General features: G+C 51.9%; 4 protein-coding genes across 4 annotated transcripts in view; 2 read left to right on the top strand and 2 right to left on the bottom strand.

Moving 5' to 3' along the window:
- The first annotated feature begins 21,973 nt into the window (after window positions 1-21,973).
- Window positions 21,974-50,312, top strand: S6kII (Ribosomal protein S6 kinase II). Its single transcript, XM_003743749.2, has 12 exons — window positions 21,974-22,011; window positions 40,805-41,027; window positions 43,575-43,703; window positions 43,999-44,137; window positions 45,888-46,081; window positions 46,296-46,439; window positions 46,659-46,801; window positions 46,941-47,077; window positions 47,510-47,636; window positions 47,734-48,159; window positions 48,322-48,621; window positions 48,787-50,312. Exons 1-12 carry the CDS (start codon window positions 21,976-21,978, stop codon window positions 48,937-48,939), a joined length of 2,151 nt encoding a protein of 716 aa, XP_003743797.1. The 5' UTR covers window positions 21,974-21,975; the 3' UTR covers window positions 48,940-50,312.
- A 359-nt stretch (window positions 50,313-50,671) lies between these two features.
- On the bottom strand, window positions 50,672-54,327 carry LOC100899978 (zinc finger CCCH domain-containing protein 13). Its single transcript, XM_029111600.1, has 9 exons — window positions 54,262-54,327; window positions 53,907-54,080; window positions 53,663-53,757; window positions 53,172-53,526; window positions 52,894-53,054; window positions 52,029-52,799; window positions 51,748-51,947; window positions 51,381-51,634; window positions 50,672-50,933 (listed from the first exon to the last, which is right to left on the bottom strand). The coding sequence occupies exons 1-9, from the start codon at window positions 54,325-54,327 to the stop codon at window positions 50,847-50,849; spliced, it is 2,163 nt and encodes a 720-aa protein (XP_028967433.1). The 3' UTR covers window positions 50,672-50,846.
- A 6,227-nt stretch (window positions 54,328-60,554) lies between these two features.
- Window positions 60,555-63,188, top strand: LOC100899840 (putative deoxyribonuclease TATDN2). Its single transcript, XM_018639697.1, has 8 exons — window positions 60,555-60,563; window positions 61,537-61,675; window positions 61,755-61,861; window positions 61,966-62,061; window positions 62,175-62,323; window positions 62,425-62,604; window positions 62,730-62,823; window positions 62,970-63,188. The coding sequence occupies exons 1-8, from the start codon at window positions 60,555-60,557 to the stop codon at window positions 63,186-63,188; spliced, it is 993 nt and encodes a 330-aa protein (XP_018495213.1).
- Window positions 63,189-64,735: 1,547 nt separating this feature from the next.
- The window catches only part of LOC100899701 (chaoptin), a 20,485-nt gene continuing 15,051 nt past the window's right edge, over window positions 64,736-70,169 (bottom strand). Inside the window, exon 5 of the mRNA XM_003743819.2 lies at window positions 64,736-68,184. Within this exon, the coding sequence (XP_003743867.1) occupies window positions 64,759-68,184 (3,426 nt within the window). The 3' untranslated portion in view covers window positions 64,736-64,758. The remainder of the gene's footprint in view (window positions 68,185-70,169) is intronic.

Below are 70,169 nucleotides of genomic sequence, written 5' to 3'. Positions count from 1 at the left end.
CGTTCGCAGAAGCACCTGTTCTCGATCTTCCCCGAACGCGCGGAGATGTCACCTCACAAGGAAAAATGAGCGGAGGAAAAATGTTGTTCTGACTCATGGCGGTCTGCTTTGGGAAATATTATGTTACGCTTTGTGCTCCCGATAAGCCGTTACACAGCGAAGGAGCTGCGTTTTCATGCGACGGAACACAATGATTTTATTGATGCTGTAAATATTGAATGCTCCCCATGGTGCCGGCTCATGTAGTCGTCGACCGATCCGGGTAATGAACCAACGCGGCGTTACAACCCGCGATGCGGTTAATCGATGAGTTCAACTTCGAATTACCACTCGGTTGAGACTAAGAGACGCCGGCTCATGGGAATCTACCCTGGATGATTAGGTCCCAAATTTGAGTCGACGTCGAGACAATTTCCCGCTACAACGCTCCATGTTTTCCCCCACCGATGTAATCATCCAGGAGTCAGAGAGAAGATGTGGGGACGGTGGGTAATTAGCTCGGTCATTCATGGAATCGACCATTCAGCTTGCGTACTGATCGCCGTCGCATCGAAGATTGTTATCGAGATAGAAATTCTGCCAGCGTTCCCCCTCATTCTGAAATACCTCGGGCGTCACGGAAGACTTGCCGAGCCTTCGTCCTGCTCTCTTCGAACGCTCTATTCGAGCCAATGATCCTGACGAATCCCAGCGGCCTGACGTGAAAATCCAGTACGGTCCTGTCATCGCGGAATCGTTCCCGCTCGTGACTATTTCTCCAAGAAACTCGTGTTCCGTCACTTGAGAGAAAGCACCCTCTTTCGTTTGGTGCCCTTGTACCTGACTGCCCATCGGCTACGGAGCCCTCGAGCGGACATGTTGGGGAAAATCTGCGTCTGCAAAGAGTTTGGGAACAATCGAGAGATGATCACAAAGGAATTCCGCGCGGCGATCAGAAGGAACCACTGATTGTGAATAATGAAGAAACGAGTTTCATGGAAGGACAAAACGGTAGGCGAAGGAGCTCCAAATGGGCAGTCTCTCGCAAAACTTGAGAATTGTGAGACGAAGAAATTGTTCGCGGTGCACGAGAACTCCCTCTTGGCCGTGTTTGCTCGTCTGGCAGGACGGCTCTACATGGGGAGTGTTTCCGTTTCCGCCAAATTGAGGCCTCAATGAGGCTTGGGCGTTTTTTCAATTCCAGTTCGAAGTTTTTCTCTCACCGTTATCCGCCCCGCCTGCTCTTCATTTGCTCAGGCCACTCTTCCCATTCACCCATCGTAAGCACATGATTTACATGAACGATGCGGAAATCTTCGCTCAGCACGGGCATGGAGACGGTGTCAGGAGCGATTGATGCCGCGGGCACTCGCTGATACCCTCAAATTCGATTGAAGTCCGATTGCTCCACTGAAATTCTGCCCTCCGTCTCAGGTGATGCCGATGGAGGCAAGCGGTCCAGGGCGAGCCTCCGCAGCCGCTCTCTGAATTCAGGAGACGTCTCATTCTCCCCCGAATCCGCCATGGATGTTCCCCGAATATCCTCTTCTCGAAGGGTTCATGACTTCCGTCTACACGGGGCATCGATCGGATACCAAGAGAATTTCCCTCGGTCTCTTGGTCCGGCTGAGCGGAGCCCGCTTAGTGTCGGAGGAGACCTTTCCGCCGGCGCCGTCAGAACGAACGGGAGTCATTCGTGGGTTCCTCGTTTTCTTTCGAAATGTCTCTCGAGACCAATGAGTCCATCAGAGAGGTTTCGAATCGATATGGACATCGGCCGAGTGCTCCATACTTGCGGATAACGAATGGGAAAAGACCGGACGTGAGATCGATAGTTTTCGCCGCGAGCTTTGCGTAGGCTGAAAATGGTTCTAGGTGGTCCGTTCAATCCTCCTGTTTCGTCGACGTTTTTGCAGTCCACCTTACGGTCCACTCCGATACGAGTAGTGGAACGGGTCTTGGGCCTGTCCCGGCCTCGAGGAACCTCGGTGTCTCCATTATCCCGCTCAAGAATAACGATCGGATGGTTCTTCTCGACTTCGAGCACACCGCGGTCCGATCGGCGTCCGGACCTGAATTTACGAATGTTTTTTTTGAATTCTGCAACGCTCCGTTAGGGGAAGAGTGCGTGTCAGATTCATACGAAAATTTTGAGCTAAGGTCGCATTTCCGAGGGCTCTGTCCCCCCGGGCGATTGTCCGCCACCGAGGAGAAGATCGAAACATGTTGATTCTCTATCACCTGTTCATTCTTGTCGCTCGTCCATTCGTTTCTCCGCTCGGCGTCCGCGCCACCCGTCCAATCCTAGCCGGGTCTCGATCGAAGCGACTACCTAGCTAGCCGAAGCCGACTTAATAGTGAGCTAGATATGGCCGTGGTCGCCGTCGACTAGCTGTGAGCAGAAGTCCGTTCTTTTTGTGTGAGCGCGCGCGATGGTGTGTCGATGAACGCCTGCCTCGAACATCCGGTGGTGCCCCAGAAGACCGACCAGACACCCCCTCGCTCCTTTCCTTCTCTTAACCAACCAATAACATCGAGAACGAGACAACCGAAGTCCGAACGAGCAGGGGTCGACCGATAGTTCTTCTGCTAGTCGGTCGGTTGGATTCTTGGTTTGTTATATGCCACCTCCTCCTCTCGAGTTTTCTTCTGATCCGGCGCTAGACGCCATCTGAAACTTGGAGAGAGCTCAAGACTGAGGGAGAGCGGAGGAAAACCATGAGACTCAGAGTGTAGTGGCGGCAGCAGCAGCGACAGCTCGGGCAGCGAGAGTAAATGGGAGTGCAGAAGTCTTCCGCCGCGGCCGCCGCGCCGCCACCGGGCTGACAACACCGCGACGAGGCTCAGAAGCGGCTGCACTCTCAGGAGTGCGCTAGGCTGCGTCCGAGATTTCTATGCTTTGCTTCAATTAGTTAATCCGTGCCCCTGACTACGTGCCCCCGATTCAGGGTAGAATTCCGTCGGAGTGGAAGTTTTTGTTGCTCGTTGCTCGTGTCGTCGTTGTGTCTCACCGTATCGTGGATTTGTGCATCTCGATTCGCACCCAGGCCTGACCTGTGCATGTTGAGTTGCACCTCTGCGTCCAAATCCGGGTCCTGGTTCCCGGGATGAGTGTGGGAAACGCCCGGTGATGCACGGTGAATGACGCACATGCAGCTGCACCGCCGAAGCGAGGGTCGGATCTCGTCGTCGTGAGCACTCACCAGTGATACCGTGGTCGTGTTCCCATCCCCAGACATCATGTATCGACGAGGGCCCGCGCTCCCCCTGGTGACCGTGCATCCCCTGAGGCCACACCAGGAGAATCCCATCCTCGCGTTCCAAAACTTGGCCTGCGTGCACCGTAGTCCCGCTAATTTCCTCCGTACCCGCCACATCCCCGAACCCAACAACAACGACGTGAAACCTCTGCTCGAACCGGTAGGTGTTTGTTTCCTAAGAGATAGTTTTCTGCTGCCTTTCCTCGTGAACATCGCGTGCTCGGAAACATCGGATCATCGTCATATGCGAGCAGCATATATTCCGCCTCAGATCTTCCCCGCATAATTCCACCACTTGTTGCTGGAAAAATTCGTCTGGAAGGATGGTTTGCACGGCCCGTATCGGAGATCCTCAATTAGGCGGAGGGGATGGAAAACAGAATTGAACCGGAGCCGCAATTTTTACGCTGGTCGCTCGCTGCGCTGTCCGAGCACCTAAAGACGCGGCTTGGGTCTCGCGTCACGGACTCACCGATTCTAGAGAACGAGCGGGGAATTCCCCTCACTCCCCGGTCGCCGTCGACGTCTTTGATACTCCCTTCTATCCGCATCGATTTGGAGCAAGAAGAAACTTTCCGAGGTCAATATCTAAATCATTCATAGAGTTCTCCGGATGTCCGCGACCGAACGCTGCGACTCGCAGATCTAGTGCGCCTTCTCGGGCGAAAAATTCCACCGATCTAGTGTCAGGCGATTGTGAATGGTCCGGCGAACGCTTGAGGTACCGTTGTGGCTCTGGCTTCAAGGTTCAAACCAGATGTGACCGTTGGCGATGGTTGCGCCTCGGAATGCTCACAAGTTCGCCTAAGACTCTCCGAATGGCGGACAGATAGTGGAACAGGCGGCCAGTCGGGCGAACCGCGGACAGACGGTCGCGGCAGCGCAGACCACCGCCAGACATGATTGGCGGCGCCCAACACAACCTAGAAACTATGATATGTGGTTCGGAACTCGTTGAAAATCGCCGCTGAATTCGCCGTGCGCCGGCATGCTCTATCGAAGTAGTCTTGAGTAAAGTCTCAAAGGCCGCCGCCAAATAGTAAATCCGTGGAGCAGGAGCTTACATCCAATAGGCGACGGCGCGCATAAAATACGACCGTGCCGGAAAATCCAAGTAGCGAGAGCGCAAGTGAGGTATTAGAAATTTTCATGGAGGCGATTTCTGTGTGCACCCGAGCTTAGCGGCAGAAGTGACTCGTGGCGAGGCGAATATATTTCTCCGAGTGTTTACTCTCGATGTAGAACTTGAGGAAAGTGCTGCCGCCCCTCAATCTCATGAAACAAGCGACGACGGCTGCGGATTTATCTGTCCCAGCCGAGGTGAAGTCAAAGTTTCGAACCCGGTAACGGGCGGAATGGTCCTAATAGCGGAGAATGCGGGAGAAGATAGTTCAAGGAGTACATCGAGCCCTCATATCAATTCTCCAGAGTTTTCCCTTATTGCTTTGCTTCTCCCAGCCGTTCAGAGGGCTGATCGCAGAGCGACAGTACGTCACTCTGAGTGATGAGATGCTCCCATAAAAGTGGAGCTCGAAGAGAAGACTCCTGACAGCTTCCGCTGATAGCCGAGTCGGGATCTTGAAAAACATTTTCCCGCTGAAATAATGATTGCGAAAGCGTGGAACAAAAATTGATGATTGCGCAAGCGTTGTGTGTCACGCCGAGATAGTACCCCTGATTTATGGTAGCTCGCATTCAGGCCAGGGAACGTAGAAGCTCTCGCTTCAGCTTGAAAGAGTGAAGGAAGGGCTCGGCGGCAGCAACAAGTCGTTGGGGGACGTAGCTTTTTCCCTCTCGAGCATGCGAGCTTTGATTGCAAGAAAGCATCATCCTTCCGTTCACTAGGTGGCAGAACTGATCCGTGGCCTTGAGTCACGAGCCGATTGTTGCGTGAGGGTAGATGGAGGGGGAAGAGGACAGGGAGATGGTGTCGAAAGGCAACGCTAGGACATCATTGTACTTATTATTTGCCCATTGCGATAAGCACATCTCGCAGAGACGACGGGAAGCTGCAAGTAATTCGAAGCCACAAGTACCAGTTGATGGAAGGCATACCTCCAAAACAAACTACTCAAGCCTCATCGTGTTGTCCTGCGAGTAGTGCTCTCCAGAGTCTTGCTTGAGGTCCTCCGAATAGACAAGAGTGCTTTTTGTGGGACTGGATGTTGTATTTGTTTGCATACCCGCAGCTTGGGACCCATTCGACGAAAACAATTGCTGACGTATTCCGAGAGCTGAATGTTTTCCCAGGGCTCGTAGAACTCTTCCCCCAATTTCTTCTGGGGTTAAAAAAGCCCGTACGCTGCGGACGTTGATTGTCGGCTGCAAGTCTCTCTCGTTCGAGCAGTTTTCACGAATCCTGAGCGATTCCTCTGATGATCGGGAATTCCCCAGTCCTACGGATCGTAACGTTTTTCCGATCGTTCTCGCTGCCGCTGTCCGCATTGTTCTGAGGACAAGGCTCGGACTTTATGCTCAGTGGTTGTCCTTAGATCTGGCACAGAAGGCTGCAGGGGCTACGATTGTATTTCAAGCAAGATCGAATCATCAGACTCGGTTAGGACAATGTCGGCAAAGCACTCGGGATCTCGAAGCAGCTTCCCTGCTCGGCCCACTCTCCGAGGCGCCTGCGTCGCCCGTGGTATTACTGACCTATCTCTGTTTGAGGGCTGTAGAGCCTGACGCGTGGGTGTCGGAGACGAATTAGTCTTCCCAGCTAATTGTAAGCGATACGATGATGGATGGAATGAGAACAAATAATGTCGGGCATCGATTGGGAGAGCCGTCTCGCGGACTTCAACTGCGAAAGCTTGAGCGGCGCTGCTTGGAGAAATCTCATCCCTTTGATTCTAATTTCATCCTTCACTCGAAAGAGAAGAAGCTCTTTGTCTAAGGGGCACCGTTGATGTATTCGATCTGATATAATTAGAGCATCATCAGGCCCCACCTTCAAATCGTTCCTGGACAATTTCAGGCTGTTCCGTGAGTGCAATGTAGCCTACGATTATTCGGCGCGTGAAACGTGCCATGGTCCAGAAGTAGATATCAATCGACTAATAATGAGTAATGAGTCACGCGAATCTGAATCCTGCGAAAATTGATTCTTTATATCGTTGTTCAGCTCAGGTCCCTCTGACGACATTGCTGGATATCTGGAAGTGATCGGAAATTTAGCCGTCATCAAAAGTGCGAGGGGACTCCTCGTGGAACGAAATCCCCAATCGAGTCTAGCGCGCCCTCGAGGCCTGATGGATGGGCCCGGGCTCCAAAGTCTCCTAAGAGCCTCGTGTGAGCCCCAGGCTCATCTCCAGCCGACTGACGGCTTCCCTGAGAGCCATCCTCGGAGAAACCATTCGGAAAATTCGCATTCGCTCAGTCACGCGATGAACCTCCATGCAGGAGACAGCATCTGCTACAGATTCCGATGCTGGTCTCAATTGTTATCGAGTTCGTGCTTCGGTATTAATCGAGTGTCTCACTGAACAATCGCGGAGCAGAAGTTCGATCTAGCCGGAATCGGAAGGACTTTACCACTCGACTCAGCTGTTCGACATCGCTTCTTGCCGTGCACTGAGCACAAGGCTGTATAACGTTCCCACCCTGACAAGAACTTCATGAAAGTGCCGCTTGATCCCCGGAACTTTGGCGCCACCAAGGGGATCACACACCACGGATCGTTATCAGCACGAAGAAATAGTGCGAACAGTCGGTAGTGTATTCGGAATGCAGACTCGAGCTGGAATACAGGAATATTGATCAAGAGTTAAGTTGCGAACCGCCCATTAGGATGCCCCGCGTCTGTTTTCCTTGGACCTTTAACTCCATGATTGGGGGGACTGACCGACAGGGTCATGGCATGGGAAGAGAGTCGGCCGGTGTCGTCAGAGGGTGAACACAAACCGGGTACACATGAGAGCGAGTAAAAAACAAACAATTAACGGCCACGAGAGAGGCATCCTACAGGAGGAAGTGACACTCGCTTAGCTACTATTAGGGACGATTCTATCCCTGTCCGCAGGGATCTCGATTAAAAGTGTCCGCTCCGAGGTCAAGGTCGTCCCAAAATGGGTCCCTCCAGCAAAGTCGGGCTGCTATTCATCGAGTTCCGCGCACTCCCGGGTATAGTTTCGCTCGTTATCGCTACCTCCTGATCGGAACTTTGATCGAGAGATGTATCCTCCGTATTCACAAGTTCCGATCCACAGACGAGCTCAATTGCGGACGGTCAGAGAACACGTGTATCAGTGGAACGAAATGGTGATCCACCGAGCAGAGGGTCGGATTTTCACCCACGGTCTCGGCTCGGATAGACGACGTCAAAGACTTTGGAAATCGATTGACCCAACTCGCGGTCCAGGCTCAGCGTAAGATCCGATATAATTCGCCGGCAATAGCTCAGGGAACACTTTCTGCGCGAAGCTAGAGAGCGAGCGCTCGAAGAATAGATGAACCAAACTTCACTGACATCCTCGCGAAGAGTTCACGAAGCCTAAAAATACCTACGATGACGCTGTCAGCGATGTTTTTGTCACAGTAAACTCGTATGCAGCTGCGAGGGCTTTCCGTCGATGGCATTGCTCCGACGAAGGGAAATATTACACGATGATCCTTTATGGCTTGCGACCGCGTGCCATCAGAAGTTCCCGATTGCCGACTCGGAGTCTCGCGGCATGCAGCGCAAAAATTCATCAGTGGTTCGCTTGCAGTCGATCCCCGGCGCTCGTGCGGAAATACTCGATAGGTAGGATCATCGATGGGCCTCTCATGCCATCATCAGCCCAATGACGTCGAGCCTTTATAGAATCTGAGCATGCCTCGTATTCCAAGGAGTTTCAAGTCAGCTATGAGGGTCCGCAGACTCGCGCGTAATACGTTTTCGCGTTATATCATCCCGGCTCGCCGCGAGCTCTCTTTGTCCACATCCACCGGGGCCGTCGCTGAGTGTTCGCGCTACCGAGAGCATTGAGCTCCTTTCTGAGAACGGCGGGAAACGTGCCTGACCGCCCATCATTGATGGAGTTCGCCGACATCCGATTGATCTAGTCCCGCCCGGCCTATGGGATAACTTCCCTTCTATGCGATAACGTGTTCATCTGACTGAGCCGTTGTTCAGCTGGATAGCTTGGGAATCCGCTGATGTGCTAGACGAGGTGCTCCGTAGGGGCAAGGTATAGACATAATGGGTCCGTTGGAAACATTGCGGCAACTCTAAATACCGTAAATAGTCTCAAAGATGGGCATGCCCGTTTATTTTTCGCTCCACCTGAGGGTGCCCGTTCATTAGAGACTGTCCGTCTATTTCCTGGATCCCCCAGAAGATGCCCAGTTTTTGGAGACTGGCCGTCTAGTAGAGACAGCCCGTCTAACCGAGACCGCCCGTTTATCAGAAACTGCCAATCTATTTGGGACTGCCCGTCGATATTGTGCGATTCAAAAAAGAAATAATAATTGACCATTTCTCGAATACGAATCGTATCTACATCAACGCCGGATTTCCCTCCATTTCCTCGGCGGGTGTATCTTGCGCATCGGAGACTCCCCGACAATTTAAGACTGCCCGTTTACTGGAGACTGCCCGTCCATTTCTCGTATACACCGAAAGATGCCCGTCGATTGGAGAGTGCCCGTCTATTAGAATATCTACGGTATATTCCTCATCTGACCGTCAGTTAGAAAACACTAGGATTATGATGAATGATGATGGATCGTTGCCCCTGTTGGTAGGGGCTCATGGTTAAAGCCTTCGTACCCTGGATATCAGAGCGGATCTGGCATCGGTTGTCGGAGTAAACGGTTGGGAGACTAGTCCACCGACAGGGAGAGGGGTCTCCTGAATCGGACGGCGGAGTGGAACGCTGGATGACAGGAAGTAGCCAATACGGCGCAGTCGACAAACCCTATTTTTCTTGCGGTCTCCAGGACGTGAGGTCTCCCTAGGAACGTCGTGGGACTCCGCTTCCAACTCGAGTTGGCTCTTTGAGAGGTTCTACGCAAACGAACGGCGGAGAGGGTTCGGCACTCTCCGTATGGTCGTTTCGCCGGAGCTTCATCGCGTCCCTATCGGGAGTAACCATCGAGAAGACTAATACTGACGGTGTTATTTTTGCGCTGCAAATCGACATAAGACTGATTCGTCGGAGGGTAATGAAACAGCATCAGCCTGATCGAACGTCTCGATCACGTTCCTTTGATTCGCTCTCACGTGGCCACTCGGTTATTATGGATGCATTTCTCGGCGTAGCTCGACCGTCTGCTCGTGTGCTGCTCCATCGTGCCTCTCATGTGATTTAGAGATTGCGCATCGAGCTGCGGAGTCGGCTCTTGAGTACCGTCTCTATAAGCTCCCCGGATGCGATTTAATCCGTACATAATATGCATACGTATTATGCCGCCACTATCTAAAGGATAGTGATCTCTCCGGGAAAGGATTCGTACCCACTGAGTCTGAGACGCGACGTTTCAGGTCGGACCACTTAATCCGAATCTTGTGGGAGCTCGCCGTTGTACATCTGGTTCTGGCTCTTATCATACGCCATTGTCCGATCCACGGGGAGAATAGAAATCGGGAGGAGAACGGAATGAAAATCTTTGATGGCCCGTCACGTCTGAGCTATAATATTCCGAGGTAATTTTATGAATGAGAACTTATTATAGGACCGAAGGGATGTGATGAGTGATGAGGGATGCATTGGGTCACCTTCGCTCTATGAACTTCGCTTCTGATTGGCTGTTCGGAGCTCTTCTGATTCGACACTGACATCCGATCCAGCTATTGCCTTTGTACTGAAAGCGTAGCCCGCACTGTATCAAATCGGCTGAGCTGGGCAAAAGCCACCCACCAGATCACACCCACCCGAATTGAACGGATGCCCTCCACCGCGGAAGCGCAAATCGCGGAATATTCCCGCGTGTGTCTGATCGACACTGATGTAAGGCATCGGTGCTGTGGATACCGCGTGCAAACCGAAGCTGTGAAAAGCACCGATGGGGCGGTTGTGGCTCGCGTGGTTTGTCGAAAAGAAGCTTTGTGTTACGTTTGACTCCCAGTGAAAGACTGTTCCGAATGTTCTTGGATTGGAGTTCCGAATCGTCGAGAAGTCTGGATTTTCAATTGATCCGTCCGACAATGAGTCGTGCGAACGTCTCGAGAAAAGTCGTCGTTGTTTTACATCCATACGGTGCTATGTAAACATTTTGCCGCTCGAGCGAGCGACGTCGGCCCGACTGTCTTCGTCAGTGACGAGAATCCTCCGCCCAGGCCCTAGACTTACTCTCGAGAATTCCCTGCGGGGCCTTTGGAATCGCTCATTTTTGGAGCCATAACCGCCGCAGGAAACGGAGATGTCGCTCAGAGACGCTCTTTCAAGGGTCTTGGCTTTGTGCTCATGGTCTGGCCTTTTCTATCCGTCGTATGATTACACGCTCATGGTGAGTTGAAACGCTGGAGTTGGATGCTCCATTACTACTTAATGATCCTCATCTAACCACATGATTGGGCTTGAACTCCTGCACCCTTCCGGGAGCCTCCACCTCGCCGAAATTTTTCAAAATATCGTTCTGGAGCAGAGTCACCGACCTGCATTGATTCATGGAACGAGACAGCGGTCGCCCCCCGTATCAGATCCCTACTTGGTGGAACGATGGCAATAGGGAGAGGAACAAGTCGGAGCGGGACGTCGAAGAATCGGTCGAGGGTTGGTGTGAAACAGAGATCTCCGAGGGAATAAATGAGATTGATTGAAGACATTTTCGCGATTCTGGACCGGACTCTTCTCGACTGCTCTCTGGGAACAAAAAATGCAGAGGAAGCTCTGAGCCCTCCCACCACCGCCGGCACCACCGAGCTACAGGAGCTACGGGAGTAGATCGTCGCTAGAGGTTCATCCCTCTCGGGAGTGCAAATGTCTAGTCGGCGGAGTTAGTGACGTTTACGAGGGCGAACTCCGTCCGTCTCCGAGCTACAGAGTATGTCCTACTGTCGCCGTGGTGACGCCGCCGCGCCCTTGCAAAGTCGGCAATCTATGAGAGTCCGAAATAGACTCCACAGTGAACAAACTTAGCTCTCATTCCATCACTTAACGCGACCCGATCCGTGGGGGTCCGAATATCCGCCTAATTGCCATCTTGGGGGAGAATCGAGGTTTCGAGCCCACGATTTCTCCTCGCGAAAACATGCGCTGATCTTTCAACATTCGTCTGGTCCCGTTGGTCTTGTGGGACTCGTGCTGGCTGTGGCTCGATATGGCGTCGAGCTCAATGTGTCCTCAGCTCGAGTCGCGCGGGCCGCGCAAACCTGCCGCGTAGATACGGGACTTTTTTTGTCGGTAGAGCACCGTATTCTTCTCGGAGTCTGCACTCGGGTCCTCGCTCGAGCGATCATTTCGAAGAGCAGCAGAGCCTCCATTTTGGAGGCGTTTCCTCGTTGAAGCCGTGTACGACGCGCTCGAATGTGATGCTTGAATGCAGAGTTTGTCCGAATGATCTGTCGAGCTCCCCGAGTGGGATCTGAACGCTCCTGCGGAATTGTAGCAACTCTGTGGATCTCTAGAGGACACTTTTTATGGAGTGACTGGTACAGAGAACGAACCGATTTTGCGGTGAGATCCCATCCCAGACGTAGTACATGGACGTCCGAGCTGGGCAGGATCCGAGGCTTTTAGAAGTTTCGACCGAAGTCACGAAAGCGTACCGAGTGATTGATACCGCCCTCTAACCGGGAGCTCGAGGGCCTCGCTGACCGATGCGAGGGACCTCGCTCCTGTGCAATGGAAGTCCACGCGGGGCCTGGTCCCCCAGAACAGTGGATCACTCGTTGGCGAACCCAGACTCGTTTTCCAGGCTGGACGGAACCAGACGTCAAGGAGGGAGCCGAAAAGGAGCCGCTGGAGAGTTATAGAGAGAGACTTGATTACTCGGTGGTCCAAGAATGGACCACGCCTTCTCGTCGACGTTGTCGACTGGGCACAGCCCAATATGGGCCGCACAAGTATTCACTTTATCAACTTAGTGGACGCTACTGCTGTTGCGGACCAGGCAAGCTCGACTCCAACAGGAGCATGCGCCAAATCATCTCAGTCAGATGAGAGACTGACGACGCGGGTCATGCCCTGAATAAAACATTCCTGCTATTAGCGATGGGTCATCAAGAACATGTGGTCAGAATAATCGTAGTGAGCCTCCATGATGCTCTTTCGAGTTTGCGAATCTCTCCGGGACTTCGGCAAGCCCAGCCGGCTCATTGAGAGTCCTCCCGGAGGGGAGCGTTCTCCCAGGGGAGGCCTGGAAACGGTTTCAATGTTTATGGTCAAAGCCTGACGTGTGAATGGATTAGGGAATACGCTCAAGGGGCTGCGAACCTCGACGCTTTGAAACATTTCGAGACCGCGGATCGCTGGAGGACATCCGCTCCCCAACATCGCATCGAGTCAGAGTGCGGCTTAAGCCCGGCTGCGTAGCTTTCTGCAACAAAGCTACGCAAGCGGCAGAGGAAACAAGGGCAAGCTCCGCAGTCTCACGTTCCCCCTGGAACGCAATTTCCTCTGCGAATGTGCATTCAATGCTGACTCCCGCTTGTGCTACTCCCGAGCTTCCTTCGACCCGAGTCCCAGGGGTCGACTGAGCAAGCTGTTAGATGTTGTTTACTCTGCGATTTCGATCTCACTCGGAAAAGTGAACTTTCTTTTCTTTTCAATGCGAAGCGGATGCCTCGTTTCGTAGACACGAACACTTGGAATTGAGAAGCGTGGCGACTGAATCGACGTCCGAAGAATTGCCTCTGCCGTCGGGAGGTTCTCTTTCCAGAAGATCGGATTTGCTATGATGATCACAATCACTCTATCTTTCCGGTGGAGGGCTCGAGGTGCTTCTCGTTACCTCTACGATGACGCAACCACTTGGATTTCCCGGATGCCTCAAGCGTGAGTTGCGCTCTGAACGATTCGCTCTGGTTTTCTCGCTGTCCAGGCTGTTGTGAGGCAAGAGAGAGAGACGATGAATCACAGGAGACGCCACAGCGTAACGTTTCCACGCCTCCAGATCTACGAAGCAGCTGATTCGCGCTGACTCTGGGCTCCCGCGCGAATTTCCAGTCAGTGTTTGTCCGAGAGACATTCCGGCTGTACTATCTGCCCCCGGATTTGGGACTTATACGAGCGAGAGGGAAGCACGGCGCCATTGTGGCAAAGATTGTCACGTTCCGCTGGCTGAAACCTCGAGAAACTAGATGACGTTCTATTATAAATAGCGTCTCCGTGATCGCCGGCGCGGCAAGGAAGACTAATGGAAATGAACGAAGATGAGGAGAGGCGACAACTGCTACGAGTGTTTGGCATGGGCGATTTTCCGGATACGATGATGGGAAACCGTGGAAAAATGAAAGCGTTTTTTTGTAGGCTAGGCGTCCGTCATCGGAAATGATTCGTGAACGAATAATTCTGAAAGAGAGACAGGCACGTCATCGAAATGGATTATTTCTAGTCAGTTCAGACTTCAGAGCATCACCTCGCCCCTTCCGCGTGGGGAACGCTCATCGATTGATTGATCGGTCGCTCCACAGGTCGCTCTGACAGCTCACGATGACGTCGCAGGTTCGCAAGGCTTGCGCCGGTCCATTCGAACGCCGAGGCAGGCTCGCCCCCTTTCTCGGGGCTGTTTCCGTCTTCTGTAATCGCGAGGATTTTCCCTCCCGAGATGTTTTCTGTTTGCTCCTCGAATAAACGATGTCGTCGAGTGATTTTCCATCGCGCCAGCAACGAGACAACCTGCCGGAACTATCGACGCAGCGGAGGGTCGCAGTGTTTAGGTTGTTGTCCGGGGTTCTAATCAGAATTCAATAAGCGCCATCCGCCAGCGCTTTCGGAAACTACTGAGGACGGTCGTTCGAACTTCCTCGGCGGAAAATACTTCCGCTGGGGGAGTTGCTGGAAAGCTTACCTCTTGATTACGGTCCGGAGCTCTGCGATTCGATCAACCCGGGAAATTCCCTTAGCACAATGTCTGGGTAAATTATTCGTCAAGTGCGAGTTCGACTGCCGGGTGATTGTCAACTGATAATTTATTGAGCCGAATTCGTACATCCGATCATGCTGTTTGTAGTCCCTATGACATTTGTAGTCCCTAGTGGTGCCAATGTTTGTATAGTCGAGCGGGTCGTCGCTGACGTCAAAAGCGCATGTCCCCGCAATTATCAGGCTTGATTTCGCCGGTTCTGGGCTCGGCAGACGGCCATCCACTCGAATAGAGGGAGGAGCGGAGCCGGAAGAATCAGGGACAAGAACGAACTAATGAGTGATTTTCCGGCTCACAGGAAAAACGTCATAGAATAGATGCCCCGGGTATGCATGCAGTGTCCCCCCTCGGGCCAAAGCCTGAATCTTGGGTTCCGCGTTGGCGTCTCGAGGGTTCCGAACCGAATATTCAGCTCGACGCGACGTTTAGAAACGACCTGCTGCCCATCGAGGGAGAATTCGCCGGATCGATTGAAGAAGAATCGGAAGAGACTAAAGGGGTACCAATATACAGTCGGGCTTCGCGAATAAGGTTGTAGGTATTTTATGTGCCAGAGCGTCACGCGGTCGGAAACGTCATTCTCGAAAAACGGAAATCTTACCTCCGGGATTGAGTACTTTCGGAAACTTCAGTGAGCACCATGAACTCCGGCCCCCTCGGTAGAGCGACGCAGTCACGCCATAATTATTCCAGCGTAGACACGGAGTGGAGGGCTTCCAGGACGGTGCATACTCGAGATAGAATTAAAATTGTGGACTCTGGTGGAGCTCCTGATCCTCTCTTCATTCCGGTACATCCGCCGCGGGTGTGCTTCTGGAACCTCCTGATGCGGGTTCCGCAAAGGCAGGAGGAGCGAAGGCGAGTGGTCACCAGACTGCTAGTTGATCCGATTGCCGGCTCGCTCGGGGAGCGGGTATTCCGCCGACCTTGGAACTCGACCCTCGCCGTGCGGCAGCCGCCGCCACAGTAGACCAGCCTGCTTGAGTGGGTCGTTCGTCCCGGAAACGGTCAGCGAGGGGTTCGACATGATGTCGGATTTCTTGTTCATCGATCCGAACTGGAAGCAGATATCGGTTTGATTTTTTTCTCCACATGGTCTCTGTGCTCTCGACTGATAAGTTGATTCGTCTGATCTCATTGAAATAAAGTTCGCTGCTAGTGTTCCGCAGGAAGAATCACGTCGCGGTACGGTCTCGTCGGAAAGTTCGTGAGTGATGCATAGAGATGAATTTGCTGTACTTCTAACATGTCGTGTGTGTGCAACTTGTCAATACGTCGCTGTACTCGCTCTCAACATAGGGCTCCTGAAGTGCGGGCGGCTCCGATACCGATCGCGACTAGATCTAATTAGTTTCCCAGCGGTCCGCGTTAGAGTCTACGCAGCGGACAGCGGATCCTCTCGAGACGGCATGGTCTTGTCCAGAGAAGCTAAGGAAACAGATGAGCGACCCCTTCAGAAGTGAGGGGAGATCGAGCTTGCTCCAACCAAGGTGCGAACGTTCGGTCTAGACGGAACATGTCCGGAAGAAGGAAACAGATTCCGAGCTGACACTCAACGCCCGGAATCCCACGAATTCTTCGGAGTCCAGTGGCTTGATTTGAGAGCCACAGATGGGTCCGGCGATCAAGGACCGCGCTGAGGGTTCCTGTTCTCGACGACGCGACGGTATCTGGTTCATGCCCAAGGCAATTTGTTCTCGAGGAGAGACTTTTCGAAAAAAGGACCGAATGAAGCTTTCCAAGACGGAGGCCGAAGCGTCGCTTCGGAAACTGCAGAGCGCCTCCGAGGCAAGAGGAAAGAGACAAACTCCGTGAGGTGCTTCACTGAGTCTGTCCGTACATAGCCCCCCCCCTCTTGGGAGCAACAAATGTTATCTCTCGAAATCGCTCCCAAGCTCACTTTAGACTCGGAGAATCCATCGGGTCTCCGAGCCTGACCTGTTGAGTGCGTGGGTGAACTCCAACTTCAGCTCCGCTTTTGATCCGTGATAGCTACGTCCCGAGTCACTTCCTCTGCTTGCGAAAATCTCCCATCGCTAGTCGATTCGGTCCGCCTCGGCACAAGACAGTTTTCTGTCTGGTCGATCGGATTCTCCGGCTAGGTGCCCAAAGAACGGTTCCTTTCGGTAAAGTGTCTGGCCCGTGTGTCTGCCAGCGGTCGCCGTAATCGCGGTTACTTCTCTCGTGGACGATCAGCGTGAAGCGAGCCAGCGCACGGCGTTTCTTACCACCCCATTCCGACCGGTGGTGGAACGTGTGCGCGCAGAGGAATTGAGAGAGGGCGACGGAGCGACTGACTGTATTGCTCGGAAGTCTGGCTTTACTCGAGTCAACTTGGCACGAGTGACCGGACAGAGGGCCAGCTTTTGGTCCAATGTGCCTATGGTGGCAGTGTTCTCCCACATGTTCCTCTCCTCATCCATCATCGTCGTCGTCGTCGTCTTCGTTAACATCGCCGCCAATGCCTCCTTCTTCTTCTCATGACTCAGAGCTGTTCCGGAACTGAAGCTTCAAGTTATTTTCTGGAATTCCGACGGGCGACAGCCGCATCGGAGCCTGTCAGTTTCCTCCTGCTCACCGGGTCGATCGTTTGCTTGGTCGAATGTGAATCGGACACATGCGTGGAGTTCTCTTCAGATCAAGTGCCTTTTGTGTCGAAGTGGACCTCAGAGTCATGTGAAGAAGGAGAGGGACTATCTCGGGCGTTTTAATCCAGCCGTGATGATTATCTGAAACTGGAGACTCACGGAGAAAAAATCGAGCGGAAGTTTGAGGTTTTCTGCGCGCCGAAGAAGTCTGGTTCCGGATAGGAGTCAGTTCTTTTGGATGGTGACCTCTTCGAGCTGTGTCGTTTGTCGGATGAACGGATCTCTTCCTGAACGGTGAGCCATGATCTGCCGAAGTGTTATCCAGTCTACGTCGTTGCTGGCCCGGCTTGGCCGAGCACCCGAAACGGAATACCTCTGACTGGGTGAAACCGTGTTTTCGAGAGAACTCCGTCTTTCGGAGTTATCGCCCTTCGCAGGATCGAATCGCGCCCGTTGGCTAGCGGAGGCGAAGGATTTCATCCCGAAAAAAATCCGGGATCGGCGATAAGCAGCGCAAATTTCGTCCAACAGCGGGGCTGCAATCTGAGGTCACCAGCGAAATACCCACAATCGTCTGCGATTTCATGTCATGGACGAATCGCGTCATGAAGTTTTTGGGAATTTTTCGGTTCGGATAGTCTGTTTAACGTGGGTACGTGGGACGGCTCAACACGGCTTTCAAGTTCACGAAACCGCAGAACAATCGAGGACAGACCAGAAAGCACGGATTAGCTCTCCGTGAAATGAATGAGGTCGAAGTAAAGCTTCAATGAAAGACAAAGTGGTAGTAGACAGTTTGGAGTGTCGTACCACTTCATCGGATGCAATTTATTCGGTCTCGCCGGTGAGGCCGATAAAAATAGAAATCAAGCTACCTCTTTATTCAAATACGTGATTGACGTCATGCCTAGAGCGGTGTGTCGTCAGAGTCGGACCTTCACTGAGAAATTCGGAAGTCTCGGCATTCATGCGCCAGATAAGGATGTCGTCGGCTCAAAGGAAGAGCGTACCATGTTCAGGATTGCGCCGGTATCAGTAACACTTGTTCGTTGAGTGACTGACGAGTCGGAAGACGGACGGGCCGGTCCAACGAAAGAGCGAGCGATTCATGCGTCGACGGCTGAAGCGCGAACATGTAGCGTATGATCCGTGGGATACCGTGAGATATCGGAACGAGAGAATTCCCATGCGTCAAGCGGGCTGTTGAATGGCTCTGATAGATCGTTGCCTTACCACCTGTGCGGATTAAGGAGTCCAACGAAATAGTGAGCGCGAAAGCTATGACGTTGAAAATCTGCGTAGGAAAGCCGGCGTCGTTGACGCCATCTGACGGAGCAGTCCTTAACGACAAGTGTTTGAGGTATTCCCTGGCGAAGCGGAAAGAAAAATGAGGAGAAATCTTCGGAGTTGCATGCTGCCCGAAGTCGCTCAGCAGGATGACGATAATGATGTTTTTGTGCTCTTTGGAACCAGCGTTTACGCGTTCTGTTTGGAGGCTCCGTGTATTTCGTTTGGAATTTCTCCTCGAGAGTCGCGCAGGAAGTTCAATGACGTACGCCTGGCCGGCATGTGTACATGTTTTGTTTGTATACGAAGGATCTGTTGCTCTTGCCGGGCAATAGTTGAGCTATTTTTTTTAGTGGACAGGGATTTCATTGAATTAAAAGCACCGGAAGCGAGGGCGGCCCTATCGGTACCGCCATTATTCGTACGGTGAGTTGTTTCTCAATGCGCGTTCTCTCCATTCGGAGTTTGTTCGCGTTAGAAACACCGTCCTCATTCAGATCGGTGGTCCGTTCAGACAGTCACTGCGACTCGTTACCGTTCCGTCGAAGCGCTTTCGTTGATGCGTGAGTAACAAACGGAGGGAAAAGCGAACGAACTTCGTTTTCTCACAACCAGTGTATCGACCGAGGTTGGTCTTCGAGCGGGATGCCAAAGGCAAGTGCATACAAGAGGGAAAGTCCCAGTTTGCGGGCTTCCCGAAGAACCGGCCCGCGCCGTGAGGACGAATGATGACTGCAGTTCGACTTTCTGATTTATCTTTCTATTCCCCTCTGCGCCGATGGAGAATATCCGTCGAACCCGTGGCTGAAGTGGAGCCAATTCGGCAAATGGATTAGTCTCCGAAATTTCCGGATCGAAATTACGAGTGAAAGTATGGAGCTTCGAAGCAGCCCTGCTTCCGCCTCCATGAATTTCGTGAAGTCGCGGCTCCCACAGTCAGAATCTTGTTCCTCGAAAATCTTCTTGAGTGACCGCGAGGACTGCGAAGTCGATGAATAACATCATCTCGCCGCTCGTGAATGAATGGGAAGCACGCGAACCCGCAACTCGAATACCGTCTAGCGTATTTTGCCCCAGTCGTTCCGATTCGCGTCTCGTACTCCGAATCCCGAAAACGGCGAAGTGCACTCAGAGTCCACGAGTGAGTACGAGAAGCCGATGGCTCGAAGCGACGGGTTATCGCGACCGCCGCCGCAAGCATGATCATTTTCTGACAGTCCTTCTCGTCTGCAGTTGGTTTTGCGTTGTTCGTCCGTAAGTGGGCCACAACGGACGCGGCCCGCAGCACAAACAGATTTCTCCTCTTTTGCGGTCCTTCTTCTTTTTCTCCGGATATAATGCACGACCCATTGAAGCAAAGCGACGTTTTAGTTGCGCCGGAATCTCTTTCCGCGAGAAGAGGGCTCAGGGGATATCCTTTCAGAGAAACGAAAAAAATAGCAACGAATCGATAGCGAACACACGGGCCGATGTTATTCGCAACATGTTGCATGAATAGCGAGTGTTTCGGCCAGATGTGTCTCGGGAAAAGTCGTAGGGGATTTTCTTCGAGAATCGATGACGAGGGGGAGCTGTGAAAGACCTAGGAGCTCTCCGGGAGGAATCTTTCGATCGAGACCCTTGTACGATAGGGATCCGCACATCTAACCGCCCCCGTCCGTTCAGTCGCTCTGTTGCTCGGCGGCTATCTGCGCAACATGACCCAGCAATCACGATCAGCGACTGTCACCGGTCGTCTGATTGAAGTGTTGGCTCGATACGTCAATGTGAGAACGTGGACGATTAGCAGCGATAACGACGTGTAGGCGGCACAAGCGCGGCTTCTAAATTTTGATGAGGCGGAATCACGACCATGAGAGAATGAACTAACGCTCTCGCGGCCCGGATCCTCTCTCCCGGGATCCCTAGAACGCAATCTCCGCATTAGGCGTCGTCGTCGTGCAGTCCACTTTTTGTTTGCTCGCATCGTCATTAAAGTTTACAACGACTTCGCAGCCTGGATGACGGCATGACCGACCGACCGCTCGCTCGTTTGTTAGCACGGTTCGCGGATTCCGTTAAACTTCTTGGAGAGCCCTCGGAGAGCGCATGGATGATTTTGGTGGAGTTGCGGCTTCAAGGCGAACTTCGTAAGCTTCCGGCTCGACGCGAGAGAGACGTCAAGATAGGTGAATTCCACACTCATTCGTCATCGTGATCGTGGGAGGCCATGGCAGAGACAGAGAGCCATCTCTTTTGCTCGGCGGGGCGAAGCAAACAGTATCATCTGACGTTACGCGAAGCCGTCAATTGTTGCGAGAGTTCTTGGTTGACTCGCGCGGAGGTTTCGTAAATCTTGCGTCACCACGATAGACGCTCTGATCCCGGCCCTCGTCCGGATTTGATTTGCCCCCGAGGGAGCCTGTCGCGCGACTATATCCGCAAACTGAGTACACTGCGCCACGCTGGATCCTTGCGTGATCGAGCAAAGGAAGTACTCTAATCAGACGAGACCGCGATATGAGGGGTATGATAATCCGAGGGGGTGGGAATCCTCTCCTCCTGTGTTACAGACCCGACGGAAGCCTTTGAGACGTGGGTATGTTGCCAGAAAAGAAATGAAGGGGGCCCAAGAGTGCGCTCCGGATCAAGTCGAAAAAAAAACCGAACTGTGCAAAACTCTACGGGGAAGCCTGCCAGGCCAAGAATCCTCCCCACCGCGTACATATTGAATTCATAGGCTTCAGAAGCGACTTTCGTTTTTGCGACCGACTTGGCCGCAGGACGCAATCCGTCCCCCCCTTATCTCTCATGACATGCGCTGTACCGACAGCGCCGGCGCTCTTCTCCAATCGGGTTAGCACCTCTGCACTGGGCATGGTGACATGAGTCAGCTTCTGTCCTAACAGTGTGACGGGGAGCCTCTGCAATAGGTACAGGCCGCTTATCGAGCTTGGAGCATTTCATAAGCGGTCGCGACCATAACGGTTCTCTGAGAGTACGATCCGGCGGCGGGAACTTCAGGCGGGAGAGTCTTCCATCGACTTCAATGAGGTTGTTTATCTCCCGACGAGGCGCGAACATCAGAGCAGCAGAGCGAAGGGGGGAAATAGGAGGAGTGAACTGCCGCAGCATCGCTGGTTCCACAGCTCGACGAGAATGCATTTGGGAACAAAGGCGACGTTTTCGCTGAGAAATCCTCGCGACCGCGGTTTCCGAGTGGAAATTCCCATGCTGGAAGCGCAAGAGATATCATCAGCGTAGACAAACGTGCCTGGAAACGACACGTGATGAAGTCAGGCAAGACCAATCAATTGGGCTCGATCCGACAGGCTGTCTGCAATCGGATGCTAAGCTTCGAATGTTCATCACGCCAGGTCCTTCACCGGATGAAACGAAAGTTACGTATCGATGCACTCCAATCAACCTGATTGGCTTGCTCGCACTACAGATGTTATTCGCTCGGAGAGCGCATAATTTGACGAGTCGGTGGAAGGGGGGGGTCGAGGAAATTATCGACGTAGGTGCTTTGTCGTAGGCGAGTCCCCGGTCCGCGAGATCTGGGGTTTGCACGAATTTATCCGAATGCATCTCGAAAAGTATGAAGAATGCGGGATCGACTGTCTGTGGAACATCGCTCGCTGCGGAGTTCATTCCAGCGACTCCATCAAGGATGGAGCCCGCTCGATTACCTAACCAATGTCCGGTCCCGCTTCGTTAATGACGAAAGTACGACAAACTTCGAACATCCTCTCTCACGGGGCCGAGGGTGATTACTCTCACATTCCGAGTCCAGGTCCATGTCCTGAGACATCAGATTCAGAAAAATTGAATTTCTCAATGTTTTCTTTCTCTCACAGGGACCGCAGGAAGACATGACGGTGGAATTCGCCGATTCCAGCATGGCAAGGGTGAGTTTTCATTCGCGTCTCATTCGCGGAGTTCACGAGCTCGGGTTTCAACTCTCCGAGCGGGCAATGGTTTAATGCTCGCCGTCGGGGTGCAGATCTTGCGACATGCGCCCGCTTGGGTGAGGTCGCCAGCTTATTCCGTCCCGACCGTTTCCGCGAGGTTTCAATCCTGTACATTAAGCCTCAGGGTCGGTCGCGACGGAGCAGAGGATATTAACTTGAACGGCGGAAGCCGAGATAGAACGTGTCATAGAGAGTGTTCCCCAGTCGATGTGACTGGCGAGCCAGACTAGCAAGGGAAGCTTGCTTGCCGGCTCGCATGCCGAGATCCAATAAGGATCCTGAGGGATGCCGGAACTCATCTCGAGCTTTCGCCCCGGAAATCTCATCAGAAGCTTTCGGAATCGGTCTCACGGAGGATTCCCAGATGCAAAATCAGCTGCGTCCGTCCAATCAACGCGAGAGATCCGGAATATGAGATCTGTCGGGAACCTTAACCTCCCTCGGGCGTTCGCAACACATGGGGCACCAGTGAGCAACTCGTATGGAATCCAGCGAGTTTTACTTTACTCGCCTGTTTCTGCTCAGAACTCCCGCTCCGCCGATCGGGTACGCGCCAGGGGGATTGATTCGATGGGAATACCAAGAATATCAGCGCAGCAGACGAACCGAGCTCATCGGAGAATACGCGATGCAACTCTCGTGCGCGTATTGTATTCGGTGATTGGGCGAACGAGCTGCGAAACGGTACATTGCGACATCGTACGCTCTCGTCGATCCAACTAGTTCGGATGGAGAGGCAGTTTTGTTTTCTCTTCAGAGCTCGCGAAACTCGTCTCCAGGGCTGCTTGCATAACCTGATAACAGGTTGCTCGTAAGGGCAGCTCGTAAAGGCAGCTCGTGAGGCCGGATCGTGAGAGAACCTCGGCGAATCAGTCGGACAGCTTGTCAGTTGTAGCGAGCTCCGGGACACTGAATGAAAATGGGACTCTCGGAATGAGCGCCGACCCTACTGTGCCTGCCTGCGGCACATTGAATATATTTCAATAAAGCTTGGCCTCATCTCCACACAATGGAGATCCCGGTACAGGGTACAGCTATGAATGCAAAGCATGCAACATCAGCGGGCTCATGAAATTAAGATGCCCTCGCATAGTGCGAATGCTCGGCGCGTCCTGTGACCGTTCAACATCCGTCGGTAACGGGATCCGCAGCGGCGGCGACGTCACACTCCCGTGATCAGACGACGCCTGCCGCGATGTGATACCTAGGTGCGACAAACCGACTTTCCGTGCGAAGTCTTTTCTATGAGGGCTGGCATTTTCATGCAATGAGGGTGATTCCGGAATGTTCTTAATTTAGGGGAATGAGGATTCTCCCGGAGCGGAATCCTCCGGATAATTCGGAATTCTGTCGACGAGGATCTCATTCTCATTCGCACCGGAAATCGAGCGCCCCCCCCCTCACCGTTCGAGTTGCTTCAGACATCTGAGGTGTTTTTTCTAATTGATTCGGCATCGGCTGCGGAGACAAGGGGACCGTCTAATGTTACTATCGGGGCCGCTCGCTTTTCCCCGGCTTCTGGGGAGTCGAACACTTAGCAGAGAACGATTTCCTCGGTGAGTGATGACAAATAGATTCCGAAGTCCTTCCGAGGAAGTTGTGTGAAGCAATACTGACGAATACCGCGACATTCGAATTTTTGACAAGATTCCATATGAGTCATCCTTTGTCGCTCTTGGTGTTTGTGATACTTTCTGAGAATCGGAGCCGCGTTTGCCAAGTACCCACGCTCTTGAATTCTTCTTCAATGGAATAGAAGAAGTTCGCAACCTGATAGCCGATATTGTACCGCGTCTAAACATAGCATTTACACATCGAGCACTTTCTCGCGATTCACCGACGACGAATGGACTCACAGACGGACTAACTCGCTGAAGGCGCACATAGGTAGACTCACCGCCGCCGCCCTTTCATCTGTATTAGATTTACGCGGAAGGCTAACCTTAGAAACTCTATACTCCGCACTGACGTGGGTTTATCGGCTGTTTCGCATACCTGACCCGTAGACTTTGTTTTTCTTTTGCCATCGAGCCGCTTGTTCGCTAAGCTGGCTCTTTGAGAGAGCCTCGTCCGATCATCTGATTTGATAGTTTAGATGCAATGATCGAGTATATCTGTAGAACGGATCCAGATATATATCCCGGGTGGGTTTGTGCGCAGATATGCTATTCCTGACCACGGCAAATAAGGTGAGGGGAAATACAGCCGTCGATGACGGATGAATTTGTTCCCTCATTTTCCCGAGCCTCCGGCTCGCAGGTCGCAATCATCGCAGCTGTTGATCCGGCTATCTCTGAGATCATCGACGCTCTTCTGGTGCTAGTGTTTCTCATCATAGGGTTTGAGCCATATTTAGCTGACTGACTGAGTTAGTCTCGTCTTGCGTAAGAGACGCTGTGAGGGTTATTCTCAGGGGAGGTAGAATGTGTTATGGTTGTGACGGGCTTTTCCGACGCTGCCTCGCGTGTTCGTCACCGAGTCCTTCTAGACCGACCGACTGACCGACAGATAGACGGCCGGCTGGCGGTGCGGTCGCCCGGCCGGCAGGCCCGCCGGGCAAATAGACTCTCCTAGCAAGCAAGCATCTGACCCAGGGCTGGCTCATCCTCTCACTTAGTGACTGACTGAGGGCTCTCGCGTCCTTGCTCCTGTTGATATACAGACCTCCTCGCCTCCCTCATCTGCGATGAGTTTCTTCTCGTACGGACCTCAGTCTTCTAGAGTATTCACAGCAAATATATGTGCAAGACGGGCAACGACAAGTCCAACCGTCTGGTGCTATGCAGAGTGATTGAAACACCGATTTCTTGCCCAGCTCATTGAGAATTGTTCGACAACGAGTGCCAAATTCGAATTCTGGGCATATGAGCTTCCGCAAGGCGCCGAAAATTGTGAACGACTTGCTTTGATTCCGTCCACTTCTCGCTGGTGAGTTGGCGCTGTCAATGCGACGGCCGCGGCGACCGAAACTGGGCTTGTGTTGAGCCTTGAAGCTCAGCCAGAAGAGAGGAAAATACACCGGACGATTCCAGTGTCTCATAAGGACGTCATGATATTGAGTTTTTCCGTGAGAAGCGATTCCTGCTCGTGAGTGATTCGACGTGAGTCACAAGACTCCGGTGGTGATGAACATGGTTGTGCGTGCGGGAGAACCTCCGGGAAAAGCTGCTACCATGGGTTTCTTCAAAGCTTTGCTAGTTCGCTTCAGTAAAATGGTAGGTCAGACATTAGTGATCCGCCTCCTTGATTCAGAGGTTCCTTAATCGGCGTCAGTCATCAGGGGTCCCCGCGCAGGTTTGGAACGGATCGCGGAGCGATCGGCCAGCGCGGCGTGGGAACTACTGAGAGACGAGAGACCTATGCGGGATTGAGGGCGAAAACGCCAAAAGATTGTGCTATCATTGCCCATTCTTGGAACACCAGCAGCCGGAAACGGAGCTCGGCGCCGCTCTGATATCGGCTGCCTCGCGAATCGGTCTAATCTCGAGATTCCGCAGGGATATCATCGTGAGCGAACCCTTCCACTTCAGCTGGAAATTTGACGTATGACCTACATCCCTATTCACGTGACAAGAACGGAAGCACTCGGAATTTCAGTTCCAACCTGAATCATGGAAATTGAGGCTGCCTTCTACCGGAGCGATCAGGAATACTCGGGGAGGCGAGATCCAATAAAGAGCGTACACAGCTACAGGTCGATGACACGGAGCTCCCAGAACATTCCGACAGGCACCTGAAAGGGGACGCCAGAGAGGAAACGGAGGGGAAGAATAAACTCCGAGAGCCTTATTTCCAACGATCGCCGAAGAGCGTTCAATATCGAGAGCGAGTGCGGTTCGAACTCGTTGCCCGAGGGCCTCGCAAGACGACGCGACGCTGTCCTCAAAGACGCCGATCGAACGAAGAGGTCGACATTCCGACTTCGAGCTCGGTCCTCCAGCGTTTCTGTCATTTAATAGAATCGGCGGGTTCTCAACATGCTCGATGGGAAAGATGATGAGATCCTGTGAATCTCGGACGACTTCGCGAATCTCGTCATTGGAAGATCAGCGCACGCCGCGCCTGAATGGACGGTTCGTCCTGAATTCGCATGAAGCGACAGCCTTGGCTGGATGGATGTGAAGGTGCTCCGCTGCAAGCCTCGACAATATAAGATGGGATATCGTGCTCGGAGCCGTCGCGCCGGTCGCTGAAGGCAGTATCCCCTGACACGGGCGTCACGTGACGCCTTCACTACTCATTCGGCATACATACTGAGAGGGTAATTGTCGACCGTGAACTAGTCCGTGGCACAAAATCCGTGACTGTCGAACGGCCATTTAATCAAGCCTTAATTATGTCTGTCACACGTTGCGCTTATTCCGACGCTATCGGCCAGAAGCGGAGGTAGTTGCGGTTTCCGCCGTGTCGGTGGTCCCCGTTGTGGGAGCAGTCATCGATCCTCGCGTTCCCACGTCCGCCGAAAGCAATCCCGTGGCGAGGAGGGAGATCAACGAAGCTAGCTCGATATCCGCACGACTTAATGCAACAGAGCTTTGATAACATCCGGCGAGAAACGGGCAGTGTTTACCTCGGAGTTCCGCCTACGGACAAGGATTGAATTCGTCGATCGGGAGTGCACCGAAGTTCTCGTCGGAAGTTCCGGAAGGAAATTCGGGTTGATCTCGCAGAACTTCTCCGCATAAACGAGAATTCGGAGAGAGTGGTCGAGCGAGAAGGGCTGCTTTTCGATTCTGAATCGCGCGTCGAGCGACATGCGATTTCGGGAGAGATAGCCTGGTATTCAGTGACAAGTTATCTCGGACGGTCGCGTCGGCGGCGACGACGACGACTACGGTAGTCGAGTCGAGGAATTCGCGCTCGTTACCTTGATCGGTAACGCGGTCCAGGTTTGGAAATTTACACGGGGCTCATAGTTTGCCGATCGTATCAATCCTCCGCCGGTGAGTGACGCAGCGCCGACGGTGTCGGCCGCTAGCCAGTAGGACAGACTCGTGGTCTACGTAAGTTCACGAGAGTTCCTTCCTCCGGCGTAGTAAAGTCACGCATCGCTACGAGAGCGGTGTTCTCTCTCATCCTCTTCCTTTGGACGCCTTTACATGGTGAGCCAGTCTCGTACGAGTTGAGAGTTTAGCGAAAAGCCTCATCCGCTGGAGCGCCGGAGAAGACAACGAACTTCGCGTGAGAACGATTCCGTTGAAGAACAAATAGCAACGTCATCCGAAACAGCGAGGAATAACTTGAGGTGGTTGATGTGCTTGTGTGTGCGGTGTGTCAAGAGAACAATACGTGTCAGGACGTGTAGACGTGACATCCTGAAGCAGCTCATATGAGTGTCGGCGTTTTCTACAATAAGGTGCAAGCAATGCCTGAACTGGGTAACAAGAGGCGTACGCCTCTAGGCATGCCGGTGCCAACGTCTCTGAATACTAAAGAACAAGGCAGCGCTGTTGCCGCCGAAGCCGCTCATAATCAAACAGGCGCTCATCATGATCACGCAAATAATGCGCACGTTGCCGGACACGCTGGAAAAGAGTGGAATTTCATAGCCACCCTCAAGAACCTCAAAAAATGGAGACGCAAAGGACGCTCGGTCAAGCTCACGGGTGAGGAGCAAGCCAGTAGGAGCCCTTCGGAGAAAAGTGATGTTTCATCCTCAAGCTCTGGGAATCAGACCATCGTCGACGTCGGAGATCTCGAGGTATTGTTTCCACTCCTTGTGCCCTTAAGGGTTTTTCCTCTACACGACCGTTCCGGTGAGGAAGCGATGCGGCGCCGGCGTGGTGAATCCGCCATGGGAAAATCTTCATTGTTTGAGGATGAATTTTTCACTCTTTCGTTCATCGAGGAGCAATGCCCGCTAAGGACGGCGCGGCGGTGGAATACTATCTCTCGCAAGACATTTTTAGCAACTCGGAGAAGCGTAAAATGGTCCTTAATGGACTCGAATTTTTAGCTCGCGCCGTAGTTTCGACTCGGATCGGGACGATTCTCTCAGAGCTTCCCCCCGTCCTCGGATGATTTTCCTGGATATTTGGGTTCAGGAATAAACGTGTAGCCCACGCGGTTCCGCGGGATATCCTCGGGCTCCGTTGGATCATCTGTCACCTTCTATCGATTTCCTGGAAATTCTCCAACGGATATAGACTCACATGCAGGTATAAAAAGGAACGAGCCCACAAGTAGACAAGTGAGCGGGGGGGGCTGGAACGAGTTTTGCAACAACCCGCCGATCGCCCCACTGAGAGACTAAACGACGACCAACGGCGGAGCGCCCACCACCGCCCACGTCGAGTTCGATCTGAACGTTTTATGGTCTGAGTGACTACAAAAGGCCTCTGTAGAGTCTAGACCATGCGTCTGAGCGATTTGCTCACTCGCCAGCTCCACAAGTTCGTCCGATTTGGCTTAGACTTTGTTGCAAGAATCACGTTCTGGGAGTTTTGTTTCGATGCCGCGGCAACGGAGGCGCTCGGAAGCGCGTCTCGCTCTTAAATACGAGCCAAACGTTGTGTGAAAACATTTCTGTCGAGCTCTCGAGCTCGCCGAAAGCGTAGAGCTTGACGGAGATCGCATGAATCTCGGAATTCCCTGACGAAGTCATGCTGCTGATATGACGGGGATTCTCGCTGGAGAATATCACGGGAAGCACCGCAATATGCGGGAGAGCAGATGAGACCTTCCTAAGAAAATACCCGTCGTTGATTACGTATCCCGGCCCCTTGAGCCCTCGACACCGCGATGATTCCGCTCTGCTTATTGCAGGCAGAGTTTCGTTCCTCGAGGTAGCGACGTTCTGCGGTCTCCGTTGATACGTCGATGATTCCCCGATGAACTCCGAATGTGTCTGAAGACTTTCTGCTGATGAGGGAGCGTCCTGTCCAAATACGTCGGGCATAGCGCTCGCTCCCACGGTCGCTGATCGTGCAGATTCCGCTTCGGGTCTCACAGCATATGTTATACTCATCATTTACAGCGGGCCTCGGAATATTCATCGTCCTCCTGATAATTCAATCTACGATTACCATAATCCGACGTTTTGTCGATCCAGATGCATATTATTATCGCGTCAGAATGGCAACGGCTGCATGCGTGAGCCTTTCGGTACCGGGGGGTCTCGGGAGCGCGGGTCGTGATTTGTCGAAACCCCCCTCGGCCCCATCCCGGGACAGAATCTTTCCTCCACTCTGACCTGCAACTAGAGCAAGCGCAGGTCCTGTTGAGCTGAGCATTGAGCGAATTAGGAGGGCCTCCAAAAAAACACCCATACTGCGCGTGAAGTCAGGAAGGCACAATTTGTTCCACAAGTGCCTGCTCCAGACAGCCTGAGAGGCGAAGAGGGGAGGGGGAGGGAACTCGAGGCGGGTTGGAGCGCTCGAACCCGGTAAAGGCTAAAATAAGAATGAGTTCTAGTGGAAAATACTCACTCACTCGGTATTCCGTTGTCCGACCGGGATCCGGAGCAGCGGCGGTGCGGCTCTGAGAACGTTGCGGTTGCGCACGGGACACTACTTGAGGCCGCACAGGTTCGGGGCGAATACTCTTTTGTTCGCTGTTTACTTGTCCGGAGCAAATTGAACACAAATAGCCTCGAGCCTTCTGCTGGCCCACTGACTGAGCTCGTACCGCGTGCTGTGGGTCGTCGATATTGTCATCGTCGTCTTTGTTGTTGATGTCGCCCTGACGGCTGTTATCGAAGTCAATCGTGTAGGTGATATCACGATGCTCGTCATAATTATTTATTCGAGCCTAGCCGTGTCGATCCGGGAATAATGACGACGAGGATAGATGTGTTGACATCAAGGCTTCTGGAATGTTCGCTTCCGGCCATCACAGTGGTGCTCTCAGTCAGACTCCTAATTTTCTGGTGTGCATTCTCGGCTCTCCTTTCTAGATACACGATGACGTAGCAACGGCTGGAGAGTCATGTTCTCAGTCAGCCGCGCGAGCAGGTGGACTGGCGTGGGCTCGATGGGCTGGTCATCGAGAGCGGACCGATAGGTGGCTGACCAGCCAATTAGTGTTGACAACACCATGGCGAAAGCCGACCCCTGGGCTTCTTGCTCTTAGCGTTGTTCTTGTATTTCGTAGTTCTTCGCCACCAAATAGGTCAGTGTCGCATCATCACACGACTGGGCGGGTTGCCCTCCGACGAGATTTGGCTCGCTCGAGCCAATCAGGCGCTCTCCGTTGAATCGCCGCGGCGGCGCGCCGGCTTGACAATATGTACATATACCTCATCCGCACGAGCATTGAGTTCTAGGCTTACTGAGTCTGCCTGCCGACCCTCTCAGTTAGTCAGACAGTCAGTCAGTCAGTCGGCCAGTCAGTCCGCCTGCCGGTAGGTCTGATGGCCGGTTAGCAAGGCGAAGCAAGGTCTAAGGTTGACATTGAGCGGAAGTCGAGCGACATGTCAATTCCCGGCCGTTCCGACATTGTGGGAGATGCCTCCGGTCACCGACAGACGAAACACGATCGAGTGCGGTCGGTCTGCCGGCGGGCGAAGGGACAGACTTCCCGCCAGACGTCAGACAGTCAAGTCAACCCGCTCCCTCACTCTCAACTGTGTTAGTCGCGGAATTTCCAAACACGCGGGACAAGCGAGATCTCGCGAAGCGAACTACAAGTAACATTTGGAGTGTGGAATGTGGATTGCTCTCGGGGGACACAATGCTGATACGAGGAACCAGGGCTACGTAGGGATCAGCGGAAGCTTCGTAATTGGGCACTGCTCTCGCCTGGAGGCTGGAGGAAGGAGCGTGGAATCGTCCTGAGTTGTTGAAATGAATTATCGGGGGAATCGGGTATACAATGAGTGCATGCATTCGGGACGAGGTCACGTGTTTCAATGTGCGTAACGGTCTCCGAAGCATCGTAGCTGTTCTAAAACATGTTATCAGTTTTATCAGCAGCGAGGAGCAGTTATCGAAACAGCGGTCCGAACAGCCAATAAAAGTAAGCGGTATCTGATACGCTTCCGCTCCATCCTTCGTCGCTGTCGATATCTACAACAGCATTTCATAAATGTCGCGCGCGTTCAATCTCCGATGAATGGGTTCGTTCTCACGGAGATGACGTCATGGCGAGGCAATACCTCCGCGCGAGGAGCCGATGTCTACTTCCCTTAGATTTCGAGACAAGAATCGCCAATCGATTTCCGGGCACGGGAAAGAGGCCACGTAGAGAGCTCAGACGTCCGGTAGACTGAATTTTGACGTTCGCTCTCCTTTCGATCGAACCCGTTCGACGAGTTTCGAGCAAAACACGACCGGTGAGAACGATCTCCGTTCCGATTAGGGAAGGCTCACGGGCATCGCGACATGGAGGACGACAACAGCGTTAATCCTTTGTCAATGTGACCGATTTAGAGTGTTTGCTGAATATAGGTCGCCTCTGTCAAAGCGATGATCGCCTTCGATCTGGAAACGTTTTCTACGAGTCCTGCGTGAGCGGCGAGCTGACACTACGCCCGATCGCTGAATGCGCCGCGCAGGATGACCACGGGCCTCATTCCTCATTTGAGGGCGTCTGCCACTTTTCGATTTTCCACCTCCCACACCTTCCACCGCCGTATTGGAGGGAATTCCATAGTACATAGCACTTAGGGTGTATCGATCAATCAATGTCTTTGATGGGGAAGGGGAGATTCTTCTCCGAAAAATCGCGAATAATGCGACTCTTCGCAAATATCGCTCCTGCGAAAATTCGAACGAATACCGCGGCCGAGAATGCGGCCGCAACCGGGCGATTATCGCGCCGATCACGGTGGCTGTCATTGATGAATGGTCGTACGGCAGGCAGGCCAGTGAGGTGAGACCTCGATCCTCGGGCTTTTGTGTGCGCAGTCTCTGCCTGTGCGCTTCGCTCCAGTGGTTCTCGCATAATCGTCGTGCGACCACCGGACGGGCAATCCTTTCTCTCGCCATGACTAGAAGTGGAAGCACCAGCAGTCGGACTCCCGCTGCCTGAATAAACGCGTCCGGCGAACCAAAGGTCACATTTCTGTCGAGTCGTCGGTTTCTGACGGCGGCCATAGCCCCGTCCCTTAGAAGTCGAGGACTCGTCGAGCGTGCAAATGACAACGCCGACAGACGAGCCGAGCCGCGAGGCTGGCAGCTGATCGACTCCTGGCCGTCGTGCTAACCGACGCGTAAACAATCTTATCTGCAACGGGCATCGCATTACCGCTGCTCCTCGATCGCGGAAGCGGGAGCAATCGAGTTGTTCCTCGGAGGTGCTGTGCCAACGGGGTCGATTTCCGTGGAAATCTCCGCTTCATTATCGCTTAGCTTGGGAGCCCCACGCATTCTTAATTTTCCCTTCGAGAGCCGATTTCTGCTCTAAACCTCAGACACCGCCGACCGGGCTTGAGGTCTCTGAATCGAATCGGAGCCTGCCGGGAACAGCTGCGACTCCTGAGCGACTGCGATCTCAGCGATTGCCTGGGAGAAGTGCAGTGTGATGGGTTTCTAAATTTTGATTAGCGATCCGCATTCCGATGTCGTAGCTTCCCTCAAGGATGGAAATCCATTAAATTCATCCGTCCACATGTCCCGCTGTTCCGAGTCACTGTGGTTGAGCATCAGAGGAGCCAGTGGAAGCCTGCTCGCGAGCTCCCCACTCGAGCGACGGAAATTGGTTTCGCCCCCATAATCGAATCTATCTAACCCAGCTTCAGAGCTCAGCCTACACACTCTCGAAACTGTAGATTCCGGAGCTTCGTTCGTGCCAACAACCTACCATTCATGTATCTATGTATGTACATGATTTAGCTTCCTTGTGAAGATAATACGAAATTCCGACATCTGACGAGATTCAGCCGCTCGATAGTACCTGCCGGACCGGGGAAACGACGGCTTCCCGTGAACGACTTCATCTCTCTGTCAGCGGCACGCTGGCGCCAACAGGACGCTCGACTTGTAGCTTCCAGTCATCGTTTTCGCGGTCGTCATCGTCGCGGCTGCCGTCGTTGTTACCGTCCTTGTGCAAAGACCATTCATCACTGAAGCGAAGCTATTTGCATTCGGTTAAGTCTCTCAGTGGCAGCATCGAGCGGCCGACAAACCGAGAGCGAGTCAAAATGGCAACTCTATAATTAGGACTTTTTTTTTCTATGTTTTGCTGCTTCATTCGTGGCGAGCGCGTCACGCCTTTTAAAAACAAAGTCTTTTTCTCGGAAGGATTCCGTCCTTTCTCTCCCATCAGCTGGATGGCCAGGCGGCCGACTCACGAATTATTCAATTCTCCCTCCGCGCTCGGAAAATCACCAACGTGTTCGGGACCCCAAAGGCGGAATTCCTCTGCGACAAAGTTCGTCAGAGTTCCGTGGCAGAATTAAATTCTACAATCCATCTGTCTAACCCAGCAACGGGCGTGCATCGGCGCGAGGCTCAACTTGTTGAGGATCTCTGAATATTCAGTGTGCTCGCGGAAATTCCCCCGACGAGCCAGCGAATTTAAAATTGCGATATCGGTGGTGGCGAACCACCGAATTAATGAATGGACAAACAGAGTGATTGACAGTCAGTTCAGGCGATTGAGTTGACCGAGTGTCGTGTGGGTGCGATCGAAGCTGAAGAGGGCCTAATTAGACCAAACATCCCCGCTAGTAAGCCTTCGGTGAGTCGTCAGGTTGAATTCCACTGACAAGCTCTGTCAGTGATCAGCCGGTCGGCGAGGTAATTTTCCTCACGTTTCCTGATTTGTCCACAAGTGGCCTGTTCATACTCCACGTCAGGGGACCCCGACACGGCTTAACCGGAGAACTTTCGGAGTACCTACATCTGGGACTACGCTCTCAGGAGAGACCCTCCGGCATTCGTCGCGTTCGCGATTGGAGTCCGTTGACGCTCGACGTCTCCCTCCGCGCACTTCCTGACGAGAAAGGAACAGAGGGATTAGGGCCGATCCGGAAAGTCTAGGAAAAATAGCATCAGGGAGCTCCCTCCCGAACTACGAACTGTCAGCAATGATCGATCCGCACTCGAGGATCTGAGCCTATTCCTCCGCTCATACGGTCCTTATCGTGGATCCTCAGACCGTAGTCAGTCTCTCGCCAACAAGAAGTCATGGAAGGCGAGCTCGCCCACGCGTTAATCTGCGTGGGTGTGGCTCCCCCGAAGGCTGTGTTCCCGTAAGACCCTGGACCCTTGTAGACGTAGGTGCCAGCGTGTCCGTTTCGGAGAATTCTGTTTCGGAGAGCGAGGGAGGGAATGGCAAACGACACAATGGGAAAAAATTCTGTGCAGGTTTAGCTTGAAGCCAAACCTGTGGGTTGCGTAGAACTACGTCAACGTACTCGAGGGGACTTATCGCGAGATCGCGATGAAGTCTATGAAGCGAATCGAGGGAAGATTTATTGTTTCAGTCTATGATTATGAAATCGAGATATAGATAGTTGAAGTGTGGCTTGAAAGTATAGTTTCGCGATGAATTCCGATTTTGGATTCTGATTTGGGGTCCTCAAAGATAAGTTTCAACCGATGAGGTCCCGATCCAGAAGATAAAGTCTGGCCGCACTCTTCCGAAGCCGATGAGGTTCGATTCCAGATGAAAATCCTGGATCCTCAACGATATGCTCCTGTTATCTCAAGTCTCGACACGGAGGATGGAGTTCGGACGCACTCTCATGAAGCCAATGAAGTTCGGTCCCGCATGAGAATCCTGCATGAGAATCCCGGGTCCTCAACGATATGTCTCTATCTTTATGAAGTCCCGATCCAAACGATCGAGTAGTCGAGCGGAGCCGTAATTTGATGTATGAATTTTATCGCAGTAAGTGTCAAATTCGGATGAGAGTCTCGAGCCCTCATTCAGCGAATGAGGAACATAGCTCCTTGCTCAAAACCTCCAAAGTTCCTCGGTCCTCACTGATGAGGGAATAAGGGATGAAAGTATAAGCCGACGGTGAAAAGGGAAAGTCGAATATTGCAAGCCGTTGGCTGTATCGGATCATATTCTACGTCCGGATTCGGCGTGGCTGAGATTCAGTTTTCCGGCTTTGAGCACCCGAGACGGTTCTGGAGCCGGATCCTGTCTATATAGTTCCCATTATCTAAATGATTCAGTTCGGTCGTGAGGTGACCAGGCGGCGGCGCGTATGCAAATGTAGATGTGTCGGGTGCGCTGATCATTCGAATCGCCTCCGGAGTTGCGTGGGAGACGATGTGCTGATACCCCAATACAATACCTGATATTTCGCCGCTTTCGTACCACGATTGACAGCTCAGTGGCACGATCGTTTGCTCCGGCACTCCGGCGGCACCCTTGAGTGCCACAATGCATCATAACGCACCACGTTTAGTTTCAATGTCCAATGATTCTAAATAACTGAGGTGATTCGAAGGTTCCAGAGGTAGTTTTCTGGACACGGAGTCGCGGGGAGTTCAATAGCCTCTCTGACAGTTTTACCGTACCAGATGTCGCCTGAGAAGCCTACCGCGATTTCGAAACCCTCAATCCGAAACCATTCGTGCATCCGTAACTGGATCCGTCACATTTTTTTGGACAGCGTCCATAATGACGTAGTTCTACGTCAAAATAATTCGCCGCACCGATTGCCGCTCCCTTATTTGGATACAACTGCTGGGGTTCTCAAAGTTTGCTCGCTTGTTCGGGAGCGGTGCTCCGGTCTACTCCCCGTTCGCCAATGTATGAATTTATAAGAGATCATCGATCACCTAATGGTCGGAGCGGGGCTCGTGTGGTTTACAGCGCACCTAGCGCTGTTGACAATTGTACCCAATGCCAAATTATTCCTCTCAGCGCCACACGGAGAAACTCGCGTGCCTCCCAACTGAATGTAACGACCATGATGATTATGCGGTGGTCACCAAGTCGCTTGCCTTACGCGCATTTCCAATCGCATTTTTTGTGCTCGAATGGCGAGCTTCTCTGCGTAACTGTGTCGCGAAGGAGGTTCGATAAAAGAAGATGAACACTCACTCCCTGAGGAAATGCAACGCACCTGTCTCGCTATCGTATCCATACCAATTGCATGACGTTCTTTCCCGCTGCGATCAGTATCGGATAGAGCTTTGCCGACTCGTCTGCTGATACCACTCGGAAATCTACATAGACCTGCGCGATAGCTTCTACTTACCTCCTCGCGCAGGACCGTCGGAGCTTGTGCAGATATATGCATCCCCTCTTTCTCCTATTCCGGTGCTGTCGCATGCATTTCCTTTGTTACGTAGTGCTCATCCCGCCAAGGTCCTCACAAATTGGCCCGTACCTTGCGGAGACCGTTCATTTCCTCTTCGGAGCTAATTAAGAGAGCTGAGACCTACGGACAATGGGCAACGAGAAGTACGCCACTGGGCGGGCTTAGTCGTGAATTGCGTAAATGTCTTGTCTGAACTTCATTTATTTTACCCGGAAATCTCTGAGAATCCACTCGTGGGCAAGGGAGGCAAACCAATCTAATCGCCATGCCAAGAGTGGTAGTCGAGGAACGAATTACGAGAGAGTCGCCGAGACGATCATACGACCCTATCTCCGACAATTGAATGAACATATTTTACGGAACTCGGAGAACGTTTGACCGGTCGCGACCTCGAACCCGCGTAAGACCATAAATCGAGGACGTTCGCGAGAGCTCGCGGATGGAAGGGTGCGTATCGAGCGCTGGCGACCTGCATCCCAGATCATGAGGCGAATTCTGCAAATTAATAAATACACATTAGATGGCGGGGAATCTCTCTTTTTCCCATATGTTTAGTCATCCGAGCAAGTGGATCGGGAAACCTCTTGCTTTCCAGTCTTCCACAGATGAGCAATAGATTTGTTCATGCTTAAAAAGTCTTCCCGATTATGAATGTCGCTCCCGAGCCTGGAACGGGAAATCTTCCTCTTCTATCGCTCTCCCCCGGAGTTGCCGCTCCGTTTACGGCGGTCTTCTCTGCGGCCATGAGTCTTTGTTCTCCATCGTCCCATGTACCCACATAGAACCGGACCTGAACCAAGAAAGTTCCGTATTTGACAATGTCGAAGTCCGGACTGCCAATTCATTCCCTGTTTGCCCGTGTTAATGGAGTGCAAGAAGAAGAAAGTGCCGCTCGCCGAAGGAGCGTTTCCGCGGGACGCAGCAGAGATTATCAAAAAGAAAGCGCAGTTTTCCGCGCTCCATAACCATTAAATTTTCGAAGCGAAGAACGCCGCTAGTCGGATAACGGGCCACGAGGGAGCCATTTTTTCTCATCCGGAAAGCGAGACATCTCTCTCCCACCCAGAATTCGATTCGACAATCGCCGCCATTATCACTTTGAAGTTCATCTTCCGAAATTCCTCGAATTCAAATTCCGGATTCCGAGGCTTCCTTACGTGGATGCAGTAGCGTCCAGTAGGGGGGGGGCCAGGGGGCCATGGCCCCCCCCCAAGATTTTCAGTCGACCTGTCGTCAGATGGACGCACTTTCAGCGTACTCAAATTGCTGAAAACAGATCTTCGGAGTACGATGAAAGGAGAGAGATTGAATGGCTTGACGGCGTCGAAAATTCATCGAGAAATGCCGCTTACTGTTGAAGAGATTGTGGACTACATGGCGGCTAATCCGAGAAAGCTTGAAATGGTTTTGTCAAGTAGTTTCGGGGAAGTAAATTAATACTCGAATAGTTCGATGGTTGTGCTTTTTGTGATGGATTAAAATCTGAAGTTCCTGCATTCCCCTCACTTATGGTCATGATTGTAAATACAGTAGAAGCTCGTTACTACGAACACGAAGGGACCGACGAAACTGGTTCTTTGTACCGAGTTTTCGCTGTAACGAATGCCGCTCAACACTATCCCTATGGCGAGCTGGCCAAAGGAGGAGAAATTCCTTGTTCGTTGCACCGAGAAATTCGTTGTAATGGGGGTCGTTAGAACGAGCTTTTACTGTACGGGGTTTCGTGCTTTATCCCGAGAATCACCATCTCCGGACAAAATCGAGAAATCGTCCTTTTTGATGCGACTCAAGAAATCGGCTGCCCCCCCCCCCAAAAAAAAACTCGTATGGACGCGCCTGCGTGGATGGTGAGCGAACAGACACGCAAACCCGTCGCGCGCAAGGGCATATGCTCCACGTTGGATTTCCGAGACCAGGTCGTTCCTCGATAAAATCGATTTTCTTTTTCCCTGCTCTTCTGTGCGTGTTCCAGTCCCGGGCGGCTCCACCGACTTTCCATGTTTTTTTTTCGGAGAATATCACATTTATTTACTTGCTAATGATTCTCGCTTGGTGATACGTGCCTGCTGAGGACGAAACGCCCGTGATGCAGTCGCACGGAAATAGATACGACGATTTTTACCCGATAGAATCGCCCGAACAGGAAAACCCATCGCATTTTCTCGCGAGTATTTGCAGAGCATTCGATGCGGACTGCTCAACGAGGGCGAATAATTAATTGTAATGCTTTGCGTAAGCGATTTTATGATCATTGTGCTATTTTCGTTCTAACGCAGGATGCTGCTGCTGCTGTCGACGACGCCCTTCGGGAACCTCGATACCCGCAGCACCCTGTCTCTCAAGATTAAGTTCACGTTGTCGGTCGTAATGACCTTCTGGCTGACAAAAACGCAAACGAAGTTTACTTGCTTGTCTCATACGCTATTATGCGTGCCGACGCTATTCGGGACAGAGTTGAGCAGACAAAGTTCAGATCTGTAAACGAACAAGGTGCTGAAGGTGGCTATGCCCGCGGCTACGTGAGACTCGCCAGTGCGTGAGCAGAGCATGTTCTCGAGGAAGTGTATTCCGTACGACCCCTCTCCGACGCTTTGTTGTGTTTCTCGGCCCTTGACGGCTTTATCGTACGTCACACATATAGTTGCATAACACATGCAGCTGTGTACTGATAACCCCTTTCGGCGTTCGTCGCAGAGTTTGTCGACCGTTTTCTCCCCTATGTGACAAGTGCGTCTCGAAACAAGCGCTGGCGCCGCGCTCATGGATAGCTCGGCGCATTAGCAGTTTGATTCGATGTTGTTCTGATTTGTACCGGAGTTGTGAGCGAGCTGAGTAACAAGCGAGGAATAGGCCTTATCGGCCAGCGAACACGCGGATGAAGGAAAACCGTGCCGGATGACGCAACGATGATCCTGATCAATGGATGTGGCTGTTTCGATCTAGTGAGTTTCCTCATCTGTCAGCTGAAAGAGCGCTTGCGGAACGAAGTCATCCTGAGAAGCTACAAGACCACCGATGAGGTAGTCCGGCGAGAAAATTTTGATGACTCGGAGGTACGTCGTGACATCACTGGGCTACCGTGCTCCTTAAGACTTGTTAATCTCTGAAAATGTTCGAGTCCTTCAATGGAATTCTCTTCGGCCTTCTCCGCTTCTAGTTTCGGCGAACATCTGTCGGATTTTCCGCTAGCTCGACATCTGGAGTCTCATCACGAGGTCTCTAGTTTTAAAGTTCTTCCACGAAGTCACAGCAATCACCGCAAGGTCCAACATGGGGAAATTATAACATTCATTGAGCAAGTCCGGGTGATTTATGCAGTCCCCATTCTCGAAGGCTCCCGTCGGAGCTCAACTTGCGTTCTGCGGAATTTATTCGCTCGGTAGTCTTAGATTAATGCTATCGAGCGTATCGACTCTTCTGGTCCCCCGTGGGAGGCTCATTGATCACCAGGTATTCCGGGAAAGCGAGATGCCCGAGGTGAGCCGGCTCATTTGTTTGACGAGAGAATCCCGTATCCATCAGTCCCGGCTATATGGATTAGATCAAATAGGAGATGGGTCTGACGGGCAATCGTGACCTCCTAATGGGTGGGCTGGTGGCTGCCTGCGCTTTGTTTGTGTGCTCCTCGAGGAACTTTACGGCAAGCGGTAAGGGTACACAAGAGAGAAAAGGTATTAGATGTGGAATGAAGCGAGTCAAATTTCGAGCGATGCACGAAGATTAGTCGACCTTATCAGCATCGGAAATCGGGTAAGAGTCCGCTCGAAAAGTCGGCGGATTCTCGACGCTCGTTGCTTCCAGCCGGTCAAGCTCTTGGATTCGAGCTCACACTCGAGAGGAGCACAGTTTGCGGAATCGGAACTGAAGCACAAGAAGGAGACGGAATCGAGTTCCCGCGCTCGACAAAGACAAACGCCGCAACAGAGTGTGTGTGTGGAGTTGAGCTGCGACTCGGATGTGAGGGATCAGGGATCTCTTGTGAAGTGTGTGTAGGTGGTTTGGACAGAGTTTGCGAATTGATTCAAGATGATCTTTCCGTCAACGAAGAAACTTTTAAGTTTCGTGAGAAGGAGCGATGTTCCAATTCTAGTCGGCGACAACGATCTCGACCACGTCGGAAACAACTGGTTCAAACCGGTACGCTCACGCAGCTCTTTTCAAAACCCTGCGGACGCTACGGAAATGATTTTTTATTTCGTTTTCGATTGGCCAGGAGCTCTCCGAGGAGACGATGCGCCGCTGCTCTTGTGAGATATGTTTGCGCGCTATGGAGACAGTGTCAGCGGAACGCAGGTGGGCAATGCCCCCTCGCAACAAAGATCAATGCAACGCCAATGTGTGCCACAGGGATTGCTCCGGGAATGGCTGGGTGTGTCGCCCAGAGACCGATTGAAAGGATGACAGAGGACATGGCCGAATATTCAGGAGGTTCCGACCCTCCGATCCTTGATGCAATCTGCAAACGACAACGGTGTTCATGCGTTCAACGTTGCGCTCCTCCATTCCACCATCCATACTGGGTCGAGGTGTTCTTTTCGATTCATGGGTTAATTTTCTCGTTTTCAGGAGCCCCATGGGGATCAGGACAACAATGGAGAGAATCTGCTCGAGATCGAAGTCAACAACGTCACAAAGGAAGGCCACCCAAAACCAGATCCTCAACAATTCAAACTGCTCAAGGTCCTTGGGCAGGGATCGTTTGGGAAAGTTTTCCTGGTCAAGAAGACCGTGGGACCCGACTCTGGCACTCTGTATGCGATGAAAGTTCTCAAGAAAGCCACGCTTAAAGGTAAGTTTCCCCGGACGGAAGCAGCGGAGATAGTTGGTACGGTTATTTGTTTATCCGTGGTGACAGCCCGTCCCATCGGCCCACTCGTCCGGTTGGCAAGAGTCAATCCGCTAATTAGGTGGCCGGATAGCCGCATCGCGGAAGGATCTAGTAGAGCACAGAACTTCTGCTCCTATATCACTGTAGCGTTGAGGAGAGGCGTAACCCGAGAGCCCTTCGTCATCGGGAAAAGAGCGCTTTAGGACGGGTGAAGGAGTCTCGAAGCGTTTCTCGGGAAAAAGAAGGAAGTCCATAAGTGACGTCGACGAGCGCTCAAATTACTGTGTTGACGAGACCGGCCTGGTGGAGCGAGCCCAGCCAGCGAGCGCATAATTTTCCGAGGTGCGACTCTAGCGCTCGCAACGAGGTCACGATGAAGCCTACGGCGGATCATCAATCGATCCGGGCGGAAGTTCCCTCCTAAGCTCTTCTTCCTCGCCTTCCGTGCTCATCCGTTCATGATAAATCGTCCGCCGGCAGAATCATTATATCCCATCGTATACCGAGCGGTAGTAAAACGTCGATGGACGTCTCGTCGAATTCGCTGCGTAAACTTCCGCTGTGTCGGATATGCGATCCTCAACTACGAATCAGACAGTGAATGCGAGAATCCTCCATCGTGGAAGATTGGCACGTCGCGTCGATGGAAAAACAGACGGGAGATAAGAGGTTTAACCACAGCCAAAAAGTCAATGAGATCGCTGTGAATGGAGGCGTTCGCTCGCGCTCGTCCATGCGCGGATCCTCCGGACGTAGTACTCTACACGGCGGCGGCCGACTAATCCTTTCAATCGTCGGCGATACGATTCTGAATGAAAATTGTCAAGCCTAATCCACTGTCCGGAATCTCCGGCTCTCCGCGCGAATATCCTCTATCAGTCTCGGGCTCGAGCAACGACGCGACAGATGTCGAGACGCGCTCAGCGACGCCATAAATTTAGGCATTGCGAAAAGGCTCGAGAACTGACTCACTTGAAAGCGAGCAGGCAGGCGCCCTTGCGAGCCTAGCATGTAGAACCGAGAAGTGCTTCCCGATTCATTATTACTCGGCCGCGGCACCCTTCGATACGAGAGCTGGCTCCAATGAAACAATTCCGTCGATGCGTAGATATTGGAGGTCCCGAACAGCTTTTCCCGTTTAATGCGATACGAGTTGGAGCATCGCCGGCCCTCGTTCCCGAGATCCGAGTACGGTCGGAGTGGAGCGAGCACCACACCCTGGGAATCGACGATGTGCCGCACGGGATCCCAGACAGGAGCGGTTCGCAGACTCGGGTACATAACGACACTCGCGAAATGCGAGTTTTACGTCGGGACTGTGACTAGACTTTAGAATATGCTAGTAAAGCCGGTTCAGGGTTACGAGAATCGAATGTAGACTGCAATTTCGCCCAAATTGTGTAATGCCACTTAGGTTCAAGGTTAACGATGCGATATTGATCAGCGCGGAGAATTTTTATGACTCCGAAAATGTTTGATTCGGCAACTCGTGGCCATTATGCAAAATCCTGTCATCAACACGCTGAGAGAAGCCCGAGCTTCCGTTTCCCTGCGGTGCACCCCGAAAGCGCTGGCGGACAACACCCGTATACGGAAGAGTTCTCGAGAGCCATCAGTTCCGATGCGCGACAATCTCCTGTAGATACTGATACGGCTCGTGGGGTATTCGTGACGAGCGGAATCTCCCGTACTCGACCCGAAATTTCCGTCTGAATTCACGCTGGTTCCGAGCGAGATATTGAATCGACCAGATCAACTCAGTACCATAAAGGAAGAACGTCGACACAAACCTCGCGGCTTTGTACCCCGAGGATGTACCCTGTTCTCGCCGGGCTGATGCATGGGCACACTCCTCTGGCCAAAGCCGAGTCACCGGCTCGTGTACCCGACCTCCGTGCCGCGGATCCTTGAAGCCTACCGCGGTGGGGTCGAAGAAAGCCGAACGACTTCGAGAAGTCTCCTCGTCGCGGAGCACGGAAAGCGAGACGAGTGCATTAATACCTTCGCTCATCGCAACGAATCAGCTTTGTGAAAGATTCCCGCATGCGAGAAGGAATCGGTAGCAGGACACGGCAAACGGGAGCATAGTCGAACGAAACATTCATCCTCTAAGGGGCTTCCGTGTTCAGCATCGCAAACTTTGCGGAAACTCGCATGAGAGGTGCTGTTGCACGCCATCAGCTGAACACTCTCGCTCACGTGAAACAAGCCTATGCCGTTACCGTTATTTACCTTCATCCTCGCCGGGCTTTCTTGAATTCCATATGCGCCGCCGGCTGACAGCATCTCGTGCCCGTTCCTCTCCGCCATCCCCGTCGCATAAAAAAGAATGAATAACCTTGGAGCGGCTTCTCTCGGGAAGTTTTGAATCCCCACCGGATCTCTACGGATCCACGGCTACCCGGTGGCCCTCTCACCGCCTTTTGACGTGCAGATGGCACAGTCGCGCTTACTACAGGTGTCGGATCATTAGACGGGGATAAATTCCAATGTTTTTCCTCTTTCCAGTTCGCGATCGAGTTCGCACGAAAATGGAGAGAGATATCCTAGCGGAAGTACGACATCCGTTCGTCGTGCGATTGCATTACGCTTTCCAGACGGAAGGAAAACTCTATCTCATCCTAGATTTCTTAAAAGGTAAGCCGTGCTCCTGGGTCTCGTGGTGGCGATAGCGATCTTCCCGTGGTCCAAATATGCAAGAGTCGCTGGACAGCGATCGCCGCCGCGCTGAAGATGAAAATCGATGGCTCAGAAATGCCATGGAAAAGTGCTATTGATTCCGGCGAACAATGGCTTCTGCGGAAGAGGAATAACCCAATATGACGGTGTCGGTCGCTACCATCGCTCGCGAGGCTGGTCCCTCCCGTGTCCCTCGCGGGACTTCTTTTATCGGAAACCGAAAGGAATTCCTAACGATCCTACGCATTTGCAGGTGGGGACCTCTTTACTCGTCTAAGCAAAGAGGTCATGTTCACCGAACAAGACGTGAAATTCTACCTCGCCGAACTGGCACTTGCCCTGCACCATTTGCATTCACTCGGAATCATATACAGAGATCTCAAACCCGAAAAGTGAGTCTATTATTATCTGTCCTCGTGATTATTCGTGGTCGCCTTTCGTGTCAGTGTAAACACACTTCAGACCTCTGTCCAAGCGGATTACGCTAGCTCTCGTGTCGTTGCAAGGCGGTGTGCAACACCTCGAATTTGATTCTCTGATGAGGCTCAAGTACTCGGCTTTCCCTTCTCCTTGTCTTCCGTCATCCAGCGGGAATCCATCGGGGACCTCAAGTCATTTTCTCGCTTCCTTGAAACATTCTCCCGAACGGAACTCTCAGAATTTTCTGGAGCGGAGTCGGATTTCGCTGTCTGCAGCTACTTGTTAGGACGGAGACGTTCCCTCGAGAACGAAAGAATTCCGAGATGGAGTAAGCTTCCGAGTCTCGCGTCAAGTGAGCCTGTCATTCTGAGCGTCGTAGATTGATAAGGGAGTGGCTAATGGCCAATAGTGGAGGTTGGCAACTGCCGACCGAAGCGCTAGACCTTCCCCACCCCCTTTTCCCCTCCCCGGCGATCTGCAGTTATAATCCTGACAGGGCTCGAGGTCGCGGAACTTCGCAGGTGAATTCACGTCCCTCGACCTTAATAGCTCGCACTGTAGGGTTGGTCTCGGGAGTGAAGGGAGAAAGACCTAGGTTCTTCTTCCGTCGGCGGCAATGGCAGGGCATAAATATTCAGCAGCAGAGCGATGCTCCTGCGCACCCGTCGCTGTCTGTCGTGCCTCCTCGACTGATACAACACGTTCTGGGCGAAAAAATAGTTTCCCGACAAGAGCCCGGCGCCGCATTCGAGTTAGCATTACCGCGTCGAGTCGTAGAGCGCCGCCATCGCGATCGATACATACATAAGCCCACGCGTTGCATGAATCCGCACGAGAATTCTTCAACTAGATTCAAGACTCCCCGCTTCGGAGCCCCTTCACCGCCGGATCTCAATCATGTCGCATGAGCTCCGCCGTATACAGAGCTTTATTGAAACGTCGGGCTATATCCGGAAGACTTTCGCAGCCTCCGAAGCCACCATCGACAGCAAGCAGAGCTTTCAACCCTCTGTGCTGCTTCAACGACTGGTATTGAAACTCTCAGACTCAGGAAAGCTTCGCAAACGTCTTGGAGCTGTCCTCGGGTGCACTCATCCAAACACCGACCTCCTCCCGAGCTCAAGATTGTACGGTTGGCTTCGCGCTTTGTCTTCGAATGAGCAGATAATTCACCGCTGAATCTGGATCTTACTCCACATTGAGGCCGAAACGTGAAAAATACCGACTTGGAAACGGGACAAGCAGTCCAGGATGAGCTCCGGCCTCTCTATTCGGAGCCCTCACGGATCGTGCTGCGATTGTAGAGCCGCGATTGTTTCTGCCATGAGATGAGGTCGGAGAATTTCTCCTCTTGCCGCAACGGAACGCATCGATTCAGGGGAAATGGCTGGGAGTAGCTGTAGATTCCATATCAGGCCCGAGGGCGTGTTCGCTGATCCTGATTTCCGATGAAGGTCCAGAGAGGTGCTCCCGTAGCGTCTGTCGAGAGTGACTGACGGGCTTGAATTGTTCCGACTCGCTCCTATTCGAATCCGCTCCTAGAATAAATATAGCGGACACATGTCATGCATTTTTAGTAGTGCGCTTCGTCAGCTCGCTGCCGAAGTGTCTGATCCTCCGGAGCCGAGATCCCAAATATTAGATTCCCGCGACCTAAAGCGATCGGTTCAGGTTACTGGGGGTTGGAGCGTTCCAATAATTTTTTTCTTCTCGTTTCTTCAGCATTCTTCTCGATGCCGACGGTCACATCAGCCTCACAGACTTTGGTCTGTCCAAAGAAGCACTGCAAGATGAGAAGGCCTACTCATTTTGTGGAACCGTGGAGTATATGGCCCCAGAGGTCATAAACCGGAAGGGTCACACCACCGCGGCAGACTGGTGGTCATACGGAGTTCTGATGTACGAAATGCTCACCGGTGAGTGTAACTTGTCGAGTCCGAGGGAAGAAAAGCAAAATGTCTGCCTCCATACGGGATTCTCCCTGAAACCATCCAGCACAAGGGTCCGTACGGATATTCTCTGCCCCACTGCTCATTAGATCCCCGAAAGGGAGGAGATCATGGGTAATCAGGGGTAATAAGAATAAGCATAATTGTCTCTTTCGTCCTAATCGCCTCCCTCTCCTTGCAGGAAGTCTGCCGTTCCAAGCCCAGACGCGCAAGGAGACTATGTATCAAATTCTGAAGGCTAAGCTCAGCATGCCGCAGTTCATATCACAAGAGGCTCAACTTTTGCTGCGAGCGCTCTTCAAGCGGAACCCCGATAACAGATTGGGTAAGTTCCTCTACGAACTTGGAGCTCGGCTAAACCCGGCTTTATCGCCCTATCTGGGAATTCTCAATATAATGTGAGATTCTATAAGTGCATGTGGCGAGTTGACCGTGAGCTGCGAGAGGCTGTCCGTCCGACACGGGGAGCCAGGGCTCGGGACAGATCTTCTGTTAGCTGTAGCGTGTATGGAATGTCGCTCATCGCAGATTCTTCCCCCTCCAGGCTCGGGTCCCAATGGTATCGTAGACATAAAATCCCATCCATTCTTCCATTCGATCGACTGGGAAGCCTTATACAATCGGCAGGTTACCCCACCGTTCATACCCGCTGTCAACCGATCGGACAACACTGTCTACTTCGACAAAGTAAGTCCGATCGAACCTAACGAGCTGTCAGTCTGATACGAACGTATCATTCCACGATACCTGTCGTATCTACCCTCCGGCACGGATTCTTCCACGGAAATCCGGCACGTAAATGCCTCATTGTTACGATTGTTCGCAGGAGTTCACTTCAAAAACACCCGAGGATTCGCCTGGCGTACCGCCATCTGCGAATGCACACGAATTGTTCAAGGGGTTTAGCTTCGTTGCGCAACTCGACCAGGAAGACGTGAAGCCAAATGGCGATCCTTCGAAATGGTGAGCAGGAAAACGAGTTCCGTACACGCGCACTCTCGAGCCGAGACGATGATCAGACGCATCTGTTTTCGAGTGTGCGGAGGCTGCTCTCAATGAGAGATTCTCTCACCAACTCCGAAATTGTATCGTATGCGGCACATGTGCGCAGATACGCATTGGCGTCCAGAATTCGAATCTGAGCCACAAAATGTAAATCGGTCGGCTATTCTGTGCATCTCGGTGTTCGATTCGCCTCGAATCCCCATGACGGTTGTGAAGGCTATTGAAGGATCATTCTTTCTGTCTGAAAAAATCGTTCCATTGTAACCCCGACACACGTCGAGATTATCGATTCCCCGGGAAAGTTGCGTGTTTGCGTTAGCACGCGCGTAACAATTGTAAACGTGTTGGCTAAGATTTATGGACTGAATGATCGCTGACGGTCCCTTTCAGGTATAACCTAAACTATAAGGACTCCATACACAAGGATTACGAAATCAAAGAAGAAATAGGCCGTGGAGCTTTCTCGGTCTGCCGGAGGTGTGTTCATCGATCGTCCGGGAAGGAGTATGCCGTAAAGGTAAGCGCGACCGTTCTCTCCGACGTCCGAACGTGTGGACGAGCCCAACTAATCCATGGATTTCCAACTCATCGCCACTTTGTTCATGTCTCGACAGATTGTGGATAAGTATAAGAAGGACTGCCAAGAAGAGATTGAGATCCTCCTGCGGTACGGTCAGCACCCGAATATCTTGACCGTGTACGACGTCTATCACGACAGCGCTTCTGTGTACATCGTCATGGAATTGCTCAAAGGCGGAGAACTGCTCGACCGGATTCTCTACGAGAAGCATTTCAGTGAGCGCGAGGCATGCGCAGTGATCGAGGTCGTTGCGAAATCGGTGAAGTTTCTGCATGACAACGGCGTAGTTCACCGAGACCTCAAGCCCTCGAACATCATCTATTCTGATTCGTCCGGAGCCCCTGACAGCCTCCGTATCTGTGATTTCGGTTTCGCGAAACAGATGAGAGCAGAAAACGGCCTTCTCATGACGCCGTGCTACACGGCGAACTTCGTAGCGCCCGAGGTCCTAAAGAAACAGGTGCGTACCTAGGAGAAGGAAATAAATCACGTATAGAGTCTCGTCTGGGAGCTACCCCGTTGCCTCGGATCGATGGAAACGACGCTTTCCATCATACCTTGATTAAATCATTCTGCGTCTCGTCAGTGAATAACTTAAAAAGACGGTCGTCTCTCCAATCAGGGCTACGACGAAGCGTGCGACATCTGGTCGATGGGCGTGCTATTATACACAATGCTGGCAGGTCATACTCCGTTCGCTTCCTCGAACGATTCGCCAGACGACATCCTGGCCCGTATCGGGGAGGGTAAATTCGATCTCGAAAAAGGCAACTGGGCCAACATTAGTCCTCCGGCTAAAAACCTTGTGGAACGAATGCTTCACGTTGATCCTAAGCAACGATACAAGGCTGCTGACATCCTGCAACACCCCTGGATCTTATCGAAGAGCTCTTTGCCCACCAGGCAATTGACACATAGTCAGGTATGTATTTCGTTTCATGCTCGCGAATGCTGACGAATAAGAGGAAATGATTACAAACCCAAAAAAATCGGAGAAAAATTGCGGCAGACGAAAGAGCTCAATAATATACCATCATAGACTTGACTCTGATCGATCCGACTCCTGAAAATTCCCTCGCCTTTTCAGGATGCGCGACAGATCAAAGCAGCGGTTGATGCGACCTTTAAGGCAATAAATTCTACACAAAAAAGTCCTGTCTTGGAACCTGTGGACGCGTCGAGCCTCGCCCGGCGGAGGAGGAACAACGTGCCCTCACCTCTGAGCATCAAAAAAGCTTGAGCTCCCGCAAACGTCTAAGCCCTCTCTCTCCCAACTCGTCCCTCCGGCATGGGTACCGAGGGAAAACTCCTCCTCCTCCTTTTTTCTCTACAAGCCAAACACTGAGGTTTCGCGAGCCTCTGAGTTTCTGGCATCTGCAGCCATATCCGCGACCGGCCATCCACGATCTGCCACGACCTCCGCGTGCAGAGGTCGCCTGTGGAAGGAGGTCTTCCCTTGCTGTGATTGCCACACTATTTATTAGTATTTAAACTCGGATACCTCGAGTGTCGAGCATCTTACAGCCTGGACCTAGTGTTCTCGACCGTTTACAACAATTTTGTAGAATTTTCGCCATCGGGACCCGCTTCCTTTGTACATTCATTTAGCACGTAATGAATTATGCATGTTTGAGTCATCAGGAAGTCGAGACGGCAACGAAATCGTGCTCCGTTCGACGAGCCGATGATTGTTAGAAAGCTTTTGCCTCCCAATACCGACGCGGTCAAACACATTCGCTGTATATAAACCTCAGTTGTAGAAAGCTGACTGAAGAGGAACGAGCATTGAATACCAAACTCGGGATGAACACCGGCCTGTACATACAAACATTCATCGTAGGGTCAGACCAGTGTACCTGAAAACCTGATCTGTAATTTGTGAACGGAAGCCGAACGGCCAATTGTCTTCATCGGGCTACGACTGAATATACTGTCCTCACGACGATCCCACTGGTTAAATCCAACACGGGCAGTAATCGCGAACCATTTTCATATGAATGCCCATCCCCTTTTCAATCGGAATCCGTGGCTGAACCGAAGCAGCTCAACCCCTCTCGACTCAAAGCGATTCTCTCCCATTCGTCTATCGGTGAACCGCTCTGTCGAACACGAGATATCTAATTCGCATCGATGAACTTCCCTAATTGTGAGAGTCGAAAATATTGCAGTAACCATTGTTCTGACACTCACTCACTGACTCATTCATTCAAATTTCGACTTCTTAACTTATTCAGATGTCTTTCGAATACTTCGACGCTGATCTTCCATGGGATATCCGCGGCTGTCGATTTGCCACTTGATGATGATAACAATAATGATGATGATCACCGTTTTACTCTTAGCCTCTGAATGATTGTGAAATTAAATTCTTCCAATGTATCCAAATGCGATGATGAACGAGACGAAGCTCGGAGGCAAGGAGCCGCTGTGCACGCAATCAAGCCACAGCGTAGGCGAAGTGCCAGCGGCGGATCCTCAGACGGAAATTAACTTGTTGATACCGCTCGAACAGTGCTAAGATTGTTGTTGGGTTTTGTAGAAATTCCGGATGGTGTACATTCTCGAATGATCTTTCCGACCGATTAACTAGCGGCTACGCCGCTCGATATTCAGGTCTTGATTCTCAACCAGTGACGAAACTAGCGTGGTGACGTCGAGATCGGTTTCTTAGAGACGAAGCGAGGCTCTCTCAGTTCGAAGATTCGCGTCAAAGCGAGGAGGGACGGGAAAGCGCGATTGTCATGTAAAGGTTTAAATACATCATTGGTATACATGTGTTTCGCGTTGATAGGAAAACTACAGTGTACTTATTGTCAATTTCTTCTAGAATGAATAAAGTGAATTCTTCTCAAAATCGGAACCCAGCGCATTCTCGTTTCGATGATTATAGTTATCTGATGAAATTTATTGTTGCATGGAATTATGGCTCAATTATCATCACCCTAGGGAGCCTTGCGGAGAAAAGACAACGGTTCGGTCCACTTCGAATCCACAGGTTACGTTTATATTTTAATCTTTATATACACTGACGATCCCCTTCCTATCAACTGTGCCGAGCAACCAAATACATTATCCTTCCTATGATGAATTGTACACGTTCGATTCCCGCGCTACATCACGGAGCTCACATACCGAGTACCTACGTTGTTAGAGCTTTTCTTCTAGAATTTGATGATACATGTTCACTGTTTCTTCGAACAATGCTCCTCTCTGATCCGGTACAGACTCCTTCACCTATGGAAGAGAAATGAGAACTCAGTCGATCCGTGAACGCTTGAGGGAACCCCGGAACTCTTGCGGAACGCTGTCAAGACGGCAACGGTGCGAAGCGCGGTGCAGCCTCTTGGAGGCTCGAGCTTTTGCTTAGGACTTACAACACATCGCTTACTGATGCGTATTCTCTGTTCTGACCACCCTGACTCCTGAGGTGCAATCTTCTTGCACTTTTGGGATAGATTGGAGAGTTAATCATGGATCCCCTCCGCGAGACTCATTCGGGCTGATGTCTCAACGAATGTATCAAACTCAATTGGTCTTTGGCATAGATGCCGCCTTCTCGTGAACCCAATCGTATAATTTCATCGCTTCCTCCTCCCATCGCTCTAGGCGATCAATATCGAAGAACATTCTCATCTGTGGAACTTTCCGAACTTTTATATTCGTGTTGTATATTATACTCACAGCTGCCAGTTTGTTTCGCAGTTGGCGATCCCTGTGTGAGTTCAGAGCCCCCGCGTACGAGCCGCCGCACTGATCAAATATCGAACGAAGTTCCGCGGCTTCTCGAGACAGAGCCACATGCAGTCCTGCCACTGTGCTCTGCAGCTTCTCGGGGATCCTTTGCTCGACCTCCTCGGCAAGAATTCTCCCACACAAATCGTAAGATACCCCGATTCGTATGAGAACATTGCATGGATCCCAATCGTCCGCGGCAGCTGTTGAGAAACGATCCGGTGAGTTTCTTGACGTACATCGAGGTCGTCAAATCGTCGATTCGGGTCGAATATTCTTCTCATATTGCAGCCTCGCGATAACTATCTCAACTCACGCGCTTGAGCTTCACCAGTTAAGTTATTTTGACTATCTTCCATATTGAGCTCGGTTACCGACGAGTTTTTCACCAGAGATTCCCAATCTATTTCCAGCGCATTGTAGATTGGAGCGGGCTGGAACCTCCTGCGATGGTCCAGAGATGGGTCTTCCGAATTGTCTGAGGATGAAAAAAATGGGGTTTCCAATAAGTTTTTTCTCCGAAAATAATGTCCATCTGGCGCAAGAATCGAGACTCCCCGGTAAATTCTCCGCGGAAATGTTTTCCCTTGAGGTCACTCACTCGGCTCATTGTCTTCCTCGATGAGAGCCTCAAGATCGTCATCCGAGATGGCTTCAGCCTCCTCGAGAATGTTGCTGTGTGTGTGATCCTCGTGAATTACCCCATTGGCTTCCAGGGCTCCGTCCGCGGCCGCAACCACGGCCTCATCTTTGTCTGACTTCTTTTCTAAGCTCTCGGCGTTAAGCGGACTCTCTTCTCCGGGTTGTCTCGTGGGTTTTCGATCCTCTTCCTTCGCGAGGAGATCGTCCTCCTCAGAACTCCAATCCGAGAACTGTTTCTCGTCGTCGTCACCGCTCGCTAAATCACCATCCTGTGATTGAGTGCAGGGCGACGACGATTCCTTCAAGTCTAGTTCATCGCGATTCTCGTCGTCGGGATTCGCTTTCGGCGTCAGGGTCAAGGAGTTATCGCTGACTTTCTTGACGCCGTTCTCCTCGGCTGTCGTCGAGTGCTGGTCTTCCTGTTCATCCTCACCCATGTGGGCTTCTTCAACGAGAACACTAGATATGCTTTCGTCGTTCGACGACTCGTCTTCAGCCCCATCAACGGCACCCTTCATCTTGGCCTCGTCATTCTCGCTTCCGCTGAGGGACTTTGTCGGCAATCGGGCGGCTCGTTTGACCCTGGTTTTCCGTTTTTTCGGCATATCAGGGGATACGGGCCTCAGATGCAAAGAAGCCGAGGCGTGATTTTGAGCCCGTCGTCCGAAATGTCCTCCGGGTGGACCCGTGTTGTGCCTACCCGAGTGACCTCGTGGGGACGGTGAACTGCAAAAGGAAATAATGCAATTTTCAGAAATTATCTTTTCCGTAAACGACCCGTACGTCGTTGTACAGCGGATCGAAACGCCTGAGGACTCACCGGTAAGCTAGCGTGGTAGAGTTGTATTTTTCTGGTTGTCGACCTTTTGCAGCTCGGAATTCATCCGGATGATGACTCCGGGCCGTTCTGTATACACCCCCGGACGTATAATTGAGCGGGGGAGAAGCAGAATGACCCGTCCGAGTGCCCCCGGGTGATGTCTGGAAGTTCAACAGAGAGCCGGTCTGAGATCACTGTCGCGAGACGCTTCACGTTCGCTGATTTCATTTTCACCCGAAGGAAAACGACACGCGACGATGGTGGTTCAAGGTACTCACTGCTTTTCTGTGTTGTCTGTGATTCTCTTTGGCACCTTGGTCTACGGCTTCGGGAGAACTGATTGCTGGTGAAGCCTTCCGTTTCCTCCATTTTGACTTCTCTCTCGAATCGGTTTCGTTCTCCCTGTCGTCACTGTCACTATGAGGAGAATTGCTAACACTCGATGATGACGAATTCCCATCGGTGGTTGATGACGATGAGGATGACACTTTCTTCTTATCTGACGGAACACTCTGCAGCAGCTCGAGCTCTTTCTGCAGCTGAATGCGTTTCTTTTCGAGATCATCGTTGTCGACTGTCTGACCCTCCTCCAGTTCTGAACCATCGTCCGACACCAAGCCTTCCTCCGGAGATCTGAATGATACGATTTAGCTTGAATTTCTCGGAAACTTGAATGCCGAGCAAATGCGAAACGATGTGATAACGCTAAGAAGGAACTTCTCGATATGGTTGACATAGAGCCCGATGTATTCCGAACGGAAGCGCTCACCTCAGTCGTTTCTTTCCTTTGAGAGTCTTCATCACGTCGGTTTCGCCCAGAGGTGGACTGTGATGCCGGCTCTTCTTGACGAGTCGCTGCTTTCTCTGCAAGTTGATTTTTCGCAATCGTTAATATCGAATTCATAAGGGGTGGAAAGGGCATCGTCTTTCGAATCAGCAGCCAGAATTTCCCTCGCGAAGATCTGCGTATCGAGTTCAACCGTGAAAATGGAGATATCAACGACCGAACTCACATCACTGTCGGGTATATCACTTTGGCGCTTATGCTTCTTGTAAATGCCGCCGGTATTGTGGTGCCTCCGTTCGCGATCGCGTTCATCGTGAGTTTTCGGCGGATGAACGAACCGACATTTGGATCCGAATTGACAACGACCATGGAGATAGTTTCTGCAGACTTCTTGAGTTCTCTGTGATCGGAAGAGAGAAGAAACTCCGGATGATTTCGTATTGCTTTCGAAGCCGGGCCTCTCGCCGAGCCGCCGCGGTTTCGAAGCTCGAAACCGAAACTGGCGCCCTAACTAACTTCGACAGACTCGCGGGATCGAAATAGGTTGTTCCGGACGGTCTAGCTCCTCTTCCTAATCTTACCTCGAATGCATATCCTCCACCAGTTCCACCCAGTCTGTCGAAGACACTCGTCCGCTTGGACGTCATGTCTCCCTGGTCGGGACTGCGGGGGGTATCAGCCAATCCCTCAGGTGAAGTTCTGCAAGAACCTCACAGCTATTTTAAGGTATCCGTCGACGTGGAATTCCGACATTAACAACGATTTCGGCAACGTTCTTCAAAGTCTGGGGCAGGAGCTGCGGCGGCAGCATCTACAACAACACACACGGGCTCTGTGTTTTGTTTAGAGACGAGATCTGTTGACGGAGGCCGCCATCTTCGTTTCCATAGAATTCAAATCGATCGTGGCGCGAAAGGCGATGATGGCGGCGGCCGCGGCAGCGGCGACGACGAAACCCATCACGGAACAACGACAATCACGCAGAGGAGATACGAATACGTGCGTAGGCAACAGGAGATCGTATCCAGGGGTGTCAAGCGACAGCTTGCGCTGTTGCTCGGACAACCGCCGACTACGGCCAAGAAACAACGATCGATCCGAGGCTTCCCTCTCAAGACTCGAGAAGGGGTCGTTTTGATTCTAAGTGGAGAAGGAGCTCGCAGAACTCTTTGCGGAATTCCGCGACTCCCCAGAGCTTGGCCATCGAGGTAGAACCGAGCGCGGAACGTGATCACAACGAGGGTAATCGAAATCATTTGTCTTTCCTAGCCAGACAGTTGGGATTTTGCGCTCACCGATTCATCATTCTGACGTCACCGACCTCCGTTCGTTCGGGTGATGGTGAGCGCGGGCAGCTGGTTGTTGGCGACGCAGGTCCGTCTTCGAGGAATTCGTGGAGTCCACCGTGCCAAGAGCGGCTGCATTCGGAGGTCTCGTCCTTTTTGACGAATTTAGCTGCTAGACCATCTTCTCCTCTTAAACACATTATTGACTTAGTGCTTCGAGGAACCTTGATCATATCACTCGATTTCAAGCCTCGCGTGAACTTTTTCGTCTTCACTTCTCTTCGGGAAGCTTCATGACCTGTGAGCTAAAGCCGGACAAAGCGGAGTCCGCTATGATTTCTACAGAAAGCGTGGGGTGAAGAAGCCGACACGTGTAGCTTGGCAGCGCGTGCGGAGTCATGAGCCTAGATACTCTTGCTCCCTCAATAGTTGAGAGGAACGCGCCTCCACCCGAATGCTTCCAGCAACGGGGCTCGTTCAAAATCCGCTGCTATCGAAGTTTTCTAGAATACGCCGGGCCTCATAATAATCGAATGGGCAAGAATTATTCAATCTCACCACCTTCTGTCGTCGTGTGTGCGGGAAGTCGACATCGGATCCACAGCTGTCGATTCGCTGCATTTCTCCAGCGGAGTATTCGCCTGACCGTCTTGAAGTTGAGCCCGCCGGCCCGGTTTTATGCTTCTCGGGTCCTTCCGGTGAGAACTCCTCGTGGCTTGCGGGTTCTGTACGTGTGGGAGCGAAGATGAACAGTCCGCGTCCGAGCTCGCTTTATTTTCAGCTGAGTGTTCGGAAAGCGCGTTTACCGCGTTCGGAATCCTGAATAATGAAGCCGAGGGCGGCGAAATCGCGAAAAGCGAGCCGCTTGTTTTCGAAGTCGACGCTGATGGAGCGTTCTGTGCATTGGCAAGAAATTCGAGACTGGCTCCCGACGATGCGATTTCTCTGCTGCTGGGTTTCCGTGAAACCGTGCGCGGGTCTCTCGTCTCTACATTTTGGGATATTTTGGAAGGTTCCGGCGTTCCGCGCGGTATTATCGAGGATGGGCTCGTGGGTATCGTTTGGTCGTGCGACCATCTCTTCCGATCGGTGTACGTGTTCTGAAGAGTTTCAGAGCCCCTGCCGCCTCCACCGGTGCAGAAAATTTGCATGGAAGAGCCATTCATGGTTTCGTACAACGGGGGTTCTCGGTCAGGACTCTGTCCTCGGCAAGGGACGTGGGAGAGCTTATGCACCGGTAGCGTTCCGTTAGCCTTCGGATGATAGTCGACTTCTGCGCTCATGGGATAATGCTTCACTCGTTTGTGTGATGGGCTCGTAGCTTGTGATTCGACTTCGCATCTGCCGTCGCTGCGCGAAGTTTGTACGGGCTCTCTGATGAAAAGACTTCTGTGGCCTGTCCGGATACTGGGGCTTGGATTGCGCCGATCGCCATGGAGTTCCCGACTTTCTCCCGAGTCCTCGTGCTCCATCGGACTGAAAGTTATTTTTTTGCTCCGCTCTCTAGGGGGAGTGTACGATTTCTCGTCGTTTGCGCTCGAATGAGACGCTTTGAATGAGGTCTCGGAGAGAATACTGGGACTCCGCGGGGTTTCCAGGGACTGGGAAACAAAAAATAAAGTGATCTGAATCGCTGATTCGGAGAGTTCCTCAAAAAAAGAAAAAAAAATACGCAGACCACGATCAGTGAATCGAACCTACCGTATTTCGACTCGAATGCTTGGATCTTCTCGGTTTTTTTTCGGCTGAGTCTGCGTCGAACGTTCCCGCTTTCTCGCAGTCCTTCTCATGCGATCGATTCGGTCCTTCACAATGGCAATCACTACCCGACCGATTGTAGTTGTCGTGTTGATATTTCCTCGAGTAGTGCCCGTTAGAGTAAATCCGACTCCGGTAGCTGTCGTGAGATTGTCTATAATTTTGGCGCTCGGAATCTCCGCAGGCGAGCGAGGAGGAGTACCGGGAGTCCCTACGAAGGCAAGCGGCCGACGTGGCTGACGATCGAGAATCACGAGCGTATCTCTCCGATGAACCGCTCTCAGGGTTCTTAGCTTCGGCTGATTTGAATCTGTACGAATCCGTGTAGCGATGGTAGGAGGACCGCGACGAGTCCTCTGAAGCGATTTTGTAAGGCTCCTGGTGTTTATGGCATCGAGGAGTGTAATATTCTCGCTGTCGATGATATCTCCCCGAGCTGCTGGAGCTTCGAGAACTTTGTCGGGAACCGGGACGTTCATGACGAGAGTGATCAGCAGCCTCGTCCCTATACACAAGCCGCCTCCGACGATGCGATCGATCATCTGAATAGTAACTTGTTGAGAGCTGAGATTGCGCGTGGTCGTTCGAAAGACGTCCGGCTTCATGATGACCATTCGTCCTGAAAACGTTTCCGGAACACTCTCCGGGGGGCGGACTTCGCGGTGTATCCGTCCTCCTTTCCCACAGAGGACTTTCGGAGACCGCATCGAACTTGGCCTGGGGAATGCAGTTCTCCAAACGGATCTCGAGGGGTTCGTCGACGAGTTCCCACGTGAAGCGAGGTTGGGGCTAGATTGCGGAGGAAGAATTCCCAGAAACGACGGTCAGAGCGAGTCGGACAGAGCGGGAAAACTTCCCGATGTAACTTGAATGACTCCTTCTTCGTGCTCTATCTCTTGTATCGGACAACTTATGAACTGTCCTTCCGATCGACGTTCCGGAGAGCGTTACCGTTCAGGCACACAAATGGATTCCTTTTTTAGGCACTCTACGTACTCACTTTTTCCCTAATTCCCAGAATTTCGGTCAAACGCCACTGGATCTCCATCGATGACGGGTCGATGTTCGTCCTCACTTTCCAATTTCAGCGACCCGGATTGAGAAAAATAAACATCTTGGTCGGCACCATTCGATTTCTTGAGACAACTGAGCCACCTCTCGAGGCTAGTCTAGTCGAAGTCGCGCGCATCTCTCATTTCCGCGGCCGCCGCCGCCGCTGCTGCTCAGGTGTGGACAGCTGCTCCTACAAGAGATAGGGAGAGGAAAACGGCGAAGATCCGAGCTGAGCCTGACGTGTCGTAGCTCGGGCGCCGCCACGTGATTGAAAGTGAAAGCCGCATTGAGGAAGCGGCAACAGCATTGAAGTCGCCACTTGTTGCGCCGTAATCTCCATGGAGACCTCGTTCCCGTCAGTGGCGGTGTTCTCCGGAATGGAGTGCACGGCGCGGCGGAGTCCGCACGGCCTCACCCAGGAACTGGCACTCTGACTGACCGACCGACCGACAGCTTTCTTCCTACCCGCTTCGCCCGTGCGTCGCTGGCGTATCGACGGGCCGAGTCTTTCTTTATTGTGTTCCGTGCTGCTGTATTTTCTCAAGTCTTCGAGCGGCTCCTCTCTCCGTCGCCGAATCGATTTCCACTTCGCGCCGTCGTTCCTCCATAAAAACTGATTCAATCGATAGCACGAAGGAGCTCTTAATTCACAGCATTCATCCCCGACCGCTCCGTGCACCGAGTACACAAAGAAGCAGGACCCTCACTGGATGCGATTCCCCCACTGGTCGGAGCCATTGTCATGATTTCCTCTCGATCAGAGCGACCGTACTGGCGGGGAATGAGACTGAGTGAGCTTCCATCAGATCATGAGTTTTCTACGGCATTCAGAAGCCGCACAGGAGCTCCATGCTCCTCCGGGAAGGATCTCGACAGCCAAATACATGTCTCATCGACTCGCGCGTGATCGAAGAAACATCCAAGTGTGGAGCGAGATTCGACTAAGGGATTGGGGAAGCTCCGATCTCCGATTGTCGATCGCAGACTCCGACGTCTTCAATTACCGCAGGGCGTCCGAGATCCGTCCCGGAGCTCTGATCTGGAGCGAACTCTCTGCCATGACTCCGAGAAGATTTTCCTGCCATCAGATCATAAGGAAGCATCGGCAAGGAAGCTCGATACCTGCTCGCCAAGACCCCAGAAGAGAACCTCGGACTCGCTACCTTTTATTTTGCGTGAATTCCGGCTCTCTCGTCGAGGGTCGGGGGCAGGAGAGGCATCGTATCGTCGAAACCCTTATGCGAAAGATTTTCGGAAGGCTCCGTAACGGTTTGCCCGAGAGGATGTTTCAGGTTTCCCGGTAACAGGAAAAATTCGCTGGAGGATCCGCGCCCCACCCAGCCAGACTTGGGTGGTTGAAGCTAATGGTCCGGGAAGCCACTCTAAGAACTCGGAGACATAAGCTTTCAGACTCTGGAGGACTCCCAGACTTCGAAGGATGCAGGAGAATCTGACAAACTCTCGATTCCCCGAAAGGTCATCGTGGCCAACCGACAGCTTCTTCTGAGTCCTCGAGGCGCTAAAGAGAGATATTTGTTCGCAGAGTGTTGTGAAGGTCGGTGTCGAGTCTCTCGAGAGTGGTACGGAACAAATATGTTCGCATTCCTGATCCTCTCTCAGCGACGAGCCGGTTCTGGCATTTGTGTCCGCGAGTTGAAACAAGCGGTGAACCGATCTGCATCTTCTTGTCCGAGCCTCGTGATAATCGCGGGTGCGATACACGTTCGATCGCCCATCTCGATTCTTCACGTAGACTAAATCAGAGTTTGGAAACTCATTCGAGGCCTGTCTGATCTCTCCTAGCAGGCAACAGAAGATTCTGATGCAGTTCCGAGTCGAATAAGTCTCTCTCGTCCGGGATGGAATGCTGCCCCGCACCAAATCCGCGCGGGACATCCATTTTTCTCCCCCGTTTGCCTTCGCAGGATTTTGTTTCGCTAACTGGTCGGGATTGGGAGCCCAATGCACGTTTAGACGGTCTTCTTTCGGTCGGCAGCTCTCGATTTCGAGGAGGCTAGCGCGCCCTATCAGTCTGCGGCAGCAGACTATTATTTCCTCTTCGGCGCGCCGCCGCGCCACTGTTGTTGTCTCCGCCGCCGCTGCCGCGGTCAGCTGTGCGCACGGAGAGGCAAAACAATATTTTTCCGGCAAGACCATTTTCAGCTGTTGGAGGCGCGCGGATTTTACCAGTCTCTGTGCTAGAAGTGGCTTGTCACGCAAAACACCACGAATGACGAGCCTCAAGCGAATATCAGGCGGAGGAGCGCCCAATGTGAGTATTGCGAGTTCTCCAATTCGAAAGGTGCCTCGGAAACTCTCTCGATCGTCGCAACTCATATTCTTCCCAAAAGCGGCATGATGTCTATGCTGTCGTTCCTTGTCAAGATCTACGTGACAAATCCGTTCAGATGACGAGTCAGGGCAGGAGTTCTAATGCCTGCCAATAATTTCGGGCCATCATCAGAGTTTCTACACCAGCCATGACAAACGTATTGACGAGCAGTCGCGGTTCTGATTTCCTATACCGGCAGACTATGCGTGATCGATGTCGTCCACGGATACGTCTCACGTCTCGCGCCAAGAATGACGTGGCCCGCCCGAAGTGAAGCACATTGATGCACAAATTATGAGATTGTGTCGGGGGTGTCCTCTTCGCTAGCGAAACTGGATCCCGTCCCCATTCCCCCCGATGGGCACTCCGGCTCGCAAGCCGCGCGAAGAAAGGGCTTTTTTCGACTGATTGAACTCGTCTTCGTTGCAAAATCATTTAGTCTAACATGCATACAGTTTGTCTCCGCGGGGTCTGAGTCCCTCGAACTGATATTCAGTCCGAGTCCCGGTCACCACTATCGGAAACGCGGTAAAACTCCGAGGCTTAGACTGATATGAGATATGAGGACGGTATCGCAAAAATACAGAAAACTCAGGCACCATGGAATCGCCGGTGCTTTCCGGTCATTCATCTTCAGCCTGCACGAATCGTCCAGTCCGCGAGGCCCACTTATACTGATACGGGAGCCTGCGCATTTCTCCTCACGCAAGACAGAGGCCTTCCGAGTTTTAGAGTCGTTTTCTTTCCTTCGAGGATTCCGAAGAGCGCGCGAAGCGATTCAGGAACGAGGGGACCTCCGTCAAGTCGAGACTCGGAGGATTCGTTGACGACAAGGCTCCTCAGGCCAGGAAAGTTGCAACTCATGAACGTCTAGGACCGAAACCCACGAAATCAACTCCGGAGCCCGCAGTTCCTCGCCCACAAAAGACAGCAGTCGTTTGTAAGTAGTCGTTCTTCTCCTCCACAATCATGATTCATGAAGGAGGAAAAATGAAAGACCAGTTCGACCGGACAATGATCCGACTTACTAGATACATACAATTTCTCCATTCGCCATTTTTCCCTCCCGGGGCGACAGGCCAACCTGCTCGATATCTGTTCGTCACACAACTCCATCGGAACACGTCCGAGGTCTTACTGTTGTTCCATCCGAGTATACTCGCTGATTTCTTCTAGGGTCTAGCGATTCGCCGAGGAGAGAAGCCCCGAAACCCAAAAGCACTGTAGATCTCCGTACGGAAAGGAATTTGAGCAGCCGTAAAGCACTCAATGGCGCGGTTCGTGGACTCTTCCTCATCTCTGTCCGATTGTTCTTGACCTCTACCAAGCCGACCCGTGGAACGGGATATCGGAACACTAATTTTTCATTTCCGAACCTCTATGGTTTTATCCCGTTCGCGTCTGAATCAGTTATATCTGGCTTCCAGTCTGCCGATTCGGAGCGACGGCACGCGGCGAGTCACATAGATCTCAAAGTCAAAAATTCGTTGACGGACATCGATGCTCGGGACAGCGCAGCGGCTGATGTTTCAACCGGGAAATTGGGGACAGTTCTCCACGGAATCGGTGAATACAGAGCCTCCCCTATAGGCTAGGAGAAGATTCGATTGAGTCTGTACCCTATGCAAGAATGAGCCTTTTTCAGATATCAACACGAAATTGACCACCGGCCTTCTCGACACTCATACGCACATAGACTTCACTCTGAATACTCATAACTCGCATGAGTCCTCCTGGAAAGACTTCTTCAAGGTCAGTATTGCTCCACCTAATCTCCGAGGAATATCTCACTATCTCGTCGAATTCCGAAATTCGCACAGTTCGGCGAGTGAGCGATACAATCGAGCTTCTTACAGAGGTTCTCAGCCCGGTTCCCGTCGTGCTACGAGGGTGCAATCGCAGCCTTCTGTCAGCCAAATAGTTTGACGTGTTCCTCACCGATGCTCAACGAGGTGCGAGGAATTGATTGATTGATTACTATCTCGAGCACGAGGGATGTATCCTCTTTCCCCGCTCAGGCAGGTTCTCTCTCGCATTATGTCTAATCGCTTTCGACCGTGCTCAGGTTTTTCAGGACGAGCGGATCTGGATGACATTCGGGATACATCCGCATTTCTCAGACCAATATTCAGAAGACGCACTGCGCGCTTGTTTGCACAAATTCAAAACGAAAATCGTCGCTTTAGGAGAAATCGGACTAGACACTTCGAAAAAGTAAAGCATAGGCAATCGTCGTCTTCAAAGCGATCGGGTCTCTGGACAGATCGTCCCCGAGGGCAACGTGGCCTAATGTTTTCTTCGGCAACGATCTACAGGAACCATGTCAGCTTAGAGGTACAGAAAGAAGTGTTCCGGAGTCAAGCCGAGATCGGAATCGAGAACGGTCTCCCCCTGGTGATCCACACGCGTGTCCATGACAATAATGAAGAAACTCTGATGTTCATGCGGAAATTCGTCCCCAGACATCATAAGATACACCGACACTGCTTCACAGGGTGAGGTTCCTCAGCCCTTAATAACATATTAGGATATACCTATATGGATAATTTGAAAGCGACGAGGATTCATCGGAATCAGTTCTCGGATTCCGAAGGGGGTTGACTTCTAGCCTACCTTACAGAACTTGGGACGAAGCAAACGACTGGCTCAGCCATTTCAAAAATTGCTATATTGGATTCACAACCTTAATCAATACGCAGTCCGATCTTATGAAGGTGGGTGACCCCGCGAGAAATTGAAACATTTCCCCGGATATTCTCTTTCTTACACATACTTGCTCATAAGTTCACTTGACATAGACCTCCGATCGGGAGCCCTTGACATGACCCCGAAGGCTGAATATTGATATTTCACCGAGCAGGTCGCAGCACGGATCCCATTCGATCGAATATTGCTTGAGACGGACTCACCGTATTTCAAGAATGGACTCCCGAGTCTCCACGATGGGGGTCGGCCGGTGGGAACCATGCCCGGAGATGTCATCTACACGGCAGTGGGAGTCGCAAAAGCTCGCGGCATCCCGCTCGAAGCCGTAATCTGCCAATGTCGGCTCAACGCTAAGAGCGTCTTCGGAATTTGACGAATGAATTTCACCCGTAACCGAGAGCTAATCCTCTTTGCCACACCCGTTCTCAGAAATCCGTCGTGACTTCGTTCCTAATGATGTATATTCATTTTTTGTGGAATGAATAAAAAGCCCATTCTCTCCGGTTCCTGGTACAGCTCCGTAGCGGGAATAAGGATCGTTGGTGCGAGAGCTCTGAGCCGAACTTGAGCTGGGGGCTCACACATTAAAAGGAATAATTCACAGTGGACTCGGGATGATCTTACTCCCTTGAGCGAGATTGCTGTCCGAGGAAAAACTATTAGCATCGGAATTGATGTTTGATAACCCCATGATGATGATGAGATCGTTCGTATTGATAAAACACTCAGCGAGTCCGATGTAGAGAGTCTCAGGTCAGTGAGACTCCGAAGGGTCAGGAACCCCAAGCATCGCGCTTTCCTTAGACGACGGACTGATGGGAGCGATGTTGATCGATCAAATCGAATGCGCATCCGCGGTAAACAAACACCCAGGGTATTTGGAGGATTTTTACTCAATGTCGAGATTCGGTCCACCACAGAGTTTTATGCTGTCCTTCATGTAGGCCCGATCCTGGTCCGTGTCGAGCGATTCCATGTAGCTGTTCATGGCTGCGAAGCCGTCATCGCCCATGCTCCTGCACATCATTCGGACCACTTCACCCATAGTCAATTGTCCGAAAGCTGCAATCTAGAGAGTCCGAATCACTGATAGAGCGTGGAGGTTCTCGCTCCGGATGGAGCCAGCATCTTGGCTGTCGCGAGGAAACCGGACCGCACAACCAGGGGAGGGATCGAACACATTACCTGAATCTCGAAGTCTTTGACGAGGTTGAGCCGATTATCGCCAATAGCTCGAGTCAGTGTACACGTCAGGAATTCGTTGATTCGCGCCGGTGTCAATGCGCAAACATTCTTGAAAGGAGCAACTGGTACAAACGATTGTTTCGTGTAGCTCAAAGGTAGGGTGGATATCGCGAAGAGAAGCGCAAATCGCATGCCCATGGTCGGGTATCGGTGAACGGATCGCGGCTCCTCGAAGACTCCCGGATAGAGCTTTCGCTGTCGGTAGCGTAATGAGTCGAGCCAAACAACAGGCCGAATTAATTCATTCGTAAATTGAAATTAGAAATTCTTTGATTCGGTGTGTTTCCTCGCCGATTCCCAGACATGCTCTGAGCCGAAAGATCGAGACGAGCGAGCAGCTGATTGACTCCTGAGCAAGTCAAGCCGCACGAAAGCTAAAATGACTTCCCAGGCGGATTCTCCGAGGGGACTGGGATCTCCGTAAGGATTCCAGGAGAGCTCATATCAGACTTCTTCGAACCTCGGGCGGCGAATGACGATGATTTGTCCTCGTCTGATGAATAAATATATTTATTCTAGAACTGACGTCGAACATGTGAGTTGTGGCAACACGTGTGCTCCGCAATGAGTACAAGCACAACCTTCATTCTTACCTAATATTTACAATATGAGCTCAATTCGCAACCTACTTATCGATTGATCAACCGATGGCTGAAGTTTCTACTTACATGCTTCTCTCGTACCTAGATGGCATCTAACTACCGCCACGATTGAGCGTCCCACATCGTACTCCTATGATGCATCGGGGTGGGCATCATCATCGTAGGAGGTGGACCTCTGGACATGGCGCGTTGGTAGGGGTCAGGGGTTCGGCCCCTCATTGTCATAGCACCCGGTGTCCGGCAGGTGCACGGCGCGGAAGGAGGCCTCACACAAGTGCATTTCGAGGGCAGGGGCATGGCAATGTGCGGCGGTCCCCAAGTTGGGGGGTAAGGGCTCTCCTCCTCGCGATTGTACCACTTGCATATACAGACACCGATTGCTATGGTTGTCACCGTGACTACAATGGCAGAAATTATAATAATGATGAGCATGTCGACCTTGGTCAAGAAAGGCGGATCCAAGACCACGGTCTTCCGTACGACCAGGTCCTGAACGAGGGTGGGCGAAGGTCGGTAGGGTTTCCTCAGCAAACTCTCGTCCAACTTGAAAATGTCCTCGGACGAAGCCGCGGGTGAGTTGCTCTCTCCCCGACCCAGATCGTTCGATGAGATATCGGTTGTAACAAAGTCACTATCACATCGCAGCTGGGTCTCCTGGAGGTTGACCAGCGGGATTCCCCGAAGAATCAACGGGGTATAGCACCGGAGGGTTCCGGCTTCGGAGAATTTCTCCGGCTTGGTCATTAGGGTATGGTAAAGATCTGTGGAGTTGCAATCGCATTGTAGAGGGCTTCCTTCGAATGACGTGACCATGAAATTGGGTCTGCCGTTGATAAGCTGAATGAGATGAGAGTCCACGTGCATGATTTGGCTGTACTCGGCAGACAGACGAATACGTGAGGAAAGTGGCAGCGGTAGGAAGAGCGACGCCGGCAGGTTCCGGATATTTGTGTTGTAAAAGATTAATTCGAGTCTCTCGGATCGGAGTCCGGCCAACGACGTCGGCGAGAGCTGCTCCAAAGTGTCTCCTGCTATGAGGAGTTTCTTCATTCTTGGATTGTAGAGTTTGTGGAGCTGGGTGCCAAGTGAGGGTGCTTTGATCTCCACCATGAGCGTTTCCAACGAGTTCGAGATCTCGATGCATGAATAGTCGAGCTCCTTGATTTTCGGATATCCGAGAACCTCGAGGTTGTTCAGTCGTTTTTGTGAGCTCAACGACTGGCACTCGAGTCGAGTCAAATTGTTCAGACCGGAAAGCTTCAACGTCGACAGCTCGCTCAGACCGAGGAATGTTTTCTTATTTATTTCGAACAGCTGGTTGCCGCTCAGATCGAGATGTTCGAGTCTCGGGAGAGATGTATCCACTCCGTAAAAATTAACGATTCTGTTGCCAGCGAGGTCGAGTTTGATCAGACCGTTCGCCCGTTTGAAGGTCGATTTCGCCAAACCACTGATTTCGTTATCGGACGCGACGAGTTCTCGTAGGAACGGCGTTTCTAAGTCTGGAATAGCACGGAGCGAAACATTGCTTATGTGTAGGGTCCGCAATGACTTCGGTTCCCCGAGAAGAACGTAATGCGCATCCGATGTGAGCGGATTGTGCGAAAGATCTATGTGTTTCACATTGACGAGAATGTCGGCGTTCGATGGAATGCTGCGAATAAGGTTCATCGAGAAGTTCGCTCTATCTATCACGGAGTATTGACGTCTCAAGGATATTTCGGGGAATTCGAAGAATTGATTTTCTGCGAGATCGATCGCTTCCAGTGCGAAGACGTTGCTCCTCGAGAACGTATTCTGCGGAATCGTGTGCAGTTGATTGTCTTTCAGCGACAAACGCAGCCTCGAAAGATTGTTGAAGCACTCTTCGGTGAGAGCTTCGAGCGCGTTGTGACTGAGGTCGATGCTGTACAGAGACGAGCAGTTCGCGAATGGTGTGCCCTCGATACTATTGATCTGGTTCATGGACAGGTCGAGATGGGACAGACTCCTCAGAGGAGAAAACGTTCTGTGTTGAATCACTTGCAGCTGATTGGCGGACAGATCGAGATTCTTGACATTGGGGAAACTACGCATACTATCACCCGATAACTGTGTGAGCATGTTGTTGCTCAGATTCACGTCGCTCAGGGCGAGATGGATTCCGAAAAGGTCATCCCGGAGCTCCTGGAGGCGGTTGAAGGAGAGATCGATCTTCGTCAGGCTGAAGGGGGAGTTAGACGAGATATTGAAAGCTCGCAATCTGTTGTAAGAGAGATTGAGTTTTCGCAGCTTCTTCACGTTGAGTTTCGCATCGGTGAGGTAGTTCCCACTGAGATCGAGCTCTTCCACGTTTTCCACATTGATACTTCTTCCGAACGCTTCGAGACCGTTGTTGGCCAAGTTAAGGTACTTGGCATTGAACGAGCTTCCGAAAGTGTTATCAAAAATTATCGATATTTGGCAACCGCTTATATCAAAGTACTCAAGCTCGTTGAGATTCTCGAGCCATGCCGGGTCGATTTTGCTGAAAAGATTCTTCGAGAGAACGAGCTTCTTAAGCTTCGCAGAGGTTGCGAACATCTTGGAGTGCAAGTTCACTAGTTGATTACCGCTGATGTCGAGAATTTCGATAGCGCTCAAATTCAGCATCGGCATGTAGTTGATTTGATTCTCCCCGATGTCGAGATGCTTGAGAGATCCCTCGAGACCGGCATAGCTCGACGGGGTGAATTTCTTCAAATTATTCCCACGCAGTCGCAGTACCCTCAAGTTGGACATCTCACGGAAAGTGCCCTCGGGGATCTCGGTTAGAAGGTTGTGGTCCAATGACAGATACCGGAGCTTCGTGGCGTATCGAAGCAATTCCGCAGAAATGGCGGCGATGCGATTGAAGTTGAGGTGTAGCATCGTAAGGCTTTTGAGTTTGAGGAAAATTTCCGTGGGAAACGACAAGAGCTGGTTGTCGTTGAGGGAGAGCTCCTCGAGGAGCTCCATATCGGTGACATGGGACTCTTCGAACTTCCTGATGATATTCGCATCGAGAATCAGAGTCTTGAGACGGGCGAGTCCTTGGAACGTATTCGACTGAATCTGGACGATCTCGTTCCAGGCCAAATTGAGGTATTCGAGTTTCGTCAGCTGGGCGAAGGGACTGTGTCCCAAGTTGCGGATTTTAGCTCTCGAAATATCCAGTTTCGAAAGAGACGTAAGTTTCTTGATGCTCAGAGGTACCTCTTGGAATAAATTATTGGATATGTTCAACGTGTGAATGCTGCCGAGGCCGGCGAGATGAAGATCGCTTTTGATGTAGTTGGATGATAAGTCCAAGGTTTCCAAGCTTTCCAAATGGGACAAGCCCTCGACCTCGACGGATGAGATGGAATTGTTCGCTAGACTGAGCACTGCAAGGTTCTCCAGATGCGGAAATTCGAAGACGCTCTTGATTCGATTAGCGCTCAGGTCTATTTCGCGGGCATCTTCGAGGAATTTCAGAGCAGCCGACGGCAGCAATTGGAGCTCGTTATCACTCAAATCCAATTTCTGGAAGGAAAAACATTCCGGATTAGACTGATTGACTCTTTTCGTTCATCAACAGTGTCCGATTTGTTATCATCGACAGCTCGATAGTATCTCGTTAGAGCCGAACGCTCCGAACGGCTACGCAACTGGTTTCCCAAGACTGCGGAATTTTGGAATTGTTACAAGAGCTGCTTTCAACTAACAAAAAGAATGCCACAAAAACACAATCGAGATCGGCTATCGGAAGAAGATGGAAGGAGTTTATTTGCATTCTGAAATTGCGTTGCTCGGCTTTCGTATCGATTTCCAATCTGTGCTGTGAGCAGCCGACGTGATGGCTGACCCCGATCTGATTTTCACGCGAATGACGGAAACATCAATCACACAAACTGGTCAAGAATTCCGCCGGAGAGCGATTTCGGGTGTATCTTCTACCGCGTGGCATGTTGGACAAACGAAAACGTCTCACTGATTTCACACATTTCCAAAATCCGTTCTCGCCAGTCTGCTTCGATTCCCCCGAACAAAACGACCCGGAACTTTGTGCGCAAAGCTTCACGGAGGGTCAAACTCGGATGAGATACGGCGCTCCACATATCAATGCGGAACTGACAAACATCGAAAGATCCTGAGAGTCTCATCAAAAAACTTTAGAGTCCAGAGGAAAGGCGTTCTATCTGAGTTGCAAGTCGACGTTCATTCTTGACCCCTCGATTCGGAAACACCTCACCGGGACTCGCAGTTGATGTCCAACACCTACCTCAGGTTCAATACAATACAATTCATGCGAGATCGACTGGGAGCAAAGAAGATGCACTCTGGAGTGATTGTCAAATCGAGCCTTCGCCCGCCCGGAAAAAAGCTACTGTTTTTTCCTGCTAGGCCCTCCGCCGCGCCGTGGAAAAGTTTTCACGGTAAATGCAGAGTTGTGAGGACCCACGACGTCAAAATGCGTTTACGCGAGAGGTTACCTTGCCCCTCCCGTATGGGACGTGGGGAAAACTCGGAGGAATGCATTTGAAAACCAGCGAATATATCCGACCCCGACGAATTCAACTTCGACGTTCTCAGGCTCTCGTCACCGGGACCCTGTGACAGATCGAAAACCTTACAGACTGGAGCGCGAGTGACTCTTTTGAATCAGCTTGAAACGAACTCGGAAACGACATGAGCCTCGTGTGCTGATCAAGAGCAAGGTCATGAGCTCGGGGGAGTGCTCCACAGACCACTCCTCCCACGATCCACTCTCGCAAGGATTTTTTCGACACGACGGTTTAAAAAACTTTCTTGTGATTACGATATTCGGCCATGACTTTGAAATCCGGGAGCGCAGCCGTTTTTGGACAGACCACGATATGTAGAACTGCTGATAAGTAATTCAAGAGCTCTTGATCCCACAGCAATCGGTTCCCGGCTCTCACTTTCAGTTTTTTCGACGGGAACCGATCATGGGCTTAGCTTGACGGGATCTCGCCGCTCGATCTGATCGACAATCCGTCGGATGTGATTTTGTCAGCGATCATGGGCTGGGAGTTTTTTCTTCACGAAAATTATCGCGATTTATGTCTCAATGCCTCGATCTTCTCGTCGCAATGTCCGCAGGTGAGTCCTATCGGCCGAGGGACCGGCCCACCAGCCGACCAACTGCTGTGCTAGCTCGTTTGAGAATGTAGGTTGATCATATATACGCGTTCAACTGTTTGAAACAGGCGGATTGATAGAGCGTCGTTAATGTTCATGTATCCCAGCCGGGAGAAGGAGGAACGCTCGCTGCTCGAACAAATTCTAGCGTCGACGGATTCCTTCGGTGACCCGGTGGCTAATTTCGGACGCTCGCTCGGATCAGTTCACCGAAGCGGCGGCGATGGCGGCGGACGGCGGCGCGGCGTCATGGACTTCTTTCATGCATCAGTCAGAATCGGAGAAATATTTAGCTTCACCTTCCCTGTAGCGGTCGCCGTCGGTCGGAGGAAATAAAAACGAAAGATTTGCTAGGAAAGACACGA

The sequence above is a fragment of the Galendromus occidentalis genome, unplaced genomic scaffold, assembly GCF_000255335.2.
Source record: "Galendromus occidentalis unplaced genomic scaffold, Mocc_1.1 scf7180000077451, whole genome shotgun sequence".
Classification (NCBI taxonomy): Eukaryota; Metazoa; Arthropoda; class Arachnida; order Mesostigmata; family Phytoseiidae; genus Galendromus; species Galendromus occidentalis.
This window is presented reverse-complemented; position numbering and strand designations above follow the sequence as displayed.

What these genes read in the sequence shown, in the direction of transcription:
- S6kII (XM_003743749.2), top strand. Translation starts at nt 21,976, where the DNA reads ATGACGGTGGAATTCGCCGATTCCAGCATGGCAAGG. An exon ending in GAACCCCGATAACAGATTGG is followed by an intron (nt 46,440 to 46,658) that starts GTAAGTTCCTCT and finishes TTCCCCCTCCAG; the next exon opens with GCTCGGGTCCCAATGGTATC. An exon ending in AATGGCGATCCTTCGAAATG is followed by an intron (nt 47,078 to 47,509) that starts GTGAGCAGGAAA and finishes GGTCCCTTTCAG; the next exon opens with GTATAACCTAAACTATAAGG.
- LOC100899978 (XM_029111600.1), bottom strand. Translation starts at nt 54,327, where the DNA reads ATGACGTCCAAGCGGACGAGTGTCTTCGACAGACTGGGTGGAACTGGT. An exon ending in GTGATATACCCGACAGTGAT is followed by an intron (nt 53,758 to 53,906) that starts GTGAGTTCGGTC and finishes ATCAACTTGCAG; the next exon opens with AGAAAGCAGCGACTCGTCAA. An exon ending in ACAGACAACACAGAAAAGCA is followed by an intron (nt 53,055 to 53,171) that starts GTGAGTACCTTG and finishes TTGAACTTCCAG; the next exon opens with ACATCACCCGGGGGCACTCG.
- LOC100899840 (XM_018639697.1), top strand. An exon ending in CCTGGAAAGACTTCTTCAAG is followed by an intron (nt 61,862 to 61,965) that starts GTCAGTATTGCT and finishes AGCTTCTTACAG; the next exon opens with AGGTTCTCAGCCCGGTTCCC. An exon ending in CGCAGTCCGATCTTATGAAG is followed by an intron (nt 62,824 to 62,969) that starts GTGGGTGACCCC and finishes TTCACCGAGCAG; the next exon opens with GTCGCAGCACGGATCCCATT.